The 58,430-nt window shown below is 32.5% G+C and overlaps 9 protein-coding genes across 25 annotated transcripts; 6 read left to right on the top strand and 3 right to left on the bottom strand.

The window, feature by feature from the left end:
* Positions 1-10,775: 10,775 nt before the first annotated feature.
* Positions 10,776-12,861, top strand: LOC116344690. The gene is made up of 6 exons (XM_031773346.1): positions 10,776-11,299; positions 11,492-11,636; positions 11,765-11,925; positions 12,045-12,181; positions 12,262-12,341; positions 12,422-12,861. The coding sequence occupies exons 2-6, from the start codon at positions 11,565-11,567 to the stop codon at positions 12,512-12,514; spliced, it is 543 nt and encodes a 180-aa protein (XP_031629206.1). The 5' UTR covers positions 10,776-11,299; positions 11,492-11,564; the 3' UTR covers positions 12,515-12,861.
* Positions 12,862-13,288: 427 nt separating this feature from the next.
* LOC116344689 (N-acetyltransferase eco) lies at positions 13,289-17,155 on the top strand. The gene is made up of 8 exons (XM_031773345.1): positions 13,289-14,195; positions 14,849-15,003; positions 15,074-15,418; positions 15,513-15,641; positions 15,730-15,921; positions 15,999-16,468; positions 16,570-16,694; positions 16,863-17,155. The coding sequence occupies exons 1-8, from the start codon at positions 13,432-13,434 to the stop codon at positions 17,065-17,067; spliced, it is 2,385 nt and encodes a 794-aa protein (XP_031629205.1). The 5' UTR covers positions 13,289-13,431; the 3' UTR covers positions 17,068-17,155.
* A 409-nt stretch (positions 17,156-17,564) lies between these two features.
* On the top strand, positions 17,565-28,199 carry LOC116344694 (probable basic-leucine zipper transcription factor N). 6 transcript variants are annotated; one of them, XR_004201442.1, is made up of 8 exons: positions 17,565-19,133; positions 19,753-20,706; positions 20,780-20,992; positions 21,085-21,268; positions 21,315-21,451; positions 22,427-22,480; positions 22,641-22,766; positions 28,135-28,199. XR_004201442.1 is itself a non-coding variant. In XM_031773362.1 (7 exons), exons 2-7 carry the CDS (start codon positions 19,764-19,766, stop codon positions 22,667-22,669), a joined length of 1,560 nt encoding a protein of 519 aa, XP_031629222.1. In that variant the 5' UTR covers positions 17,565-19,133; positions 19,753-19,763; the 3' UTR covers positions 22,670-24,237. The 6 variants fall into 6 exon arrangements, 5 of the variants coding, with proteins under 5 accessions (XP_031629222.1, XP_031629221.1, XP_031629219.1 ...); XM_031773362.1 differs by lacking the exon at positions 28,135-28,199 and having other exon boundaries at positions 22,641-24,237; XM_031773361.1 differs by lacking the exons at positions 22,641-22,766; positions 28,135-28,199 and having other exon boundaries at positions 22,427-22,587.
* On the top strand, positions 28,167-30,601 carry LOC116344697 (serine protease 30-like). The gene is made up of 8 exons (XM_031773368.1): positions 28,167-28,459; positions 28,610-28,711; positions 28,783-28,820; positions 28,898-29,165; positions 29,931-30,062; positions 30,134-30,175; positions 30,245-30,294; positions 30,435-30,601. Exons 1-8 carry the CDS (start codon positions 28,192-28,194, stop codon positions 30,543-30,545), a joined length of 1,011 nt encoding a protein of 336 aa, XP_031629228.1. The 5' UTR covers positions 28,167-28,191; the 3' UTR covers positions 30,546-30,601.
* A 62-nt stretch (positions 30,602-30,663) lies between these two features.
* LOC116344698 lies at positions 30,664-31,543 on the bottom strand. Its single transcript, XM_031773369.1, has 3 exons — positions 31,335-31,543; positions 30,915-31,251; positions 30,664-30,812 (listed from the first exon to the last, which is right to left on the bottom strand). Exons 1-3 carry the CDS (start codon positions 31,384-31,386, stop codon positions 30,731-30,733), a joined length of 471 nt encoding a protein of 156 aa, XP_031629229.1. The 5' UTR covers positions 31,387-31,543; the 3' UTR covers positions 30,664-30,730.
* Positions 31,544-32,074: 531 nt separating this feature from the next.
* Positions 32,075-45,477, top strand: LOC116344693 (heat shock factor protein). Of its 3 annotated transcripts, XM_031773356.1 has the most exons (10): positions 32,075-32,191; positions 32,314-32,864; positions 36,682-36,790; positions 36,917-37,996; positions 38,077-38,483; positions 38,542-38,738; positions 42,402-42,510; positions 43,112-43,177; positions 43,919-44,147; positions 44,529-45,477. In XM_031773356.1, exons 2-10 carry the CDS (start codon positions 32,760-32,762, stop codon positions 44,663-44,665), a joined length of 2,439 nt encoding a protein of 812 aa, XP_031629216.1. In that variant the 5' UTR covers positions 32,075-32,191; positions 32,314-32,759; the 3' UTR covers positions 44,666-45,477. The 3 variants fall into 3 exon arrangements, with proteins under 3 accessions (XP_031629216.1, XP_031629217.1, XP_031629215.1); XM_031773355.1 differs by lacking the exon at positions 32,075-32,191 and having other exon boundaries at positions 32,219-32,864; XM_031773357.1 differs by lacking the exons at positions 32,075-32,191; positions 43,112-43,177 and having other exon boundaries at positions 32,218-32,864.
* On the bottom strand, positions 38,774-41,111 carry LOC116344696 (serine protease snake-like). 3 transcript variants are annotated; one of them, XM_031773364.1, is made up of 6 exons: positions 40,816-41,111; positions 40,008-40,358; positions 39,782-39,939; positions 39,593-39,711; positions 39,101-39,527; positions 38,774-39,016 (listed from the first exon to the last, which is right to left on the bottom strand). In XM_031773364.1, exons 2-6 carry the CDS (start codon positions 40,285-40,287, stop codon positions 38,843-38,845), a joined length of 1,158 nt encoding a protein of 385 aa, XP_031629224.1. In that variant the 5' UTR covers positions 40,288-40,358; positions 40,816-41,111; the 3' UTR covers positions 38,774-38,842. The 3 variants fall into 3 exon arrangements, with proteins under 3 accessions (XP_031629224.1, XP_031629225.1, XP_031629223.1); XM_031773365.1 differs by having other exon boundaries at positions 40,820-41,111; XM_031773363.1 differs by having other exon boundaries at positions 40,730-41,110.
* Positions 45,369-46,570, bottom strand: LOC116344699 (proteasome inhibitor PI31 subunit-like). 2 transcript variants are annotated; one of them, XM_031773370.1, is made up of 3 exons: positions 46,337-46,570; positions 46,106-46,264; positions 45,369-46,031 (listed from the first exon to the last, which is right to left on the bottom strand). In XM_031773370.1, exons 1-3 carry the CDS (start codon positions 46,469-46,471, stop codon positions 46,014-46,016), a joined length of 312 nt encoding a protein of 103 aa, XP_031629230.1. In that variant the 5' UTR covers positions 46,472-46,570; the 3' UTR covers positions 45,369-46,013. The 2 variants fall into 2 exon arrangements, with proteins under 2 accessions (XP_031629230.1, XP_031629231.1); XM_031773371.1 differs by having other exon boundaries at positions 46,346-46,565.
* A 2,878-nt stretch (positions 46,571-49,448) lies between these two features.
* LOC116344691 lies at positions 49,449-58,422 on the top strand. Of its 7 annotated transcripts, none has more exons than XM_031773347.1 (7): positions 49,449-49,795; positions 53,326-53,604; positions 53,702-53,857; positions 53,967-54,500; positions 55,060-55,887; positions 56,406-57,782; positions 58,062-58,422. In XM_031773347.1, exons 2-7 carry the CDS (start codon positions 53,352-53,354, stop codon positions 58,109-58,111), a joined length of 3,198 nt encoding a protein of 1,065 aa, XP_031629207.1. In that variant the 5' UTR covers positions 49,449-49,795; positions 53,326-53,351; the 3' UTR covers positions 58,112-58,422. The 7 variants fall into 7 exon arrangements, with proteins under 7 accessions (XP_031629207.1, XP_031629211.1, XP_031629212.1 ...); XM_031773351.1 differs by having other exon boundaries at positions 53,323-53,604; XM_031773352.1 differs by lacking the exon at positions 49,449-49,795 and adding an exon at positions 50,606-50,708.
* The last annotated feature ends 8 nt before the right edge of the window (positions 58,423-58,430 follow it).

The raw sequence follows: 58,430 nt of genomic DNA, 5'->3' as shown, positions 1-58,430 counted from the left end.
AAATATCTCATTATAATGTCTGACAAATAATCGAAAATAATCGAAATCCAAATACCATTCGAAATCAATTGTACATAATCGAATAATTTTGTTAAAGAGTTGCTGTTGCAGTTCCTAATTGGATCAAAATATATGATTAAAAAATGGCCAAATTATACGATTATGTAACTTTAAACATTAAAAACCATTCTTACCATATCGCCATTTAATTGATTGGAATTTTCGTCGATTATTTCATTGTCAGCATATTTTGGACGACTTGATAATTCGCTATCGTTGAATAATTGGCATTTGTTACGTTTTAAAACTTGCAACAGTTTTTGAGCATGCACACTTTTATCAATCACACTACTGACGACATCCGTCATCGTTCGTGTAATGTATTTATAAATGGATGTGGTGATCCGAAAATTGATTTCAAGTTTAATCGTTTGGAAATCGACATCATTTTGATGATCAAACAATTCTCGTTCGGCCAATAAGTAATATTTAAGCGATAATTGAATTACGGTTGGATTTTGTTTTTCAGCAATTTTTCCCAATACAAAATAGCACATTGATCTTGGCAATGTATCGATTGTGGCCTTGCTTACTTCCAAATATGACCGTAAAATTTGTTTGGCTTTCTTCCAGCTGGTCAATATTGCTATACTGTGAGGGATAGGTGTAAATACATGTAGGATAGGTGGTATTACTCATTACCTTTTAATCGCAGCAGCAACAGCAAAATTACTAATACAAATGATGGAAAATTCATCTCGCAGTGAATCGTTTGCTTTCATGAAAAAGTTATACATTTGATAGATGTGTAGGCCATAACAATACATATAATCGATATTTTGATGATCAAGTATTTTACACTTGTTGAAACAAACATCGAGACAGTTTTCAAGCTTTTCCACATCTGGCGAGAAATGAACAAACAAAATCAACACACAATTCTGTATCAATCAGATTTGGTGCTTTTGAATTTCCTACTGAAAATGCTGCAATTTAAAGAAAAATTTCACCAGCTGACTGAACCAAACAATTGGTTGAAATCGATGCTTCTTTTGATTGGAAACGTGAATTGGTGGCATGTGATTCAAAATTTTTCATTTCTTTCAATTCTTCTTTCATTTGCTGCATTTTAAGCAGGTAATTCAAAAACATCAATACAATTGTCAAGTCTTACCTGGGATGTTAATCCTGATTTAAGAGGCATCAGAAATAATAAAATTGACATAGAAAAGACAAAAGACAAAATGTCACATACATATTATATTGAAAAACAAAACCAAAATACTACTATAATAATCTTACTTGGTTAAATCAAACGTATTGAATATCTTATTCAATTGGGCAATTGTCATGTTGAATAATTTTAGCCATGAACTTGATCGTTTTGTATTTAACACCAAATCCGCGATAATGAGTTCTTTGTGTGTGTATCGACCATATTTGGTCATTTTAATAGCGTTAGAAAGTCGATGGAAAATATCTTTGAGATCACACGGAAATGATGATTTCAGTGCATTAATAATTTTATAAGGAAAATCGATGGTATCATCTAGAAACAACTTCAGTTGACCGATTGCATTAAACAGTTCCAATTGCACACCATTGGGAATGGTGTTCAATAAATCATTGATCAATAATTTTGTTTCGAATTCGGTCATCCTTAAAAAAGAAAGAAAAGAAAATAGATGAATTTACCTAGGGGAGAATCACAAAAGAAAAGAATAGAATTAATTTAAAATAATCGACAAATAATCGGAAACATATAATGAAAATGAAAGTTGGAAATCAATGAGTAATGAAAAAGAATGGAAAATAATGTGAAAATGAATGATATTATAAGCAGTAACTTACAAGTGTATATATCAATAAATTGAAATAAGGCGACCACATAAATAAAAAGAAATCTAAAATAAAAACTCTCCATTACTGAAATTGCGAAAGCTAAAAAATAGCTGAAAATTGAAATTTTGGTGATGATTGTTGTAGCGGAGATCTGTGCATAGAGAAAAAAAAATGGAAATTATTATAAAATTAGTAGCATAAAATTCATGTATTAATTTGGTTCATATTGTGTTATTGGTTTACAAATTACGTAACCATCTTTTGTATATACTTACCTTACATGCCGAGTTCCGCAAGATTTCGGACCGTGAAAACGGGATTTGGTTCTACACGTCGCAGTATGCACAAACCGCGATATAGAATGTTGCGACCCGCGTTTACGTCCCGATTTCACACCACGATCACAGTTCCAAGTCGGCCGGCTCGGTTGTTTTTAAGTATCCGTACAATCTTTGAAACCATTCGTTGTGGTTGTGGATTTGGTATATCCATTTGCATTTGTTCATCATCGTCAACGATAATGCCTTCTTCTTGTTGTTGTTCTTCTTGTACTACTTCTACTTGTTGTATTACATTAGCGACCAATGGCATCAGTTCATCTTCATTGTTCGCATTGGCTGGTGCTGGTGCTGGTGCATTGTTGACGTTTTCACCTGCATCCAAACGACGACGTAGTTCTCTTCTCAAACGACGTCGCTCTCTTTTCAAACGACGTTTACTTTGCCACGTTCAAAATCTTGCGAAAGTCGTTCGATTCGATCTTCCTCGCTTTGTTTATCAAAATTTTGACAGTAAAAATATGTGTTATTGTTGTTGTCGTTTCATTGCTGTGGTGATTTACGTGGCTTGCGACCGACGGCAGTCAAAGCATCGAATAAAGATCTCGAATCGAACATGATATGCCGGCGCTGAAACGCGGCCAATGGAACAATTTTGAATCGACTGATGTTTGCGATTCCATCTTGTTGTGCTTCTTAAATAAACTTTTGCAAACGAAATAACAATGGGACATGCTGCATCCATGTTCCATGTTAGTTGAATGTCCATGAACATTCCACATTTATTTTCAATGTTCGACTCCAGCAGCACGGTGATTGCATTAACCAAATCCGCTTCGAACTCAGCTGTACCATCAAACAGGAATCGAACTGTGTGATTTACGACATTTTTGTTATGGATTTTTTTTTTTTGTATAGGCTGGATGCAGACTAATTTGCACAAGCATGAAAAAGCGACGTAGTCGAGCCTTCGTGTGTATCACAATGATGAGCTTGAAATTTGTGTGATATTGTTGGTACTCACAAAAAGTATGTGTGATAGTTTTACGACGTCTAGTGATGAACATATAGTTTACCGAAGTATAAGTGAATTCTACCACAGCTATTTTATGAAACGTCAAACCCTCCAAGTACTAAGTATTACATTTTTATTGAAGATGAAATGAATTGCATTCGACGCTTGTACCGCAATTTTCGTGCATCGCACCACATCGCCAGAGATGCGTTTCAACAGCAAACGTTTTGCATTTTCATCATCGGGTATATCATTTACTCGTAGTAGACCTCGCAAACCAGTTTTGATGGTAAAATTTACCTGCTCGAATTCGACTTTCGGTGCCTTTTTCGTTTCGGTCGGACCGACACTGGTGCTACAGTGTGCTGCAAACGATTCAGCAGTACACGCGGTTGCATACTGTCATCTTGATGATGATGATGATGATCAATATCGAGTGGATTGTTTAACGCCTCATTTATTTCGGCTTCAGTCAATATATTCAACAAATGGCTGGAATTTGGGTTGATTTGGATCAATAGCTGATGGTGGCACTGATGTTGACGGTTCGACACTGTCAGTTCGACGTTTGCGTTTTCTTGTCATGTTAACTGTAGACAATAATGAAACAAAAAAAAATGTAAATGCACAATGTCTTTGAAAAAAATATTTTTTTTTTATTTAGTTTCTCGTTTACTTTTGTTCTAATTCGGTTCAGAATCATCAAATTTGTTGCCTTTGAATGTGCACAAAAGTACCGCTACATTCACAAAACACGCAATAACATGTTTGAAAACCACAGCATTGTCCACGATTATGAAATTCAAATGGAATGCTCAATATAAATATGGCACAACACAAAATTTAATTTACAAAAAAAATACACACACCTTTTCTTTTTTCGATAGGAAAAAATAAAATGAAACAAACAATGTAAATTTATGTCAACGCAGTTTTCAATTTCACAATACAATACATTTGAATATGCTTACCCGAATGTGATTTTTTATCGTTGCTACTGTTCTCGCAGTATTGTCCATTCGCTACGCCATATTGCCGTTGCCGCTGTGACGTTGTTCCGATGCAATAGCAAATTGTGTGTACAACATTGATTCCTTGTGATGTTTTCTCCACTACTACTACCACCACTATCAAATCTCAATTTTCAGCAAATCTTTTTGCTGTCGCGACAATAAATACATGTGGTCAGGCCTGACATTCTAATGGTTTTCAATAATCTCTCACTCACTCATTCAGTCGCCCAGACACACAGTCTCTCTTTCTATTTTACATACATTCTGTTTTTACTTTTCCGCACACATAGTGTAAGATGAAAAGTATTGTAATCGGTCAAAATTTTGAAAACTTCAGAAACATGTTTTCTACCTATTATTGAGGTCAGAGAACACGAATTTGGCGTTTTTAAACATGGTTTTTGTGAATATTTATGCAACAAACCGTTCGCAAAAACTGTTTTGTATCGCCTCAACATTTGTATTGGTTTTTGTCAATCTGTACGTTGTACGTTGTACGTCGTACGCAAAATTTGTTAGCAAGATTGCGCTCATCGTAGAAACTTAATTCAAAATCTGACTTTACAGGATAATTGGGGGTCGCGAGGAATAGAAATCATTAGATTTTGAGCGACTTTGGTTGATGGAAAAAAATTTCATGCCTGGAGTGACACCTATGAAAAAGAGTCCAATTTTCGTCCAAAAGTCATACTTAATGTAGACTTAAACACTCAAAAATATGTATTGGGGGGTTTTTTGGCACGAGAAAACCGAATCCGAGGTTAGTTTTGAGAAAACCGAATCCGAGGTTACAAAAAATTGCATGGCGCCTGTATGCTACCTTAATGACTTGAAACTTTGCACAGACTATTTTTTACACAAAAAAATAACATTCTTGAAGTTTGAAGAGATTTCAATCAAAATTAGGGGTACCTCCCATACAAAATGGCTCAAGAATTTTTTCTGTGAAAAAAATAACCTGTGCAAAGTTTCACACCATTAAGGTAGCATACAGACATGGCTCCCATAAAAAGATCCAAATTTTTGTGTTAAAAAAGTGTTTCAAAAATAATTTTTATGGCAAAATTAACGTCAAACATATTTTTCTATAGTGTTTTGTTAGAAAGTAGAATACTTTCAAATGTCGTACAAATGGGTTCATCATGAAAGTGTGAAAAATCTTTTCTCGGGTACTTCTGCTATTAAATTAAAGAATATTTCGATGCCAAGGTTTGAGCATATTTTTTGGTCTCGAACTTTACGCCGCTTGAAAGGCTTGACAAATCGAACAAATATTATTTTGAACTTGCTTAATAAAATACGCAACTACCACCGTGCGGAGAAGTTCGTCTTACTCCCGCAAGACTCTTTATCTTCATTGTCATTTGGCAATCTCATAGTATACATATTAGAATTAATGTACATATAATCGCAAATAATCGAAATAATCGAAAATAATCGAAAGAGAATCAATAACAATTATTAAATAATAGAAAGGCAATTTTTAAGTGAATTGCCCCTAGGAATTTACCCATTCTTAATAATATCAAGCGATGATAACAACAATGCAACATCATTCCAGTCGATTTGGCGTGGTTTGCATGTGCAAACAATATGTTGTTCTTCGATAATTTTGGGATAGCCAAATATGGCATGGGAAAGTAATCGGATATTGATATCATCATTATATCCACTGTAATTTAGGGCGTTCCACGCACACATCAAAAATATACCACCACTGCCGCTATCATCGTCATCGTTACTGTTCGGCAATGAAACATTGTTCAGTATCAACCATTTGGCCACACATGCAATTAATTGAGTTTCTACAGTTATTTGTTGCGATGTTTGAACATTACAATTTACAACTGCACCAAGCACTCTGACATATTCGTTGCTGTTAAATAATTTGATTCGGTGTTTAATGCATCGTTGATCGCACTGTGCTTCTAGTAAATAGGTCATCGATCGTATTAAGCGCCGTTTTTTCACATTATTCTTTGAATTCATTACTATTTTATCAATTGAAAAAATGTTCATTATAATTTGCTTCCCGTTTTTTTCATACGCCCACAAAAAATACATAGAAACAGAAAAAATATTTTTAAAAAATACTTACACAGATTTTTATCATTTACCAAATGCCCAAGATAAGTGATTAAAAATTGAGTATGTCGTGGCAATTGATGCAAAATTGTGTGTTGATTTTGTTTGCTCATTTCTCGCCAACACACCATTGCATCATGCAGTCCTTTTTCACAGTAATTCAAACACTGATCCGGATCGATCATCCAAAAATGTTCAATTAGCATTTCTAATTGATAATAAGATGGTAAGTTGGCACAGTCAAAATGTTGACTTTGAAACTTTATCAAAATAGCAACGGTATAATAATTGAACTGACAATGATGACGTTGCTGTTGTAGACATTCAATCAGATACTTTTCATTATCGATTATACATGGATTTATGGTAGTACAATAAAATTGATTTGGTAAGTACACATCCAACAAAGGAGCTTTCACAAAGAACTCTTGTATTCTGCACAACAGATCCATCGCCAAATCAAAGTCCATCAGTTGAATTGCCAATTGAAAATGTAATAAATTTAATCTTAATTCATTTCGAGCATCAGTGTAATCGATTGAAGATAGATTCTTTGTGAATAGAACCTGGTAGAAATGTTGCATTGTAAACGTATCGAAGAATCTTTAAAAAAAAACAACGAGAAAATGAAAAAAGTGAGCTCATATACTAGAATTTGTTCTACAGATTGAAGTTAGTTGTACCTTGGGATTTCCGTTGAATTTTGTACATTTGTTGCAATTTTGAATTCAATATAGAGCAATGCCATCTGGAATATTTCCACAGCTTTGCTGGGCGACACTTCATTCCAAATATTCAATTCGACGTGACTACTATGAATAAAGAATGTCATTATTCCACATTTTTCTTGTTCAAATATTATGAACTTACTATTCATAAATTTCGATGTATAGTGATTGCAACTCAATTGGGAATTTAACATGAGACATTTTTGACATGTAATTCAACCACTCGTACACAATCGTCGATATATCAATTAATTTCGACTGTAATGAAAAAAAAATATAATAAAAAAAACACGAATATTTTTTTTAATATAATAAAAAATACCTTCAACGAAAAAATATATTGTTGAAGTATATCCATTGAAATATTGTGAAAACTTTGATAATCGACGATATAATTGAAAAGTTTAGCAAAGTAGCGAGTAGGTTGACAAATTGCGCGCACAATCGACTGACAATAAATAATTCCGTCTTCTTCTTCTGAATCGTCACTTTGAAACCATAGATTTAGAAAATAAATGTAATTAAAATGTATATTTAGATGTCGGGTACGTTTTTAAAATAATATTTCTCTCTCTTTCTTTTTTCTGTCAGTCTTGAATAAAAATGTTGAAATGTTGCATAATTTACGGAAGTGTGCAAACATTTTTCTCATTTTTTTTCTTATTCTTTCTTTCTTGTAAAAAAGGGCCAACAAATCAAATGGAAGCGACCATGAATAAATTATGTCTACTTCCCCATTTTCAAATCTCTAAAAATTATTTCCTTTTTTCTTCTTTAAGTATTCTTTTTTACCTGAAGTATTGTGGTAAAAATTCTTGGAAGATTTCTTTGATTGGTGTTGGGTTATTGCATGTACGATGCGATGCTGGTGACACCATTGATTCAAGTGCATATACTTTAGTGCCTTGACTTATTTGAAATGGTTCAATTTTCAAATCTCTTATATCACAGATGTCATTTATCGAGATTTTTGTGGTAAAATAAGATGTGATTTGTGACGTGCTGTAAATTGATTTAATCATTTGACCAAAGGCCAGAAATGAGAGCGTTTTTAGTTTGAACTTTTTTAAATCGATTAAATTATCTTCTTGCATATCAATAAAGCTAGCTGATGGAAAACAGTTTGCCTGTGAAGATCGTTTGAAATTCCCACTATTTATTGGTCCAAAAGCACTGCAAATAAAAATGTATGATGAATGAAAAAAAAATTTCGTTCGCACGCGAAAAATACGCGTTAAGAGATCTTAAATTTCTTTTTTTTTTGTTACTTATGCATTAGTGGTGAATACTTCAATGAATCACGAACATCAATAATTACATCGATTGGCCGTTGATAGTTTGGAAATTTAGTGTGTGTGTAAATCGACCATCCATATGCTTCTATGTAGTTTTCCTCTTTACACAACATATCCAATATTCCATCATACGATGGTCGGTGATTCGGGTTTAATTTTAAACACTTTGTGAGAGATAAGACATTTATTGATTCGAAAAAAAGGACAAATAAAAACAACCAATTGTTTACCCGTTGAAACATAGTATTTGCCAAATTGAAATGTTGCAGCTTCAATGCAATATATCCGAATTTGTTAATGAAGAAAACATCATTGTCATCTATTTCTATTGCCTGTATAAAAAAATCATGTCAAGTCATTATAACATGTACGAACGATGAATCTAAATGTGATGGTTGTACTTCTGAAATATTTACCTTTAAAAAGTGTTCTAGAGCGCTTTGATAAGATGCCTCTAATACATACAATTCGGCCAAATTTTTATAGCAACAGTACTTAATCGAAGATATATCGATATCAACCTAAAATTTTAAATTCTTTTGCATTCAACTTATTTCGAGAGAAATAGTAGCATCAATTTTTTCCATATTAAAAATACCTGTGTTATTTCCTCGCTTTTGAGTATTTTCTGAAACATTTCAATGGCAACATCATTTTGATTCATTTGTTTTGCTTGTAATAATACACACGAATATTCGTTTCCCAAGTTCTGAAAAAATATTTTGAGTTAACAAAAATACAAACTAGTTTTTATTTAATGCAATTAACTTCGATTATTTTTTCAGTAGTTATTGTTGTTATTGTAGTAATTGTTGACTCGTCGTTATCAACATTGAGTGCTTTAAATCGATCCATTTTTGATGAATTATTTAAATCTAAAATTCACAGCGATATATATTGAACAAATCAAGTTCTTTACTGCTGCAGAATCATATTTGTGGTGCAAATTAACACTGCTTCGTTTTGAATATCACTTGTCATTTGTCTACATTTCACAGTATCAAGAATTGTAACATTTTTTAACGTTGAAAAATGTAACGCTTTGTGGTCATTTTCGTGTTAAATAGAACGTAGATTATATGTGTAGTTTCCATATTCTACAGCATAATGTGAACCTGACCCAATACAACGTTAAGTTTTAATTTTGTAGTTCAATTCTATTGATTCATTTGTCAAAAAAAAAAAACAATTAGTATACAACGAGATTTGATTTGATTTTAGTTTCGGTAAAAGAATTTTTTTTTATTTTTTTTTTATTTCATAAATGCGAATTTTAAATCCGAAACGTATTTGTATGACAATTGACAGTTGGATGCTGTGCACGTCATACCGGTGCCAAACAGCATTTGTTTACATTCAAAAATATGCCTCGTAATTACTGCATCGCATCACATCGTGTCAGTCTTTTTATACAATTGATTTCTTTCTTGTGATTTTAATGTGTGTTGCAAAAGAATAGATTTATTTACGCCGTGAATTTTATGTTTGTTTCTGTTTTTATTTTAAAATAACAGAACATTCACAAACTAACAACGTAAGAAATCATAATTTCGCCATCAAAGTAGTGAATTTGTTTTCAATGTCGCATCGACAAAACAGCTTGCAAAATGGTTCGCAATCAACCAGCGATTTTCTAAATGTGAGCAGTAGGGTGGCCCAAATCGAACTATCTGAACGGATTGTTGTTCCTCGACCGGTTTTGTTAATTTCGGTCCAAAACTAGGTAACTGGCATCATTACATTGTTTAAAGGTTGAAAAAACGACCCGAACCCGTCCATATCAAAAATACCTTATTTTGCTTTAACCAAAAAATCGCAAAAAATTCATTATTTTTTGCAAAAATTTAATGAAATTTCGATTTTTCGTTGGTGGTAACTCATCTTTAACGCTTGATTCGGATTCAGCGCCCACAATTTACTCTAAAAATGACTATTCATACCATAATGACTGTCAAAATATATTTTTAAAAAAATCAGCAAAATTGTCAATTGTTGGATTACCACCACTCATTGTAACCAATGTGAGCAAACGATTACTGCAAATGCGACGAGCAATTGTACGGTTGTGGAGCAAGATGCAAGAAATGGGCAATGACTCGATGTGGACCAAATGCAGGTAAATGTCAACAATCAGCCCTTACCATTCTATGGACAACTGCAGCCGTAGTAGTTGCCCTCATTCAACAACACCATTCAAACAATACATAATTTAGAAATTAGTTTAGAACAATATTTGTTAGTTCGCTAGGCTTGATTAAATTGTGGTATAAATATCAATCAATACGGTTGTTTTGTCTCTATTTTTTTCATTCCATTGCTGACGTTCAAAATTTTGCGGATGAAAACAGTTATTGTCTATAAACAGCATCATAATGTACGTTGATGGAGATACATATCTTTTGATGGAGACGGTGCCAGATTTTTCATACATTTTTCTAAATAGTAGAAATGTGACAGCTGCCATTGAATAGTCCGTCGACTACAAATTTAACAAAAAAAAAATTGTGTATATACAATAGATTTAAATCATCTGTGTGGTTTGTCGCATGTTCAGTAGTTTCAACGTTTCATAATTCGCATCATCCTATTATCGGATATGGCGTGAATATATACTTGAATAAAAAAGAACAAAAACACACACGTACACAAAGCAACGAATCCATCATCAGAATCTGACTTTGTTGAAATTACGTATTTATATTCTCATTTTTATATATTGTATGTCGATAACACCGTCATCGAACAGTGAGAAAAAAAGTGACATAAACTAAATATATTGTGTGCTATATTCAGTTTACGAAAATCACAACACAAAAAAAATATGAATTGAAAAATTTATGGATAAAATTTGGTTTATGAATAAAGAGACACGCTTTTACCCAAATGAAAGAAAGAGTGACAAAGAATAAAGACCGAACACTTTTGGTTCAAATTTTCATTTGAATGATTGTTATTGTTGTGTCGTGTGAAACGAACAGCTGCCGCGATTCAAGCGATCAAGTGAGATAGAACGAATGAGGCAGCCAAGAACGGTGGGCCGAAAGTAAAAAATTTCAAACATCCAATATATTGCAATATATGTTTAATCTGTCTTCTATTCAATTATTTTATCATTTGTGATTTGTAATAAATCCACTATTATTTTTTCATCATTTCGGTTGTTGTATACAATAAACATTTTTTTATTCTGATTTTGTTGTATGGGTCTAAATTTATTTCCAAATTACGCTTCAAGAACGATCATTCGAGGAAATCCATGCAATCAAATGTGGAAGAAAGTGTAGTGCATATATTTTATTTTAGTAAGAATGGATTTAATGCGTCAGTTTATCAATTTTTTGACCAATTGCTTCCGATGCAAAGAAGATACAGTTCATCAGGTATGTGTATTTTTATTATCAAAATATTATTGTTGATTGGTGACCTTTTTTCCCAATTGAAATAAAAACAATGTAATAAAATAATTGATATTTTTCATTCATTCTTTGGTTCTATTTTTATTTTATAGAATTCAGAGACAAATGAACGTACACATTTGTTGCAACATCCGATCAACAGTAGCCCAGCGGTGATAGCCAACAATGGAAATTTATTACGAGACAATCAAAACTCTGTGCCACAAAAAAATGAGTCCAATGCACTTAATCGGATAGTACAAGATTTTGCGACGTAAGTTTAAGAGAATACACATCTTCGACTATATCAATTTTGTTCTTTTGTTTTTTTTCTCTCTTCTCAAGAAGAAAAGCGAAATGATTTAAACTTTATTTCTCTCTTTCTTTAAACAGGAATATAATTGATGTTGCGGCCATGGATTCACACAATTTAGAACCACAAGAGTTGAATGATCGAATTCGATTGTACTCACATAAGTTATCACAACAATGGGGAACATTGCAGGAAGACACGACGAGTGTTGCCAATGGTATCTATTTAAAAAAATAATTATATTATACAAAATTCTGGCAAACGAGGCGAACACTTTTTTTTGTTTTGTGTTAACAGGATTATTAAGAGATATTCCAAGTAGTGAAGCAGATCGTTTGCTATTGGTGGCTCCAATTACCGATGCTGATCTTCATTTGGTAAATATACTATTCCGTTTTCCAATCAACCAATTTTTTACATTATATTCATTCCATTGATTTTTATTGTACTTTCGCAGATTCGAAACTTTACCCAAAAATCATATGTGGCATTAAATGATATCAAGGTTGAGCATAAGGAAGACTTAGTGGTACCTTTTTTAATTCCATAATGAAAGCCACCCAAATAAATTTAAATTAAACTGCGAAATTCGATAACATTTTTTTGTGCAACATGATGAACTTTTAATATTAAACAGAAATGAAAAACAATATGAGAAAAAAATGAACAAGCAAGCATACGAAAATATTTCTCTTCTGAAACAATATTATACGATGGCGACCAAACTTGTGATGAATTGAAATTTTCTCAAAAGTCCTCCACAAATTTAATGGCACTAAGTAGAAGACATGAGATACATAATGACATTTACCTCAATTTATATTCATCGTTCATCTTTTGAAATGAAAATATATGTTTAAAAAAATATATATATATCTGCTTTAATTATAGCAATTACATTTATCGTTTCACTCTTGTTCTTTTCAATTTCTTTTTTATTTTGTTAATGTTTTGGAATCGCCTGCGTTAAAATAAACATCGTTTAAATACCACAGAAATGTAATAATCCTTATGAATTTGTAATAATGAAAGAAGAAAAAACAAATGCAAAAATAAATTTAAATCAACGTTTTAAATATTTTGGGTGGATTTTGTTTTCGTTGTTTTATTTTTTTAAATAAGAATATTACCTTTTTAGTGTATAGAAATGCCCACTAATCAAAACATAAAGGAAAGTTTTAAAATATAGAAAATGAACGAATAAACTGCCATCTCTTGAGTAACAAGTGAAACACTTCGTTGTGCATTCTGAAAATCTCATTGATAACGCCCTCTGACACAATTGTTCCCGCCAAAAATACGTACAATACGTCATATTCGTATTTTGTGTATACTAAGTTGTAAGCAACTATCGCGCTGTTAAAACGATTAAAAGAACACCGAAGAGATTTCATAAATAAAGTTTCAATTAATGTGAAAAGAATTTTAATTCATTGGGAAAGTTATGAAATTTTTTATTTTTTTACAATGACGCCACAAGATGATGAATCAAATGCACCAACACTGACCATCAACAAGTTCAACGAAAATGCGGTTTGCGTGGAGCGTCCAGTAGCAAAAACATCATTGACATTCAACGAACATGTTATTTCGGTGCACTCGTTTTATGGTAAACCCGTGGTGCCATCCGCGAAGGTACAACCGACGACGACGACGGCAATGACAAATACGGCTATTAAACCAGAACTTGATATTATGGTGAAGCCGAATAGTCGTGAATTGGCTACAGCGATTCCAAAGCTAAAACAAAGATCCACAAAACCAAAGACAAAGCAGAAATCATTGGCCAGTCAAATGAAGGTGCCGAGCCTTTGGCGTTATAGCGGCAAAATAAAAATCAATCGATTCAAACAAAAGTATCGTACGCATAACAAGTATATAAAGAAAAAGTCACATAAAACCAGTGCAAATAATAATACATTGACAAGCAATAATACGGAAAATGTGCCACCGATTGGTGCCGAATTTACGTCACGCATCGAACAAAATTTGCGGTTGCAGAAAATATTGAAGGATCAAACAAACGCATTTGCCATATCTCGTGACATTAACTGGAATGGTTTAGCTAAAGTAAACGATTCACAAACACTGCAACCGAAAATCTTTTTGAGTAGTGATGGTGAAGATGACGATGATGACGATGAAGGTGATAATGTATTATTATCACCATCGTTAAATGCCAACGAAACATATGAAGAAGTTGAAGTTGATGTGGAAGAGCAAAACACGGGGTATACTTACTTTAAAAATTACTATTCCATTATTGAAGAATGCTATCCATTCTTTCGATTATTTTTCCATTACATCCATTTCAAAAAATCACAATAACAAAATCTATTTTGCAAATGAATTGAACGAAGCTGCGTTAGCAAACACTTTGCTGACAAAAATTGAGATTTGGTAGTAGTAGTAGTTCTGTTATTCCACAACAGAACGCGATTCTTAACACTACACCAAATCTCAAATTAAAGCAATGTTGTTGCAAATGTGTGACGATTACTTTGCTCTTAAACTTTACATATTTGATTTTCATTATATGTTTCCATTAATTCCATTACGTTCCACAGGGCTGTTATTTTCACTCTGTCAGTGCACGCACACAGAAGTGTGCACACTCACACTCAATGTGCGTCGCACACAGTGCTTGTATTTTGAATGTGCACGCACACTTAGTTACAAATTTGCCAACCGCCAAAAATGTCAAACTTGTGACTAAGTGTGCGCGCACATGCAAAATACAAGCATTGTGTGCGACGCACATAGAATGTGAGTGTGCACACTACTGTGTGCGTGCACTGACAGAGTGAAAATTACAGCCCTGACGTTCCATTACATATTGATTAATTTCCATTATTTCCATTCTTTTCTTTGTGATTAACCCTAGGCAAAACACGAATCGGAAATTTTTCAAGTCAAAAAATAATGGCGGTTCAACAAAAAAGTATCGTATTATGGGACGTTTGAGTGCCACATTAAAACGTGGTGGTGATTTGAAGTTCGATCCACTGCCAAAACGAAAGAAAAAGCTTCCAAATAATGGTATGTAGACAAATTCATTTTTTTTTTAATTTTGCTCAAATTTAGTCATATGTCTTGTTAATTATTTCAGATGGTGAAACTGTAATCCTACACAATGAAATCAGCAGTATCATTGATCGTTTGTCATCTCCAAGAAAGAACAAACCTGTTGCAAGCATGGCGGCTGCTGATTCAGATAAAGGGCACATTATCGAAAAGGATGTTACGAATGAGCAACCACTTCAAAACCAAACCGATAAATTGGATTATATCGATGAGATGCCAATTCAAAAATCTCCCAATGTGGATAATTTGATTGATACAGTTGCATCTGATGTTGGTATGGAAAAGTATCGTCAAACGGTTCCATACAATACAGTGGATCCGGATAAGATAAGTCAACAAGAATCTATACTGGAGCTGCTAATATCCAATGGTATAAAATTTATAATTTCTCTCCTATTGGGATTTTCTACATATTCTAAAAAAAAACAAATGTGAAAACTCAATTTTTCTTCTGATCACTTTAGGTATCTGTAATGATGAAACGTTTAAAATTTTCATTACCGAACCAGATTCGCACAAAGAAAAAGCTTCGGAGATATTAGATAGTTTATATTGTGTAAATACAATGATACCTGTCGAATACGAAAACGAAGGTAACATTGAATTTATAATTCTTTTTGATTATTTTCATTACTTATTGATTAATTTCCATCAATTCTTTTCTTTACGATTCACCCTCAGGCAACATCGAATGGTCTGTGGAATCAATACCAATTGTTACAACACCAGTTGATTCAGTTGTAATGCCAGACACCATTGCGATATCAATGATTGAAACGAATTCAAATAGCAATACAGATGCATGTCATATAACTCCAGTGATTCATAGCGAAACAGAAACTATCGACAATGTAATGACGACCAATGTGTCAAGTGAGTTATTCATTTTGCTCTCTTTTAAGGCTTTGGCATGTGTTAAATAATGTTATCGATGTGCTTTTAAATTTTAGCCATTGCTCCAGAAATGTCCAAAGAAACGAATGCAACAATATCGGATAAATTATTCCCAATTTTCAAAAAAAATTTCAACGCAAAAGATTCAAAAGCACCTTCATTCAATGCACTAAATAAATCCTCAAAAGATTGGCAACCGATTGACAATCAATATCAACTTGATGTTGGCCAAAAAGAATTTGGCTTGCGTACATGTACACAATGCAATATGCAGTACAGTGTGCATGAACCAGAAGACGAGTTACTGCATCAAAAATATCACAACTGTGTGAACATTTTATCGTTTAAAGTATGGAATAATGAACGGATTGTGACACAAATACCGGAGTGGGGCCTAAGTGGCCGTATTATTTACGTATGTGAAGCGGATAACAAAGCAAAAAAAGATCGAGCCAAAGAAGTGGTTGAAATGATAGACAAAGATCTTGGATTTGCTGCCGGCATTCCTCTTAAACCAAAAACTTTGGTAATTGATTTAAGATTTAAATTAATTTCTCTCAATCAAAATCGATTCAAATTGTTAATATGAAATAATGAATTAAATGAGAATTTATTATGCTATTTCAGGTGTATTTTGCAATAGCAAAACAACAAATAGTGGGAGTTTGTGTCGTGCAACCACTAGAATATGCACATCGTTTAAAACAAGAAAATGGTATCGATTGTTGCTCTCTCGAAACATACCCAGTAAAGTAAGTATAGGTTGTTCATCATATTTTCCACATTAATTAAAATTAAAGATTTTGTTGTTTATCAATAATAAATATTTTCCGTGTACGAATATTAAGTTGCAATTAGTTTTAGATGGGCTTTTCCATTAATATATTTATATAAATTTTAAATGTAATGTTCCGTTACAGATGCGGAATTTCTCGAATTTGGGTCTCACCACAGTATCGACGTCACGGTATTGCGGCCAAGCTTATTACATCAATGCGGGGCCATTTCATTTTTGGTGCATTTTTATCATTTGATGAAATTGCGTTCAGTTCTCCAACAGAAGATGGTAAAAAATTTGCAGCCAAATTGGCGCAACGAAGTGATTTTCTCATTTATGAAAAGTAAACAAAAAGTGTGGTTCAACCAAGGGTTTGAGTCTTAATATTTATTTTTTATTGAATAAAGTTAATTAAATATTTTATTAAATATTAAATTTGTATTACTTTAATTTTATGGGATTGCGTGCAATTTAATTTAGTCATGTTTCCAATTTGAGTTTAAGGTATAAAAACTACCTAAATTTGAAGTAACCATGTTTCCCGCTTCAGTATCGAAGCAAGAAAACGGCTCGTGCGGCTGTTTTCAAGTAACTGAATAACGTACACATGTTGTGATATATAAAAAAACAACAACACAAAAAGTTGATAGCGAATTGTTGTGCCAAGATCGGAGCAAATGACGCAAGCTTAATATGTTTGTATGTCAAACATGTACATCTATCTTTATGTATCTATATCTTTATACATACAGATAGAATATATATATAGAATATATATGTTTACGTGTATTCTCACTTTCTTAGAAATGCACAAACTGTGATTACAGAGCCGCATTTCGACCCACGTCACAGCGCTCCGCAAGGCAAACGTTTTGTAATTTCTGAAATAAAGATTGAATTCATTCCAAAATTGGCAACTTTCAGATGATTTAAAATTATTTGAAATTAACCTACTTGAAACTATTCATTTGAGTTGGACTAGCGAAACGAAAACATTGATAAGTATTTTACGCAAGTTACATTTTGAACCGTGAGAATATAATTGACTCAAAGCGGCTCCGATATCTACAGACAATCTATTTTTTTTTATTTATATACTTCTTATTTCTTTCACTTGGCTTTGCGTTGAACATTTTTCACAGTCAAACAATATTTAGTAAAGCGAGCGCATTCAAATGAATAAAATTCAACAAAATGGCTACTAAATAACCAGCAATACTGACAAGATAATTGACACATAGGAGACAGAGAGAGAGAAAAAAAATATCAAGCCTAATCACAAAATATTCGCTCCGCTGTCAAGCTTTGGGTTTTGCAAAAAGAAAAACCACAATAACACACAATAAATTTGGAATTTTATCAAAGTAAAAAAAGAGATTCCGTCCTGTTTCAGTCGTTCTGAGTTTGTTTAACAGGCTCAATGCAGAAGAGTTCGAGTAAAAGACACCTTAACTGTGAATTGAAAAACAAAAAAAGAAGGAGGGAATAGATCTATTAGTGTTTTGGGGTCAGATAAATCAAAAAGTGATTTCACTCCACCTGAAAAATATTCGATCCTTGTAAGAGATATTTCTCTTCCAACAACAAGAATCTCTCTTCCAAAAAAAACAGTACAAATCAAAATTTATAGCGAAAAAAAACAGTAGAAACAAAAAAATCAGTGTACGCAAAATCTAGAAGCATCAAATTATTTAAAATAAGGTACACGCACCGACCAGTAACAATTGTTATCGATCAAAGAGAAATAACAAAATATGATACTTTCATCGTAACATGAATTTAAATTTATAATCAATTGTTTGTACAGTGATTTTAAGAGTGAAAGAATGAATTTAGTTAAATTTTTCGCAGCATTTGTAATGAACGTACGCATTCATAGCCGCGTGCAATATGTAATGTCAAATGTGATAAAATCATTTATTTGTATGTTCATACGTGGTTTCTTGCATATGTGTGTGTTTTTTTTATCTTAAATGAGCAAAATAAATATGTGATACATGATTGTCTCGTGTAGTTCGTAAACACACTGAGGCAAATCAACGACGTCGATGACTATAATTCGCATTGATATCCCACATTGCTTTTGTATCGATTTTTCTCTCATATATATAATTTGTAAAAATTTCAAAACGAAGAGAAACGAAAAGACAACAACAGCCAATTTTGATCACCTCGAAAGTCGTATGATAATGAAAGTATCATAATTATTTTAAAAGCGGATGATTTGATGGCTAACATAGTCACAGGAAAAATATAGACAAGTTATTCATCGTAGGATTTTACATATATTTTGTCATATAGCAAAAAGTACATCCTAAAAAATTTAATCCCAATTTAGTGTGGTGATTTACATTTAAAAAGCGTTCATTCGAATTTTTGTGAAAAGGTAACGACGAAATCATCGCTTTATTTTGTGAGTATAAAAAATATTGTATTGCCCTTTTTTGTGTAAAATATATATTATTATATTATTGCCCCTTTTTGTTAGATCACTATCTTTGCTTTATTATTTATTTTAAACATCAGTTAGAGAGAAAGCTTCGTTAGGGCTTGATTTAAAAATGATGCAATAAACTAATGACAAAATTAATTGCATCCAAGTAATGTAAATCTAATTATTTGCTACATCGTATTATTTCTCTCCCTTTTTTTGCATTACATTGATAACACGTTGCTCAAGTTTATTGTACGACACTTGGGTGAATTGGTTTTGCTGCAATAGTTGATTGAATATTTTTAAGTAAATTGCTAAAGTCTAAAAAATAATGTTATAGATTTTTGCATGGCCTGGAAATGCCTATGTAATTTACATATAAACGAGTGAAACTCAAACATGTTCTTCTTTTTCCATCAAATATACCAGTGGCGCCACCAATTTTACATATAAGCGCATACAAAATTTTCAATATGGCTGCGCCCATGAGAGAGAAAATTTCTTCTCATTCATTTCCGCCCCATGGATTTTTGAATTTGTTGTGATTATCAGTGCATGGGTTTTATGTCGTTGTCTTCTTTTTTTTAATTTTTTGCAGATGAGATTCAGATGGCGCGCAGTATAATGGCTGCCGTTGCTGCTGTCGCTACCACCACAACATCGTGCTCATGTACAAAAATCTCTATAATGCACTTGTTTCATGAAATGAAACAAAAATTTCCAACCGTTCCCGACAATGTCGTATGTGAGTTTGTTAGTCAAAATTGTCACGATCGCTTAGCGTGTATAGATGGTCTTGAAGATTATCCCAATTCGGCAAATGTATATCCAGCTGCATTACGAAATCAACCGATTAAAAAGAAAGCATCAAATTGCAATCAGCAACGACAAACCATTGGTCTTTCAATCTTAGCAAATACTGTTGCCAAAGAAAATGCAATTCCAAACATCGCAAAGAGTGTTCAAGTGAATATACCGAATACATTAAATTCAAACAATTTAAACTGTTGCACACAACCAGTGAATCGACCGACCCGGCAGGCACCACCTCCACCCACAACTTCTTCACCACATCAACAACAAAAATCTACACCGAATCTTCATCAACCGAATTTGAATCTCTCTGTAAATGTCATTGTTTCGGGCTCAGCACGGCAAACAAAGCCACAACAGCCATTATCACATTGTAGTTTCACTTTGCATCAACCAAACAACAATAACAGTAATAGTGATAAGAATAAGAAAACAAAAATTACAAGCACAACACATACCAATTCAAATATGCCCACTAGAACAACTGAAACCGATAACAATGTGGATATACCTAGTTTACGATACACAAGCAATTCATATGATGCCGATATTGGATATCAAAGTCGATTAGAAATTACAGTGGCTGGAACGAATTCAAGATTATCGAATGAAAACAATGAACAACACATGAAAAATACCGGAAATTGCATATCATTGCGAAGAACGTGTGAAACAACATCAACTGGAAAAGAACGTTACTTTCCTAATCTCATAGGAAGTTCGGAATTCATAAGAGAAAGTAAATAAATACTAAATATTCCATTTATGATAAAAATCGTTTTTGTAAACAAATGTATGCTTTTTTTATATAGCTAAAATAGTGCATCATCAAATATTGTGTAAGCAGAAACTTGTTCTTGAATTAGAAAAAGATCGAAAACGTTTGGAACGTATGCAACGTGAATTGCTTGCAATTCAAGCGCCATTGCCTCATGGCGGTCTTACGGCATTGAATTTTGAAATTGAAGAGCTACAAAAAAATTGCAGGCTTTTAGCTCAACAAGTAGAAGAGTCTGGTCCTTATGGTACGAATTCTTTCCTTTTTTACTATATTGCAACGAACAAGCGGTAAATTCAAATCATTACATTTTTTTCTTCACTCATTTCATTTTTGCAGCGCTTGGTGAAACAAATGAAGCGTTTTATCGAAATATTCATACAGGTCAACAGCAACAGCGACAACCTCTGCGACCTCATCGACCAGCTCCACCACCACATAGTCAACCAATCATTGAAACGAATATTGCCGGCGCTGGTAATGCACGTTTTAATTCATTGACACCAACAACACAATCTGCGTTGTAAGTTCCATCTAGATGTTCTACTATGATGTTAAAATTTGTACAGAATCTTTTTGATTTCACATTACAGCAATCCAATTCCCGTGAATGAGGACGCCGATTGGATTTGTAATTTATGTACATTCCAAAATAAGTATACACAGCAAACATGCGAAGCCTGTACGATGCCATTCTTATCAGCGGGTAATCATCAGAATCTGCCAATGTATTCATTGCCTTCGCATAATAATAACAGCAACACTATTAATAACAATCTGCATAACAATAATAATGATAATAATAATAATATGCTTCAATTGTATAATCAACCGTCATCATTGCCCACGCACACGTTTTCAACCATACCAACATTATCCGATTCATAATCCATGCATTCGAGAATTTGATGAGAAAATGTTCGCATAATCATACTAATTGTTAAAGTTTTCAAATGAGAATGAGTACAACTTTATAAGTCAACAGCTTCGTCAAAGACAATAACGCTGAATCTAATCGTTTTTGTATAAATTATTTCGTTTTTTTTTTGTCCTAAAAAAATTCAATTGAGAAAAATAATACATTTCTTTGTTTCATACTCAAATCACCACGATTCATATTTAGTGTAGTCCATTGTAATTTATATGCTTGAAAAAAAAAGCCAAAGGAAAAAAGCAAAAGGAAATTGATTGAGACGGCATATTTTTTCTAGCAATGTGTATCTTTTCTTATAAACCATTCCCTGTCATACGATAGAACTAGCTAAACAGATGTACCCGATATAGTGGCAATTTTGAACTGTATACGTGTGTATTTGATTATATATATTCTAATCTATCAACTGTTCCTAACCTTTTCCTTCTTCGACACAGTCCATGCACGAATATTTTCCTATTTTTTATATCTTTTAAGTGGATTGTTTTCCATTTTGTTTTTGGTTTGCTTTTTCCCTTTGAATTATGTACTCTCCTAGCTCAACAAACAAAAAAAAATCAATTAAACTCGCTTCCAAATATGTCACATAATGACCGAATGGATATTTTCGCCAAAAGGTAATTTAAAAGTACGTTCAATTTTTAACACATTTTACTCAAGAGTTTGATTTGACACTGCGCTTCTTATTTATATTTGTTAGCAACGTTTTTGTGAAATGAAACTAGATTTTTTTTTGTTTATTTCCAGTGATGTCAGCGAACGGCGAAGATATTCATATTCATTTGTTTCCGGGTCAAAATAGTAATTACACCAAATTTTCTTTTTTCTTTTTTCTTTTCTAAAATTGATAGAAGGTTCAAGTTTATTTTATAAAGCAAATATTTCATTTAAAAACCATTTCTAGCACGCGGATGCTAGAATTTTCATACTAATGGTATGGTATTTTGGTATCTCTTTCTAGGTGTGATACATTCGTGGGTAGTTTCTTAAAATTTTGTGAAATAGAAAAATAAAAATAGAGAAAAATGCATATTCATATTTTAATGTGGTCTCCCAATTGTCTACTTTGGAACCGATACATCTAATGGTAAGAATGATCAGTCAAATCCAACGAAAATTCTAGATGCAGATTATCTAATGAAATTTACACAAAAACAATAAATACGACATCAATGAAACCTTCCCAATAAACAATTGTTGTGGCAAATTCATTCATTATCGGGCATATGTTGACGGTCGAATTTTGGCCCGGATTTGTGTGTAGTTTCAATCGAATTCAACGTCATCAATTGAATGAAAACAAAAAACAAAAAAATTCAATTCTCGCGCCACATCACACTCAAAGAGAAAACAATCAAATCAATTCATTGCAATACACATCGAAATTCTAGTAAAAAAATTAATTTCAAGAAGAATACACAATAATAATTGAATTTCATCTCACCATCAGCATCACCAATTTTTTTGAAATTTTTGTATGAAAAGTGTGCCGAAAGTTATTTGTATCGCAAAACACCTACAGCGAGTAGCAAGCTTTTGTGTCACAGGGGCTATGAAAACAACCCCCCAATCTTCTCTTGACGCTCTCTTGGGTCTACCAAGGCTGGAAGACTTCATAGAGTCTGAAGCAATGAAAACGGCCTATAGATTGAGAATGGAAATAAAGACTAGGATAAGTCCTAGAAATTTGCATGATGATGCCCTAACAAATTTTTTCAAAATTGATGAGGTTCTGGGGGCTCCTTCTGAAAAACTCATTACGACCTCCTACAATTTCGATAGGAGATTCGAGATTATTATAAGAAAAAATCTCAATGAATTCTTCCAACAAAAACAATGGGTACAACACTCCTTTTTCACTGATGGTTCTGTCAGAGAATCAGGTAGTGGATGTGGGTTCTACTGTGAAAGAGAGAACCTCACCTATTCAATTCCCCTGGGACAAACAACAACAGTCAAACAGGCGGAAATATCTGGAATTATTCATTGCGCATACAAAATACAGGAGAACCCAGTACAGGGAAATATAGCCATCTTCACAGATAGTTTTGGAGCCATAACGGATCTTAATAATATTAAGATGCAAAATGCTTGGCTATGAACTGTTACGAAGCACTCCAGTGCATTTCAGAAACGAACACCCTTAGGGTGGTTTGGATCAAATCTCACATTGGTATTCGGGGGCATGACCTGGCAGATGGAGCGGCAAAACTTGCTGCACGTGATGTTATAGAGAGTCCAGAACCATACATACCAATTGAATATTCACGAGTCAAGAACAGTCTAGCTACTTGGCTCAGAAACAAATCCCAACTAAATTGGCAGGGTACGTTCTCATGTGAACAAACGAAACACTTCGTTCAATTCACATGTTCAAATCACTTACGATCGAATTAGCCAAACTACCCAAGGAAGACCTTCGGATGGTTATTGGTTTACTGACCGGACACGCCAGCTAGGGGGGAGACACAAACGATTAAACCATGATTCCAATACAAAAACAATAATCCTACTATTCCACCAATCCGTCATTTCATTGTCAAATGTGATGTCACATTTCGCCGCTATTCACTTTGTTGAAAACTTATTTATCGATACTGGAGTATGACATTTTGTTATTGATAATTAAAATTATTTTTTTCATCAATAAAATTTTAAGAAAGTGTATCTATTGTTTTGTAAATTTGTAATCGAGTTTTGAACTAAAAAATATTTCAAAAAAGAACAAATTACTATCTCAAAACAAGTTCAATGCTTTTATCAAATTCTGTACTATCGAATACAAAAACTTTGAATTAACCCATTTTCGCTATTCCATACACGGGATTAGTGAATCCATGAGAATCCAACTACTGAATTCTCTATTCCACTTTAATTACTCGAATTTTTACACTAAAAAGTCTAATCCTATTCCACGTGTCTACCCCCCAGCACGCCAGGGTCAATTATCATATGAGAAATTTAAATCTCAGAGATGACCCGGACTGTAGACTGTGTGGTGGAGAAGTGGAAAACACTGCCCATCTCATAGACAGATGTCCAATGTTGGATACTATACGGGCTGATTTCACGGGTTGGCGATCCTACCCTTTGATCCATGCACCGAATGTGTTCAAATTGGTATTGTTTTTCAAACGAGCATGCGATGAAAATCCATGCCTCAGAAACATCTTAGGATAAAAGACTAGTTTCGTGTATTGGATGTATATTCGAATGTCCGCACATGTGAAAGTCGAAACTTGGGACTAGGTTTAAATAATTGTACCAAAAATGTACTTAATTGTACCGCAATTTATTTTTATTCATTTTATTCAATTTAAATAGGACACTCCCCGTTTTAATCCAATTGAATTTTTCCCATGAATGCCCATGGGCATCACACCAGACATGACACTTTACTCTATCAACCAAAGTCGCTCAAAATCTAATGGTTTCTATTCCTCGGCACATCCAATCATCCTTTGAAGTCAGATTTTGAATTACTTTTCTTGTTTGAAAGTTATCGTGTTAACAAATTTTTGCGTACAGGGTACAGGGTACAGGATACAGGGTACAGCGTACAGGGTACGCACATACATTCGGACATCGAAAAAACGCTAGATTCGTGTTCCCTGGCCCCAAAAACACCCAGAAAACACATTTTTGATGGGTGTTAATTTTTCGACCGATTCCAATACTTTACCTTACACACTAGGTGTGTGCGGAAAAGTAAAAACGAAAAAAACGACAAAAACTTTAAAAATTTTCACTTAAACAATGAACACAAAGAAAACACACACACTCCAGCACAAAATAATAAAAAAATCGTCTTACCGTTTCAAAGAATTCCAGCAAACTGAATTGAGTTGACAAATTCGATATCGTCTTTGAGCGAATATTCGGGTATTCGATAATCAAAACCGAAAAAACTGAAAACTCACAGCAAAATTCCAAACAATAAATAACAAACACGAAAAATGTTGATGCAATAAATTCACTATTTCGATCGATGGCGAAATTGGGATTTCATACGTTGTTAGTTTGTGAATGTGCTGTTATTTAAAATAAAACGAGGATCAAACACGAACTTCACAGTGTAAAGAAATCTATTCTTTTGCAACACACATTAAACTCAAATGAGAAGAACCAATTGTCAAAAAAAAGACCGTCACGATGTGATGTGATGCGGAGATTACGAAGTATATTCTTTAATGTAAACAAATGATGATCGGCTTCGATGTGACTGACCACCAGCTGTTAAATTTCATACACATTTGAAATACGTTCCGGGTCCGAAAATTCGAAATTGAAATTTTATTCATGAAATAAATGTTCATTCAATTATATTCACAAAAATGACCAGCAAAATGGGTTAAAGCGTTACATTTTTTAACGTTAAAATGGATGAAAAACGATACAATTTTGTAAGCTTATTACACAATAATTAGCACTCTGTTCTAAGCGTAAAACGTTTTCCACTTTATATGGAAAGCTATACTGACTAAAAACAAAATTCAACTCAAAGTGTAAATCATTTATTCGTTTTATTTTATTAACGACAGCGGCACTAATAAACATCCGTTTTTGAAGTGAAACAGGTCGATAGATAAAACTGAAAATGTCGATTAATGACCATTTTTGCATCATAGTTATTTGAAAATGTAGCGCGCATGCATTACATGTATGTTTGTTTGTTTCATCGATGGTATTTTGGTCTGAAATCGAATCTTGCAGATGATGTGCAAATAGGGCAACTCGAATACGATTCGAAATAAAAACAAAATACAGGTTAATATATCCGTGATTTTCACGTTACACTCTCATCATTTCACATTTTATATAAATATATACATTTAAAAAAAAAAATTTGGTGTTGAGAATAAACAGAAAAGAGCCGAGAAATTGGTGTGTATCATGATCGCTCAAGCCAGTTTTCTTTTTGTCGCGTCGATTGTCGCATGCCTTTTAAACACCAATCAACACTAATTTCCACAATCGAACGAATTGTGAAATTATAATACTGACCTTTACCAATGCGAATGCAAACACGAATCTGTGAGCATACATTTTTTTTATTGCGAATTTTACTTGAAAAATTATTATTAAATTATTTTATTTTTATTTAAAGTGATTTGAATATAGTACTGTATTTATTTGTTGTTGTTTTGTGTTGTTTCAAATGTTTGGGCAATTTTTTCATCAAAAACAGACATTCAATTAATTTTATTGACTAATCTGGTAAGTACAGATTTTTATGAATATAACATACAAACTGTAGTATTGCAAAATGATTCCAGTATGAGAAGAATGATTGTAACTGTGTTTCTTTTTCCTCATTCCATTCCAAGATGATTCAAAAGATATTCATTGAGAAAGCGTTTTTTTAGATCAGAAGCGATCCAACAAAAAAAAACAATTGAATGGCTAAAGAAAATTTTACTTTCATTGTCACTTTTTTAATTCATCGCACGAATTGATATTGATTTTTGGAAAACTTGTTTCATTTACCAACCATAACGGATATATCCCAAGCAACAATTATATTTGTCAACAACAGTGCACTCTCTTTTCACTCTTTTGCATGAAAGATATAACGTACATATAAATCAGTAATGTGCGAAGGAGGGGGTTTACCCCCCCCTGTGATTTGGATGAGAAAACTTTTTTCGCGAAAATTATTCGAATTTGCTAGGGTTTTTGATTCTAAAAGTGAAGACCTTTTTTTTTGGTCATCAATGTAGAAAATTGAGGAGAATTCTTTCAATTTCCTAAGGTTTTTTGGTTCCGAGTGAATTTTTCCCGATTTGCTAGGGTTTTTCGCGCAGAAAATTCTTTCTATTTGCTAGGGATTTTCGCGTCAAAAAGTGACTTCCCAAAAAAAAAAAAAAAACGAAAATTTGTCTGATTTGCTAGAGAAATTTTTGGTTTCGAAAAACCACCCCCCCTGAAAAATTTTCCTCGCACATTACTGATATAAATATATATTGCTCCTGTGTACAGCGCTTACTGACAGTCGAATGTAGAATAATAGACCCATTGTTTTGTTTATATAAATAAAATGCTTAAAGCAGTAACAAATTAGCAAAAAAAATGAAGAAAACATATTTTTTTGTTCATATTTTTCATGTAAAAGAGACATGGGTTCGATTCCCATAGGACGCAAATTTGAACTTATTGGCTATGTAAATTGGGTTGCTTGGTTATTTAGAATATACAAGAAACGTTACAAATTTGCTCCTTGGGGAGCAACAGAGATACCGCCAATACACAAAAAAAAACGAGCTGGAGGTTTTAATCTTATATAATTTGATTATCGACTTACATTTATATATCCAATTCAACTTCAAACGACGTCAATACCAAATATAAATTTCATTTGCACTTAAGCACTTTTCAGTTGTTTGTTGCTTTCTTTTTATTTATAGTACCTTTCAAATACGCTTTTATACCTTTGTTAAATCTCCTTTTTTCCACAGAAAATTCCGCTGTTGTGAGGATAATTATTTCAAATGAAATCATAGTGCACATGCTGAATGATAGGCAATTTCCGTTATCCTTTTTTCAGAATGTTTTTATTTACTTTATTAATGAACGTATTCATATTCGATCGAGTTGCATCGTATCGAATTGGAAGTTTTAATCAAACATATGTCAATCGCAGGGGTGGATATCAAAAATTTCCACAAGCCATTCTATCCAGCAATGGTGTCAATATTTTTTATGCAGCTCAAAAATACACCAATACATGTGGCACACGGTCCATTAATTTCAATCCCAAACGAACGGCAAAAATTATCGGCGGTAACTTAATTTTTTTTTATTGAATAACAAAAAACTTCGGAAATTGTTGTATCAACAGTCTCCAAAAGCTATTTAACATTTTTTTTGGTACAAGTTAGATAGATATCATTTTGTTAAATGGAATATTCAGAATTATAATATTATTAATAGGTCAGTCAGCACCTTATGGTGCATTCCCCTGGCAAGTTGAAATACAAATTTATAACTATGAAATTGGCATATATGAGCATCATTGTGGCGGAGCTGTGATCGGTACATTATTGTGACATACATGCCTTATTTCTTAATTTGCAATGATTCACTTTATGGTTTCGATTTTTCAGGTGAACGTATTGTCATGACAGCCGCCCATTGCACAGAGGTTTGTTTAATTTCATACACAATGTATGTTGACAAAACTTAAATCTAAAGGACATGAAGTTAATTTTAAATTCACAGATTTCACAGCAACCATACTTACATTTAGTGATAGGTAATCATGATTTAAAAAAGTTTGATATGTATGAAAGGCGTTTTCACATTGAAGCGATTATAATGCATCCGGAATACCGTCGAAATGGTCCTTATAGCAATGATATTTCAATAGTGAAAGTTGCATCAAACAATGATGCTGGTATATTATTCAATACACACATAAAACCCATATGTTTGCCGCACAATGAAAATTTACCTAGCGAATGCTATATATCCGGATGGGGTGCTCAAAGTACGTAAAAAAATACCAAACTCTTTCTAATGAAGAGTTTAATATCAAAGAAAATCTATGTCAAGGGGGAAAGTACTAAATACGTCTAATACCAGTAATACGATCTAGTACAATAAAAATACCGATAAATACCAAGTAATACGATTTGGTAATGAGGAATTTTTAAAGCACTGACTGAGAGAAACGAGACACATGCAAACCGAAATAATTAAAATTCAATGCACACATTTTTGTTGATTTTGTTAAATATTTTTTACATTTTTGAAAAGTGTTCTAAGAAGCTGACACAATTTCATATTTAAACAAAATCTCTACACAAATCAGAAGATGAAAAAATATATTGGACCGAAGTTAAGTTAGATTTTTACATGTCAAAACTAACAAATTTTGTGTGTTGAAGAAATATACATATATAAAATCTTGTGTGTTGGCATATTTTTATGACATTGATTCAGTTATTTTGTTAAATTAATATTTTGTAATATTAAAATTGTAAGCAAGAGTGATACGAAAAATATTGTTTTAAAATTATTTTTCTTTCACACAGATGAATATCAGATCGCTTGTGAATGCTCTAAAAATGTGTAGTACTAAAGTGTATTACATGGTATTTTTCGGCATTTTTATTGTACTAGATCGTATTACTGGTATTAGATGTATTTAGTACTTTTCCCCTTAATCTATGTACTTAATTTACGCATTTAAAAGGATATATTTCGCAGAAAAATCTTCTTACATTTCACATTACGTGCTTATGTATTTTAGATGAAGACAATAAGAGCATGGCAGCAGTTCTTCGTGCAGCGGCTGTGCCATTACTTGATTTAGAAACATGTCGAATGTCAGATGTAAATGGTGGTCGTTCGCAAAGCATTTTAGATACGATGATTTGTGCAGGTTTGTCACACATTTATCACTTCAAATCAATGATCTTAATTTTCACCAACAAAATTTTTACCATGAAAAAGGTTTATTACAAGGTGGTGTTGATGCGTGCAATGGTGATAGCGGTCGGTTATTATATAAAATTATTTATTTCAAAATTCGCAACTTTTGAAATGTTGTTTTTGATTTTCCAGGTGGCCCATTGGCATGCGAACATAACAACAAATTCTTTTTGGTTGGAATTGTAATATGATATTTTCAATTGTTTCAATCAAAATTTCTCGTTTGTTTCCACCAAAATTATCTTAATCAATGTTTTTTTTATTATTCCTCTCTCTCTCTCTCTCTCTCTCTCTCACTTTCACACATATACACAATTAAAAGGTTTCTTGGGGTTCTGGCTGTGCAAAAAAGAATAAACCCGGCGTTTATACGCGAGTCAGCGCCTACGTTGATTGGATCAAAGAGACAATGAACCAGTTGAACGCATATTGAACAAATTAGTTAAAAAAAATTTGAAGAGAGCCACATCCATAAAAAAAATCAGAAAAAAGAACAAGTATTGTTTTGTTTATTAAAAAACTTAAGAAAAAATATAACTTATTCGATAAAATTACTTCTAAAGAAAAATTCTTTATTCTATTTTTGGCTGAAACTATAGAGGATGCCAGTTTTTTTTATCACAGTTCAATCGATTTGTGGTCAATAATATCTTTAACGACGATGATCTCTGGTTTAGAAACATTCATTTCAACCTGAACACTGTATAGAAGAAAATTTTTAATAAGACAATACAAAAATGTTATGACAGAATTAACACATTTCTCGAAAGATAAAAAAACAATTTATTTCGGTTTTCACTACCTTGCCGATTGATCATTCGACTCCGTTTTTTCCATTGGTACACAATATGTTTGAATAATTCGCAATTGTTGTTTGAGCACGGCAATTTCCGATTGAAGCGTGTGAATTTGACGATTTATTCTATCAAGTTCGCATAAAATAGCATAGCTGCCATTACCACAATTACTTTTTATGCCGTTTGTTTTATTCAAAATTGAATCATTTGCAATGAATGTCTTCCATCTCTGTGGATAAAAATGACGTTTACGCATTCGTCGAACTAAATGAAATGTTTGCCGGTGATGTTGTTGATTTACCATCGCATTCGACCAATCCATGTATGGCGGCAATTTCGGACCTTAAAAATTACAAAAATAAAAAAAGAAAACATAATTTCGTGCACTTCCAATTTAAAGATAAAAGGAAAATTATTTAATTTACTGCATCGTCGTTTTGATAACACTTCAATTTTATGCTGTGCATGTTGCTCCATTGTTGTAATTCGTTTGTTGTGTGTTTTGATATTATGCGATGTCGGCGTTTTGAACACACTTGTGAACAAAATTCAATACAACACAACACAAAATAATCGGCAGTCGGTGCATAACGGTTTGCCGTTACCAAAGACAATACACATACACTCAAATCTGACATGCGGCTTGCTTTGATACTAACTTTTGCATTGGTATCAAATTAAAAAACAAACAATGAAAACGAAAAAATAAAATCAAATAAAGTTTAATTTCGGTGTTCAATTTCACAATATTATGTAAAAAATATAATTTCAAATGTGTATCAATATGGCGCAGTGTCAAAATATTGCAATAGATGGCACTGGTTGCACACATTTTACGTACAACCAACTCAATTATCGCTATAATACGTAGAATCCAATGGAATTTTTTTGTCACATAATTTATTTTATATTTGAGTATGTGAAGAATTAAATGTTGAGAAAATTAAAAAAAAAATAGCCGAATATAGTTTCCATTTTATTTAAATCATAATAACCATAGTTTGCATTAGATTGTTAAAATGAGCTGCACCACATGGTGCTGCTCTTTCGGAAGATATAATTACCAATTTCGATTGGACGACATTTCGTCGAATATGTCGTAATTCGGTGTGCTGCCAATGAAAAAGAAGAAGAAGCCAACAACACTTACAACCATAAAGTGTGCAAGAGAAATGTATAGAAAAAAAAATAGATATATTGCGTGTTTTTTTTCTCACTCAACGTTTGTCGAACGAATAAAAAATATTATATAGCTGCTCTCAGTTGCGTGAATTAGATAGAAGTAATAATACATATTTTCTCCTTAAAATACAGTGTGCATATAGAATCGCATTAATTTTTGTTTTATTATTGTGGTGATAATTTATTTTGACCATAATATTTTGCATTTTTTTGCTTTTTTAGTTTTTGTCAAAGGTTTTGAATTTTATTTTCCGATGAGATAATAAACGGTTATAAAGATAAATATTTTGAAAGGCGAAAAAAGAAAGCAGAAAATCGCTGTGATTAAATTTTGAGTGAGTGCCTATTTCAGTGGAAAAAATTACTGACAAAGTCTCTCTCTCATCGACGCAATAACTGTAGAGCCGTACAATCCCAACCAAATTCAATTTTGTCAAAACAAGGTGTCCTAATCACTCTCGTTTCTAGGAATACTTGTTTCCCTGTCGAATATATAAAAACAAAACGACAGGATTGTCACCAAATTGTTTTTTCACTACATTTAATTGAGAGAACATTTAACAAAGAATTTAAAAAAACTAGTGAAAAATATTGGACAGAATACACCGGAAGAATCATAAACACTTAAATAGTGGACATTGGTATACAAAACGATCGAAACAATTAAAATGCATACATTCAGTGAAAACAGTTCAGGCGTGCCAGCATTTTTAGCAAAGCTCTGGCGGTTAGTCGAAGATGATGAAACAAATAATCTCATTTATTGGAATGCGGTAAGTAAAAAAAAGAAAAAAGATTGTCATCGCATCAAAGTCACAAATTTAAATTGAAACATTTTCGAACGTTATATGTTACTAAGCAAATCAGCAACAAATATTCTCTCAAAAAATTTTCATTTTAAATGGAATTGAAAAAGTGGATGGAGCTTTTTGATTGTAGGATATGCAATTGCAAAAATATACACCTAAAAATGGATCTCTCTTACTTTCTCTTCACTTCTGCTACCGCTCTTCCAATTGGCATATGAATCAAATCAAATGTAAAATCAAAAATATTTTTAGTCGTATGTTTTGCAAGTAAAATTTAAGATGAAGCATGTGCGGATATGACTACTCAAAAGTCTTTTTCAGTTTCATGTATGAAAGAAGTAATGAATGAATACTTTTTGTGTTTAATTCTGTGTATTCAGTATGTTTTGAATTTTTAATGTGACAAAATTTCGTGGAAATTTTTTTGACGATTTTCATGTGTTTATTTGTACGGTTTGTATTTGGTACATAGTTTGATATTATTGGTGTTGTTGCGGTATTTTCAAATGCTTCATGTTTCATCCAAAGACATACACTCTCAACAAAGGGGCTTTGCATATGATGTTAAATGCAATTTGTCATGTGTACACACAGACATTTTATAATTTCTTTTTCCACGAGATAAATGGAGAGCGAGAAAAACAAAACCACAATATATATCCGCAAGTTTAGAAGAATAATTATGTTTTTTTTTATTTATTTATGTGTTGTTAAAACTATTTTCAAGGATAAAGTAACTTTCCGATTATCTTAGGGCTTTAGTGATCGTATTCTCATTCATTTTTCTCAAATACATATGCTATATGTTGTAAATGCTGTACAGGAGAAAAAAATGAAAAATATTTTTATTAGATTGATATTCAAACACAATCAGTACACATTTTATTTTCATAAAAAAACTCGGAGAAACCATTTTTTGTGTATTTGGTTAGATTCCATAAAAATCATTAAATATTTGTTTTATGCTGTTTGATCAATAAGTAACTGATTGAAATTTGTCAATATTTATCCATCGCTTTGGTTTTGTATAAATTTTGTTGATACTTTAATCGAATCAGACAAATACTCGTCTAAATTTTGTGTTCACCCGGTTAGTCGTTAATTGTGCATGCAATGTGTGTTCTCCCTCTTTCACTTTCACTGTATATCTCTATTTCGTTCTTTTTTCCTTTGAACCAAGATAAGAGTTTGTTTGTCTAGAAATGCAGCCGAATATTCAACTCAATTGAGAGTGACAGTGATAAAATGGTATTGTTACGCATGGAAAATATGCAGAAACAACAGAGGCAAAATATACACACGATTTTTTATTACGTTCAAATTTATAATTTTGATTGGTCTAGGTTATATGAATATTAAATGATTACATTATATATTTAATTCATACAACAAATGTTTGTCGCATAGCTGTCCACGAACGTTCGTTCGTTCGTTCGTTCGTAGAAAATGAATTGGTCGGATTGTTCGTTCGTATGTTCGTACGAACGACGAACAACGAACACGTTCGTTCGTTCGTAATTTTTGGAAACTTATTTTCTCAATGTATACAAATATAGCGATAATAAATATAAATTGGGAAAACTTTAAATCGATTTTTCCCGCTTTTCCGATGGGAAATCGTGAAAAATAAGCAAAATGGATTCCAGAACTTCCATAATGTAATTACAATTAAAAATAAATACAATTACACGAAGAATGGGTTTTTTATAGAATATCTTTATGGAAGTTTTAGAATTCAGGTCAAATCATGAGAATTCATGGATCAGCCAAATTCCACCGGATTTGGACTTTAGGCTATTGAACCACTTAGGTTATTTTTCACGATTTCCCATCGGAAAAGCGGCAAGAATCGATTTAAAGTTTTCCCAATTTACATTTATTATCGCAATATTTGTTTACATTCAGAAAATAAATTTCCATAAATTACGAACGAACGAACGTGTTCGTTGTTCGTTGTTCGTACGAACATACGAACGAACAATCCGAACAATTCATTTTCTACGAACGAACGAACGAACGAACAAAATATACATTGAAAACGAACGAACGGTTCGTTCGATGGTGTTCGTGGACAGCTATGGTTTGTCGTCTGTATTCTTCGTTTTTGATGTATTTGTTGTTGGTATTGTCTGCGACCACAGTCAAATATATATGGAGAATATACAATACTCACACATTTAATGATTTAATACAAAGAGTACTCCATGAACTAAGTAGAGAGCTATGTGACGTCATTTTACCTGCTGATTGGTGTTTTTTCCTATATGTTTTTTATTCAAATAGACAAACTCTTGGCATACGAGAAAAAAATAAAGAAAATGTAATACATATAAAAAAATGCGCGAATTTAAAATTAGAAATAAAAAAAAGAGGTAGGACTACATATTTCAACATATTCATTCGATGTTTTGTCATATGTGTGTTAAGTTGAGTGAGATACTGAGTGAGGGAGATAAATAGCTGGTCACCAGCGTGTCTGCTTCGGATTTTTTGTGTGTGAATAATTGGCCGAACTTGTTTGTCTTATTTAATACGTTGCAACTGGATTTGTGTGTACAATTGAAACCTTTCTCTGTATTACATGTTTTCACTAGTCTTGGTACTGCATTTTTCTCTCTAGATCTTGTTATCGTACGCTTGTTAAATATATATATTTGAGTAAATGATTCAATAGATAAAATTAATGTTATTTCTGTTTGTGTGAAATCTAACCAAATCAAGACACGCGACACAAATATAAAAAAATTCAGCCATTACAATTGGGCTAAGATATTAGTTCGGCTTATGTTGTAGGATATAAAAATATCCCCTAAATTGCTTCAATCTCCCAAAATCTTGTCCTATTTTGTCGATAGGTTGCTATTTAGCACAAAATAGGAGATGTTTTTATGTCCTACAAAATAGCACGAACTAATATCTACAACAATATCTCATCAAAACACGACATACCATCAGATAATGCTATCATCAATAAATAAATTTATTGGTATACTTTATAAGATGAATCGAAATATCCCAAAGATTTCGTGATATTCATTAAAAATAATCCCTGCCGAGTCACTTGTATTTAGTCACTGAATTCTACTACAAAAAACGTCTACTTTAATATTTTGGATTTATAATGTCACAAAATCTTTGGGACATTTCGATTTATGTGATAAATTACACAGGTGAGTTCATTTATTGATGATAACGTTATCTGACGGTATGCGTTAAAAGGTTTTCAACATTTTCTCATCGCCTGCCGCCACTATGTCAATTTCATTTGTGTTTATTCTCCTCTTTTTCATTCACTTTTTAAAATCGAATGAAACTAAAATATACCAAATGTGTTTGTGTGTGATAACACATCAAAACATTAGCCAATTATTTTTTTTTGTTTGAATTGTATTTTTAGTACTCGCTACTATCACATTATGTGCTAAATTAACTCTGAGGTTCTACTTCTTTTTTTCATTCTCATACATGTTGCATATAATTTTCTACTTTCGTTAGACTCTAAAACGATGTCACTCTATGATTATTGTGAAAAATAACTATCTTCAATTTGAAATATCGAAAAAATCAAATTGGTGCTGTAAATGTTAAATGTAAAAAATGTAACAATTCGCTCTCAGAATTTGAAATTATTTATGAAAAACTATTGAAAATGTCAAAACTTACTAGCATTTTCTTGACACCTTTAATTTTATATGCCATGAAAATTATGTATCTCCTTTTCTTTTTAGTCAATAATAAGTTTTCTATTGACGTCATATTTCCCCATCTTCTTTTTTAATAGGATGGAAAAAGTTTTATCATTCAAAATCAGGCTCAATTTGCTCGCGAGATTTTGCCTTTGAATTACAAGCACAATAATATGGCGAGTTTCATAAGGCAGTTAAATATGTGTAAGTATTACTTAAATTTCTTTGTCTTTCAACTTTCAAGTTAATTGGTCGATACGCTTAAGTGTCTCGAATTCACAAGAAAATTCCATTTAATTTGTTTTTTTTTCTCTCTTTTTCGCTTTGCAGATGGATTCCATAAAATCACATCACTGGATGGTGGTGGTTTAAAATTCGATCGCGATGAAATGGAATTTTCTCATCCATATTTTCAACGTGATCATCCGTACTTATTGGAGCACATAAAGCGAAAAATTTCAACAGCCAAAACATCGGCGAATGTTGATGACAAATCAAATATAAAACATGAAATTGTGTCAAAAGTTTTGAACGATGTGAAACTGATGAAAGGGCGTCAAGAATCATTGGACAATCGATTTTTATCGATAAAACAGGAAAACGAAGCACTTTGGCGTGAGGTGGCCCTACTACGCCAAAAACACATGAAACAACAACAAATCGTCAATAAACTTATTCAATTTTTGGTAACAATTGTTCAACCACAACGTGGCAGTGGCATTGGTTCAATGGGTGGCATGAGTGGTGTTAAACGCCGCTATCAATTGATGATCAATGACATTCCAAATTTAACAAATAAAGTACGAAAGACATCCCCATCATCTCGAGCCAGCGCAGATGGACCAATCATTCATGAACTCACTGAAGAATTATTGGACAATTATACAGATGGTGCGGATGATGATGTGGCCAGCGTAAATTCACCGTATGTTGTGTCCCCTGGTAGTTTTCCCACAACAACTATTAATGATTATGAAGAAATCGAAAATATTGATGACACGGACCAAATTATTGCCGAAGATGATGATGCAGTAATGCCAGATGCATCGAAGATAACACCAACGACAACAACCACGGCCGCCACAGTGGCTAGCATAAATAATGATCATGGAGGAAATGTATACAATACAGGCGATTACAATTCGGATTTAATCTATGACTTAAATAAAACTCCATCGCTAATTGTTAACACGGCTGGCACATCATCATCTATCAATGTCGCAAATAATGTTGTTGACATTCCAGTCGAAGAATTGCTGGAGAATGTTCCGACTGGTGTACTGCCTGAACAATTGGCTACATTCATCAAACAAGAGTCAAAACTAAAGCAACCAACTCAACTTAATCAAACACAGCCATCAACCATCAAACAGAATATCAATCCAAAATTATTTGCCAACAAAAGACAAGGTTCGTTTTTTCTTATCCGATGATAAAGAATTCGCACTTATTTCCTTTCACATATTATCAATGTTAATTTTTGATAACAGGTAATGTGATTATAGCGAACGCAAGCGGTAATGTGCAACGTCTTGTTAAAATTGCGTCGAATCCAAACAACCAAACAAATTTGGCTGGCATTCGTCAAGCAAGTGCGAGTGGCAAAAGTCTAATCGATGCACAAAAGTTGAAAGCAGTCAAGCAGCAACAACAGCAACAGCAACAACAACAACAGCAGCAACAGCAGAATGAACAAAAGCAAGTTGTACAAACAATTCCACAACCTGGAAACAAATCAATTTTGATAACTGTTGGTAAGCCAAACGTATCAACGGCTTCTTCTCAACAAAATGCCGGCACCGCGGCTGTAAACCACACATTTGGAAAAACCTATAAAAACAAAAACGATTTTATTAGTTCAGAAATGCCCGCTGAACTTTTTCAGGATGATAGCGATGTAAGTACTGTTTACTTTTATATTGTTAGCGTAAACCAATTCATTCTATTTGTAATAGGGTAACTTTGACGGAAACGATTTGATCAACAATGACGATAGTCAAATGAACAATCAATTGACTAGTAACTTTGGGCAACCTACTAATCCAGGCACGAGTGGAATCAGCGATCTTTGCGACACATATGGCAAAGATTTAACCGTTGCTAAATACAATAAAGGAACGACACACGATGACATCATGCGAATCTCTTCAACGTAAGTAATTGATCCATCGAAATAAAAAAAATAACTTTAGTTTACTTGAAAAAGTCGAGTATTTATTCAATTTCAATAAAAGTCAAGTGACTATTTAAAAAAAGCTATTGATTTGGCCAAACAATATTCTCAATCCAATCCAAAAAGTTATAAACTCTTGTATAAACCCCAGGTGCATTGAGATCACCACATTGTTTGGCAAACGATGTAATTCCTGAAACAATATACATACAAGACACATATGGATGGTAGATTTGAAGAGGTCCACCACTGTCGCCCTGCGATTGAGAAAAAATAAAACAAATATTTTTTTAGGAAAGTGATTACAATCAATCAGCAAAAAGATCAGCTATTTCATATACCTGACATGTGTCTTTCTTTTCCGTATGGGAACCAGCACAAAATTGTTGTGCTGGTAAAATTCCGTAGCGTAACTGTGTGGTACGTGCTGCGTCCAAATAGGTTATATTACATTCCTCTTCGGTGAACAATTCCAAGATTACTTTTTGCAATACTTGACTGCTTGAACCACGAAAATCTGTGCGACCCCAGCCACTCGCGACCGCATTTGCCGTATTTGTATTATATTTTTCTGGTAAACATGCTGGCCGACGACGTGGATTGAATGTTATTCGAAGAGCCATTCGAACCAATGCAATATCATAATATTTCGCCGATCGTTTGAATTGTGGATGTGGAATTTTTTCCGCAATTTCCACTTTGAATGGATTATCGCGTAAATTATTGCTTAAATCATGTTCACCCAGTAGCACATATTTTGGAGTTCCTCTAAAATAAAATAAGATAAAAAAAAACAATTCAAACGAAAACAAAATTCAAGCATATAAATTTACTCATAACGACTCGTTTCCACGCAATGTGCCGCTGTCAATACAAAGTTTTCACTTATTAATGATCCACCGCAACCCCAAATAATATTTGTTTCAAAATTTCGTTCGTAACCAATTAGTGCCTGCAATGAAATTGTCATGAAATGCATAACATTTATTTTTATGAAATGAAGAAAAATAAATAGTTACTACCATATGCGGAAATTCGCCCTCACTGGCTATAGAGCCGCCGACAATAAGTGGCACCGTCGAAATTGTACATCGCTCAACTTTTTCCAAGATGGGATCATCATTGAAACCAACTTGGCTAAATACTCTGTCAAATTTTGCATCTTGATATTCTCTACATTCTGTGATACAATTATAAAATTCCATTACATACCGGCAATATTGTTTGCGATATCTGCATAATGCATACTTTTTTGGCTTACGCGTGTTGGAATTGGTGTTGTTGTTGTTATATGGCTTCGTGGTACTGGACAACAAACAATTTGTTTACGTCCCCAAAAACCACATTGTGCTGGAAATAATCCTTGTTGAACGATTTCATCGATGACCGACTGGCAATTGTCGATAATTTTACATACACCAGTTGCGCCACTTCGTGCCACTTGACACGATTCATCGATATTTTGGCCAATCACCAATATTGGTACAAAAACAATTACATAACACAGTTTCAATTGAGCAAGATTCATTTTCGATTTTTATGGCTCTTGTTTTACTTTAATTTCATTCTTCCGGAAAATCAAAATATGAATATTAATCTCTGTAAGAAAAAAAGTGGAAACACCAAAAGTGGAATTAATAAGTTATACACTTGTATGAAAAAGAATAAAATAATTAATGTTCACATAAACATTTGATGCACAATTTACTACAATAATAATCTCAAAAGTGGTTTTTAATGTCCAGACAAAAAATGATCCGTAAAATAACAAAGAAAACATTATCGTTTATATTTTGAGACAAAGTTTCAAAACCGGCACGCCGAAATTAAAAAGTGCAAGCATGTGTTTCGATTTGGATTATTTGTCTATTTTTGGTATTGGAATAGACTCGTTTGTTGATATTGGATTGAATTAATTTGATTAGAAACGTAATAAAAACACTTTTATAAAAACAGATTTGTTTTCATACTCGGTGAAACAGTCTTAGTTTTACACTTTTAACACTTGGGAAATTTAATTCAGTGATTAGAAATTCGATTGAATACAATAGCATACACACAACAACAACAGACGAAAACTTTGATCATCTTCATTCAAAAAATTTCGCAAATTAATAAAAATCGGCCGAGATTTTGTGCTTTTACGTGTTTCTTTTATTTATATGTATATTTCGATTAAAGATTTCATATTCATTCGTCGCGAACACAATCACATATATATCATCATCATTTTGCATTCGTTCGTCAAACGCAATACACGTATATTTTATGTATTACGATGACTAGACTTAGAGGTTAAATGCCACAAAACCGGTATTTCCGCGTGATATATATAAATGTTTGAGATTGTATTGTAATAATGCACGTATGTGTGATATATTGCGCTATAAAATCCCTACGATCATTTCTTTGTTTATTCCAATTTTTCGTGCTATGTATTGTGTATTCACATATATGTACTAATTTTTTTCTTCTAAAATAATTATTTTGTCGAATTTCTTCATTTATCGGCAAAAATGCTATTGCTTTGTTATTGTTTTTCTGTAAAACTGTTTCATAATTGTTGCAATTTGTTTCATACAAAATACACATATGCTAGGGGGGAGACACCCGCGAATCCATTCACCTTTTGTGTTGGATTTGTACGATTAGTATGATTACAAAATTTTACAAAGATTCACATTCGATTCAAATTTTTGATTTAAATTGCTATGATTCCAATGATTTGCACAGATTCACAGATTCGTAAAGATCCACAGATTCATTAAATATTTTTGTGTTTTTTCTTTTGACCTACAAATGTATATGTTGATTTTATAGAAAATAAATATGCTAGCAAATATAAATTAAAATAAAATTCAATTATTTTTGTTTATGCAATGATTTCATTTTTACCGACTTTTAACAATGGAATAAAATTTAACTCAACAATCAACACATTTTATATAATTGACAAAGTGACTTTGTCAAAGTCCCAATGATTCATGAGATTCTTCGGATCCTTCGGATTCTTCGGATCCTTCGGATTCTTCGGATTTGTGAGTTTTGTGTTTTTTATTATAATTCTAATGGGATCGTTGGAATCAATGAAATTATACAATTGAGTATTTTAATATAGATTTTTCATTTTGAATTGGTGTCTACCCCATAGCACATATGTCATATTCGTATTTTGCTTGTACTGTTGTGATAACTACATTGTCTCCTTGTCAAGGTCGCCAATTAAAGTAAGAACAAGTCACAGCAACAAAAAGAACATAAAACAATATGTTTTCATCTGTTCAAAAAAAAAACATCATAATTAATTGTCAATTTGAATTGTGTATTCACGTTTTTTTTACTTCACTGATATGATGCATCGATCAATAAATATTCAGAAAATACCGTCGCAATTTAAGAGTCTTCATTATGAAGCTGCGATAGTCATTTTCGTTCCGTATCTGATCGATACCAAACATGTATTATATAAATAAGTGATGCATCATGTGTACCCAAATTATCACATATTTTTCGATTCAATTTACTAATCAATGTTTCATTTCATGTTCTTTGCAAGGTTGCCATATTTAATTTTGTTGTTGAGGATGATTTTGTTATTTGTGATCGCAAATAATTTACGAAAACTATTCTTCTCTATTGCAGAGATCAATTACATAGCCACTTGGATAATGTTCAGGGTGACTTGGAGGCGCTCAAGGAATTTTTACGCGATGGTGAAAGCTATCAAGTGGACGCAAACACATTGCTTAACGTAAGTATTTGTAATTTTATATAAATTTTTCTTTTTTTTTTTGCAACGATAACGAGATTCCTAACTTTGGAGCTCTTTTAATTAATCAAGATCAAAATGAAATTATTCAAAAGTATAACAAACTCAAAAGATAACTTTTGCACGGAAAATCATACACTTTTCTTTTATTCAAGAGATAAGATTATATAAATTTCTCGTTCAATTTTTCCGACTCTTTTACGACTTAACTTTATTTTAGTACTGCTGCTCTCGTAAAATCGTAGATGATCTTCATTTTTTAAACTTAAAACACAATTATTATTATTATTATTTAAAAAATGAATTTTTTTATTCTCTTCTTTATGAATCAAATGATCGGGAAATGATGGCAACTTTAAATGACGTTCAAATTATGACAAAAATTGTCTTATGAAATAAAACATATGAACGCCGAATTCTCAATATATCACACAAATATTCTCTATTCATCAATCGATCACATTTTCAAATTCACTGACGATATTATCAAATTGTATAAAAAATGCATTCGATGAATGTGCGTTTGGCGATATGAATAAAAAAATCACTAACAAAATATTGGTTTGAATTCAAATCCATTCAGAATTCAAACAACTCATCAGTGCTATCAGGGATAAGTGGTGAATCGTTATCGAGCATTATTAACAAGGTTAGATTTAATACACATTACAAAAAACTACATTAAACGTAACTCGTTTTTTATTGGAAATTTTTTTATTGCGAGTTTCCTCTTGTATTCCAAGAATAAAACAAGGGGAGACTATAACTGAACCTTAACAATGTTAAGTTAACATTGATCGCCAGTCCAAAAGAAGGAAATTGAGCTTCGTATTAAAAAAAAATTCCGTTGTGATTATTTTTTATTTTATATTATTTTTCCTGTCAAAAGAAATAGCTTACTATTGAACAAAAATTATAAACATCGAAATATTCAAAGAGCGTCTAATGAATTTTAATTGAGAATTAAGTCCAAAACTATAACAATAAAATAATTCATTATTGAGGAATTCATCCGTAGATATGTATGTGCATTGGGAAAAACACTGCAAACGTTTGATGTAGTGTATACCGTGTTTTATTATATTGATCTACAAAGTTTTTATTCAGACTCAGATCCTTCTATTTGTCATTATGTTTAAAGACATAACTGAACGATGGAATAAAGTTCTGTAAATCAATAGAATACACTATATGAGCATAAGCACTTTCAAAAACACATTTTATCTAGTGTCAATCTTCAAAAAAAAAATCCCATAAAGATTTTCTGTTGGCGATGGGGAGGCTTTTCTTGGACGATAAAGAGGGTCTTATACCCACCTATGCCGCGGTAGACAACAAATAGTTGTGAGAAAATAATAATTTATCTATATTTATACTTTCCTTGATTTAGTTATTTGGTGAAAATGATGTTTTCCAACAATATGGCATACCGATGAATCCAACGGACACAACAACCATCCCTGGATTAAATGAACAACGTCAACGTAATCAAAACGACGACACGTCGATGAGCTCCAAACCTGGCTGTACAGGATCCGAATTGATTAGCTATCAACCAGGACAAAATACAATTGATTTTACTGATTTTTTAAATCTTGATGACAGTCAACTTACGCCAGGTTCGTTGGCATCGGGAAAATGATAAAAATTATATAAAAATCAATAATAAAACAGAAAAAAATACAGAAACAAATTTCCCCATAAATCATTTTCGCAAAAAAAAAAATAATCAAAATTTAATAAAATGATGGACTGAATGTAAAAGTGAAATAATAAATGAGTAATGCTCAAAATGTTGTAATGAAATAAGATTGTCGTTTCTCATAATCGATCGTAAATACGTTTTACGTGTAGAATTGTTGTGCAAAGGAGCGCCCAACGAGATGAGAGTTTCGTTGAAAAATTGAACTTTTACATATGGGAATATTGATATGTAAGAAAAGAAAATTTTAACGCAGTTTTGATTATAAATCTCTTGTTTATACAAAATTCTCGATTAGATGCTGCAATGTCAACCCCAGCATTCAATTCGACCAATCAGAACAATTATATGCCACAAATGCCATGTGCAAATCCAATCATTGGAGATCTAACTACGCCATACATAAAACAAGAACAATTCAGTTATCCCAAATGAAACGAAAGTGATGATGATGAAGATGGTGGCGATGATGATGAAATAATTGGATACACTGAACCTGGTATTTTCTTGACAACACACACATGCCAATTTAATATTGTTTTGTATAATAATTTAAAAAAATAATAATGGAAAAACACAACTGAAGAGTCTATTTTTTATAACAAACTGGTGTAACTAAAATGACTCAACAGCTAATAGTTATTAATAAGCAAGAAAGAAAAAAAACACAAAAATGTATGGTGCTAAGTGGTAAATTTTAAAAATAAAAATATTTGAAAAAAATAACGAAGAAAAACTTTAGGGAAATCAATGCTATTGCAATTCCATATCAATCACATGCGTAATATATACATTGCTTTTAATTCGTTTTTCATAATCAATATAAATGACTCAATTTGCAAATTTAACTGAAAACCATCATCACCGTCTTATTAGAGATGATTCTATTTCAAAAGTATACAAAAGAACTTCATAACATTCATAAAGTTCTGTCTCCGAACGTCATAGCATAAATAATTAATTGTTATGCTTTAAAGCAAAGAAAATCAAATGTTATTATCAAGAAGTAAGCTTCGGAAGAACAAAGAAGTAAAGATCGTTTGAAGGTCGCAAAATCGCGGGCAGATATACCAAATCGCTAAAGAAGTCAAATGAAAATGTTACATATGCATTACAATAATAATTTAAGTAATTTATGTACTTTGAACATGTGAATCTTTGCACTAGGCACTTTATTTCTTTTCAATATCCATGAATTTTATAAAAATTTTATTAAATATTTTTGGTTCAAATTAATCTTAAAGAAACTACTTGTGTGTATGTTTTTTCTATTTGTAATATTTATATTATTTTTAAATTCGACTCATACTTGATCGAAGTAGAAATTTAATGGTGATAATTGAAAAAAAGTAAAGAAAGGTAAACAAAAAATCCAATTCGGAATCGGTAGGTGGGGTGGTGTAATCGGAACTCCTACTGATCAAATATGCATCGAATCCTTATTCTTCTTTACTGAAACTTTTTAAATAAATATTGTGGTCTATAATTTCTAGTCAAACATAAGACATACAACGAGATTGGCTTCTTCTTTTGACGGTACCTGAATGTATGATTCCGGAATGCACCATTTGCTCTCTCTTCGCGTTCACCTGAGCTTATCGATTCATCGGAGTTTTGTGTTTCATTGGAGTTTGTGCTTTCACCGCTGTCATTTAAACTTGCATTTTTACCAAGCGGTGCAAGTAAAGTAAACCATAACCGATTTAAAACTTTCTCACATGCACCTTTATTTAGATTTAAAGGCTCTTTCCACTGGCTTCCAACCACTTTTCCAGCCGTTTCACTAATGGAAAATACCGTACTGCCGAGAAATGAAAAATGATAATTTTCATAGTGAGAATAATCTCATTTTACTATAATATGAAAATCACTTACCAACAAAGTTAGAATGACATTATTTTCTTGAACAGTTCCACACAAATTATAGACATGCCGTTTTGTTCCGCCTATATATCGAATCGAATATACATTTTTCTTGGTATTCCAATCTTTTGGCAAATCGATCGATCCAATTTCCTCTTCTTTTAATTCTTTCTGTGGAAAAATGATTAGTAAATTAGGAATATTTCTTGTTTGTACTTATGGAAAAGACATTGTGTGTACTACCGTACTTACACCATAGCCATTGCCTAAGCAACGAAAACTTTTATATGTCAATAAATAATATGCCATTAAAACAACAATATCTGAATCCACATTTAATTGTGGTTTTGTTAATTCACAAAATATAACAAAATCCATGCTGCTATTGTTAAAGAAAATATTTATTTCGTTTATTTTTTTGTAATTTCGGACAATGCACCGATGTAATCAACACTCTTTTTTGAAATGCTTCACAATAAAGTTGTCTGCAAATGAAATGTCACGTTTGGATCGGTATCGATTAACATACAACAGTTTAATATGGTGCTGACATCTATGATATTTTAATCAAAGGAAATCCATCTTAATATTTGATATTAAGCCCATATGATTATTCTGGACGTCATTACTGTGTATCCTGTAATCATGCAGTCGTAGGGCATCCATGTACGGAAGTCGTATCAATTAATATAGTATCTTAACAAGATATCCCCATGCCCGGGCAAACGGAACCTCATGTAGGACTCAAGGAACAGTAAAGCCCTTCGCTAATAATTGTATAAATGATGGACAATGTTATGGGATTTGCAACCGCGATGTTTATTTGCAGTGGAGGTAATAATAGTTGCGGCTTCAAAGTTCGCAAGTAATGCTTCATAAACATGTTCCGAATAACGATGCAATATTATTTTGAATCTGCTCTTTTTGTGATATTCTATAAAAATGTATTTGAAATTCCTTAGCTTAGACATCATGGGAACACCATTTTTATAAGAAGTGACTGACTAGCTGAAATCAACAATTGAAAAATGAATTTTGTTAACTAAAACCGTCTACCCAGTCGACTTTAGTCGTCTATTTTTCTGTTTTTTTTAAACAGACGACTATTTTGGGACGTTAGATGGCTATAAACAACTATGATTGAAGATGATTTGAGTAATATTTTTCTCGACTGAAAAATCAAGCAAATCAACCTTAAATGACTTCAATCTCAGTTGGTTTAAGCCAAGAACGTCCCAAATTAGTTAACTGACACAGTCAGTAATTTTTCACACTAGATATACTGGATCTTATATACTTTTCAGAACGAGATAATGCAGCGAAAAATTTCGTTTTAGAAAAAAACAAAGCGAAAACATGTTGTGAATAATATTTATTTATTTTATTTATTCACATTCAATTTTAAGCATCTAACTTGGAATCTAGAAACCATGTATTTCACTTTAAAATCATTTAAATCAAACCATTTGTTCAAATATTATTCGTATTTTCATTTTAATTATTCATTATATTAGGTGAGCATCGTTCGATTATAATAACCGTATTAGGCTCAATAGGGTGGAAGTATCTAATTATCTGGTAAGAAAGTATTTTGGTAAATACAGAAAGACTTTGCTATTCAAGAATTCAACTAATTTAATACAGTGTTTGTCATTTGGCTTGCTACAAGCAGCTTGCTTGCATGCGTTGCCTATCGTACGGCAAACAAGCAAACATGCAGACACATATACGGCTAAACGAATCATATGTATTACACGGTTTTCGTGTATTTATTTGCAACATTTGCAGGAAAAGTCCTGTATGAAATGCCTGAAATTGAAAAAGCCAAACTGTATAGGTTAATATATTTTATATATTACGCATGTGATTCATTTCTTAGGGAGACTTATTCAAATGCATCCATTTAGGAGGTAGACTATTCAGAATGACTTTTCTCATAGGTAGACTTGATTGAATGCATTCATTTCATAGGAAGACATATTCAAATGCATCCATTTGGGAGGTAGACTGTTCAGAATGACTTTTCTCATAGGGACACTTGAGCGTGTGTGCTTTCAGATAGAGACCACAAGTGTATATGTACTTACAGGTATTATAGTTTGAAAGATCTCTTCTCTTCTTTTTTTCTACCCAATGTCTACCTTATATATACCTAGGAAATATTAGTTCAAACCACAATTTCTGTGCAGTATGAATTTTGTATTGGGAGCTCATTGTTTTGAGCTGCTCATATACACCAAAATGAAATTCCAAGAAGTTCTTACGGATCTTAACATTTGTAAGGTCTCTACCTCAAGTCTACCTCAAAAATATATCATCGCTAGTGTGGCGTTTTCCTCAGTTTAGATATTCATAATATATATCACTTTAAGGTGAACGATTAATTCAAAGCTACATATAAAAAATGGATAAATTTGGAAAAGAGCAAGGTAAAAATATATTATTCTAAAGGTAGACTTTAGGTAGACTTGATTAGGACTATAAAAACGTGGAGACTAAAAATAGTTTCCGTGTTAGTGAAGCCTAGCGGCAAGTTAAATATACAGAAATATTGATCCATGAATATTTTTTTCAACTTCGAGGTACACTTTTTTTGTTTTGTGGTATCTGCCCGCGATCTTACGACCTTCAAACGATCTTTACTTCTTTGTTCTTGTGAAGTTTACTTCTTTAATAAGTAAAATAATATTTGATTTTCTTTGCTAAATTAATTATTTGTGTTATGACGATTGGAGACAGAATTTTATGAATGTTATGTCATAGAAAAGTTAATTCCATATATTCTATTCATTTGTTTACATAAATTTAGACAATAAATGTAAATGTCAAGGGCTATTTCTTTTATCAAACATCGATTCATTTGCACTAATTTGTCCTCGATTTGGAAAATAAAGTAACTTTTTTTACACAAATCGTTTGAAAAACACATAGAAATGAACACCATTTTTTTCGTTAGCAGACTGAAATATATTTTCGTAACGTAATTAAATCTGTCTAAAATAGATTAAAATGTGACCAATTAATAAAATGCTGCAGCCAAAAATGTTTTTGTTTCGTCCACATTTTTTTTAATTACACCAATTGAAGGATTTGCTTGTGAAAAAGCGACGTCAATTTTGGTTTGATTTATTAAATGTGTATTTGTTCCGATTTGTTCTATCTTAAATATACAACTTCGATAATGCAGTTTTCTCAGATTTAAAATGCCGCTTGTATCCATTTTCAATAGCTAACGGTTCAAACCGGAACAATTCAGCAAATGTCAAATGGAACAATTCACTACCATCATTACATAGAATATATAATGTACATATGTTAAAGTTTGACAGTTTATCAGTATTTTTTTTTTGCTGGAAAACAGATTCAAGTGAATGCAAATTATTTTTATTGTAGTGAATTAAAACAACAGAAAAAAAGAATTGAAATAAATCATTTATGTATATTTGGAACAGTAAAATAAACGTCCGAGGAAAAAAACTTGTAGGAAGAAGTTGTAAAAGAGTAAAAACCAAAATTGTAGATAAAGCGAATAGGATCGCTAGTATTATTCATTTGTGTAATTGTTGGTTTATTCGTGGTCCAAATTGTGTTTGGTATTTTGCTGAATTTCAGTCAATCGAGAAAAGTGTAGAATATTTTACCAATACGTTTTCACAAATGATTGTGCAAACAGCATAATGCATATAAGGAAAACTGACTAAAGTAAGTTAAAACATTGAATATATTTTTCGCTTTTCATTAATCTTTATATTTTCCATCCGAATCATATGATTTTTATAGTTCGTGAATGTAGTTCGATTATTTAAAAAAAATCTATATGAATAATATTATTCTAAAGACGCTTGATAATTTTTTTGTTGGTACATATATCTTCATTTTGTCTATGTATATGAATATATAAGATCAATAGATTTGTCGAGAGTGTGTTAGTAACTTTTCCTTCACCAAACGCTCATATAGGTTGGTCGGTATGCGAGCGGTTTAATAGACACATAACATTATGATGTATCTCTCTCTCTCTCTATGTGTGTGTGTGTATGTAAGCGTTGTTGTCAACTCTTTGTCGTCTTCATTGTTGCGGTTGTTTAGACAAAAAAACGTTGTACTTTCCGTACCGCAAATTGATCTTTTGAGCCTGGTAATTTATACCAAATAGAATTTGAATATAAATTGTTATCTTTTTTCCTAAAGACAATTTTCATATGAAATAACTCCTTAATCGTTGATCAATTGAACTAAATTTTAAGGTCCGTTATGTTTTCGCATCTGGTAATAATAAATAGATATCGATGAATTCTATAATCGTATGTGTTTTTGGGTGACCATTGGAAAATGTGTATGTGTATCTCTCCAATAAATGTTTTTGGTTATCGGTAAAAATGTCTTGCTCACATACACACATATACGCAGCGTACACATATCAATCATCTTAAAATGGGTTTGTGTTTGCGGTATAAATGACTACAGTATCGACAGTTTTGGTCACAAACACGGTTGAGACGAGAAGTAAAGCGAACAAACTGAATGTGCTTCATCTGACAGAAGTTGCAAAGAAATGTGTTTTGTGGGGTTCGCAAATGATTCTTGTACTGTTGCTTGGTTGTATGAGTTTTCGGTAAAATCGGTTTGTTTTACGTTCATTGTCATTGAATTACATTTCTGTCTACATACTAACAACACCGTGTGTATATTCACTGTGCTAACTCTCAAAAGCCAAAAAAAAAACGAAAAAAAGAAATATTTTCTAAAATGGCGATATCACGTCTTATTCAAATAGAGTGTATGTAGTGAAAATTTCCAAACTATTTCACATATTTTACCGTGTGCATTTTGTATTTCGTTTTTATGAAGAAATAAAATTCTCATCACAATCCAATCTCGAAAAAAAACGAAATATAAACGAAACTGAATTATCTTAAGTTCATAAAATCTTAGACAGAATTGAAACAAAAGCATAAAGAAGCAATTCAAACCATTATTTCGTCGAATTACGATATTCTTATTTAACGCCATCAACAACAGAAAAAGTGAAAAAGTTTTACGTATAAATAAAAATATTGTTCTCTCTCGTGTCTCTTCATACTACAAATTTTTACGGCATCGAGTGAATTTCAGTGCATTGCATTTTCAATATTTCATTTGTTAGTTAATTTTTGTTGTTTTTGTTGTTGTTGTTGTTGTTCTTTTCTCAATTATTGATTGAGTGTTCGAATCGAAGAAACAACATAAAAATGTTAAAAGTCTTAAGTGAGTAAAATATTGGAAGTATATTTTTATGTACGAGTGTAGTGAATATAAAAAAGAATTAGGAAAAAATGACTTGATGACTATTGAAAAAAAAAAAACAAACCAAGAGAATATGATGCTCATTTGTTGATTTTCATACAAGAAACAAAAAAAGGTACTGCACATCAATTGATTTGAATGTGAATTTCAGATTTAAAAAAAAAAAAACAGATGAAACTTAAAAAAGTGCAAGTTATTGAAGATATACAATTTAGAATTTGTTGCTGTTGCGGTCATTGTCAGGCCATTCAAATTTGGTGTAAATAAAACCGTTTTAGATTTTCCTATACACATTTTAAATACAATGAATTTAATTCAAAAAAAAATTCAAAATGAATCCCATGTATATTTGTGAATGCGAGTGTGCAGTATAACAGGAAAATATTTACAAATAGAAAAAAGATTGTGCGCACTTAACAACCAATTCTCGATTGTTCGGTAGAAATATAGAGACAGGCCTAAGTTTATAGTCTGCACACGTCAAACGGAAAATTCGATTGTGCGTTCATTTTTATTTTATTTTTGCTTCTTTTTCTCAGTAAAAGACTGTATGTATGCCTCTTCAGTTCTTGTATATATAATATATGTTATTGTTCAGTTTTGCATTATTACTTTTATATTTTCTGCTATGCATTTTTTCCGTCCGTCAGTCCTTTACTATTGCATTTGCTCTCTTTGCCATTTTTCAATCCACATACATGAAATGCTGCATTGAAATATATGTGTCTCAATTACTACTATAAATGTATGTAAATGACGACCAGTGTATTGCTGTTACAGTTTTTATTGCTGTCCCGCTTTCTATCTATTTCTCTTACGCACACTCTCTGAATTTTTTTCTTAAATCAAACTAATGTTCAATGCACTTTTTTTTAAATCGTCGTCGTTGTCGCTGCTGTTATCATTTTGAATTTTTGTTCGTGCATATATTTTTTGTAAAATAATCGTGCATTGATTTTACGCGAAATTTTTAATGCTTGCGTTGTTATTGATGCATATTATTTTTAAAAAAGAATGAAGACATTTAAAAAAAAATAATAAAAATTTCAAGTTTTGATGACCAACTCAGTTTTAGTTTTAACTGATTTATATATTATGACCATTTATCATATACAATCTCTATCTTCCGTCCATATATATTTTTTGGTCTCTTTCTGTCTTTTTAATAAAAACGGAAATATTAAATGAATTGTGGTGCAAGTCCCTTAAGTGATAGAAGAAATAACTAAAAAAAAAAAACAAGAGTAGGCCAAGAGAATTTGTTCAAAGGAGTACATGACCGTCGAAAAATGTGTTCATAAAAATATATTTTTGAGCATTTTGTACATATGAAACGGTTCCTACATTCACAAAAAGAGAAGAAACGAACTTACATCTCGCAATTCAACTGAAATCTTAGTAATACACAGACAATGTACCCGACAGTAAAAATGTATACGTATGAAACAACAACAACAACAATCTCAAATATACAACGGTGCAACACAATGAGCATAGTTCTATATTATGCTGCTATTGTGTATATGACAAGAGAGCTTTTAAATGCCGAACACTAAATAATAGACTTGACACTGAGTGTATACGTGTGTATGTGTTGAATACACACTTGTAAGTTCTTGTATGCTTGCGATGCCTTTGAATCGGCCCTTTATTCGCGTTCTCCTATACACTTGCGCAATTTTGACATTTGTACCACATGTGAATGTATTTCATTGTTGGTATATGTAGAGTAAAGCCTATTCAAAAAAATACTCAGTATATTGTTAATTCTGTCAAGCCCGTGTAAACGAACCCACATTTCGACAAAAAAAATCAGATTTCTTGCATATCAAAGTTTGATTTTGTTTGTAATTGACAGTTGAAATTTTTTTTTTTTTTTTATTGTCTTTCGTTGTTTGAAATGAGTTTTATTTTTTTAATGTTTTCTTCTTTTTATGCTCAAGTAGAACCAGAACATACACGATAAGTGAAAATGGGCAAACGTTATATTGATCATGATTCGACATTGGAAACACCGACAAATAAAAAACGTAAAACTGAGTCGTTACATCATTCATTTGTCGATAGTTGCGCCGCGATAGAAAATGGAAATCAAGTAACTGGACCAGGTAGTGGTGATATATCGTTAGCTACTGATGTCACCTATACATTAACCACGGAGTTGGTAGAAGGTGCCATTCTCACCGATCTATGTGCACGGAAATGGAGATGCGGTAAACCAATTGGTAAGTTTGGGACACTCTGTATTCGAAAATGAAGTAAAATTATATTTCACTCTAATTGATATATATGTATTACTTTTCCGCTTTTCAATCGAAATAGGCAAAGGCAGTTTTGGTGAAATTTTCTTAGCTTCCGACGATATAATCAATCCTGTAACTAGTGACAATGCAAAATTTGTCGTAAAAATTGAACCACACAAAAGTGGTCCATTGTTCGTTGAAATTCATTGTTTGATCAAAGCTGGAAAACCAACTGGTAAGTTTTTTTCTCCAAAATCAGAATTAAAAATTTGATCTAAATTCATTTTTGGTTTTTCCATTTGTTGTGTTCTCCTGCATTTTTTGTTAATTTAATCATCGAAAAGAGGAGAAACCATTACCATTGGGCATGCCAACATACATGGCATCGGGTGGACATTATTTTGGTCAGACTCGGTATCGCTTTCTAATTCTGCCACGATACGATTTTGATTTACATTCCATAATCCGAAGCCGTCAAGTGGAAACTAAAAATATTTTGATTATTGCCAGCCAATTGATTGATATATTGGAGCATATACATGACTGTGGATACGCGCATTCAGATATTAAGGCTGAAAATATAATGATTGGTAAGTGTAAGAAACAACAACCTGGTACCAAAACCAATGCAAAAAGTCAACAAAAGTCGAAAGGTATTGTTGCCCGTCGATTACGAATGACATTGGTAATGAACAATGACATGGATATGCCCCGACAAGCAAAACGAAATGCCAACACTAAATCATATGCCGAATCCAATAGCAGTGTATCGAGTACTAAATGGGAGGATAGCGATTTTGGTGAAGATTTTGAGAAAATGAGTGATGAAGACGACGACGAAGATGAGGATGATGATGAGGATATTATATCCAATTCAGGTAAGCTATAGTAATTGGAAAACAATTCGACAAAGAAATATTTTACATAATTTTTAAAATTTTCATTTTTCTCATTACCTTGCTATTACCTAGGGGCAAAGCAGTACTAGAATAATCATTTTTGTTTAAAGTAATTCTATGTTGTGAGTAGTAATCTATATTAATCCATAGTAATACACACTTACGTAAATTCTAACAGCAGTGCAATGACGTTTAATATGTATGTTATGTATGACATTTGCTAGAGATGAGACATTTTATTGTTAAAAAATGGAAAATATCGAATTTAATTTAATAAATATCGAATAAATTGCTTCAATTCGCAATTACGACGATCGCTGTATTCCTAACGAAACGTACACATGAAACGTCATTGCACTGCTGTTAGAATTTACACAAGTGTGTATTACTGCGGATTAATATGGATTACTACTCACAACATAGAATTACTTTAAACAAAAATTATTATTCTAGTACTGCTCTGCCCCTAGGCTATTACAAATGAATGTAAATTTCAATTTTTCATTTTTTTTTATGTTCCGTCATTTTGTCATTCTAGATCTGGGATCGGTAGAAAGCTCGGCAAATTCGACATCAGATAAAGATTTTAAACCGTTTTCACGACGTCGCTCGGCAAAAGTGGAATTTAGTGGTTCAAATCCAATGCGTTCATGTCGCAAAGAATCAAATAGCACTGAAACATATGATGCAATGGTGCAATCACATTATTTACGTCGTTCTACGAAAAAAGTAAATTATTGTGAAAACGATGATGAGGAAGTGAGCCGAAACAGCGATATCGATGACGACGATTGGGGTCGAAAAAATAGCTATCTAAAGCGAATTTATTCATTGGAAAAGAGCCAACCAACAAAATCCCAAAATACTCTAAAACGTCACCAAAATTACAATGGTTATGAAAATGACGATGAAGCTGCCATCGTTGATGAGTTGTTGGAAGATCGAATTCATTTAATTGATTTTGGTTTGGCATTAAAATTTGTTGATTCAAATGGTGTGCATCGGCCATTTGTGATGGATCAACGGCGTGCACATGACGGTACCCTAGAGTTTACATCACGCGACGCTCATATGGGTGCACATTCACGTCGCAGTGACCTCGAATGTTTGGCATACAATTTAATTTATTGGAGAGAAGGATATTTACCATGGAAAAATGAGAAAATCATGAGCCAACCCGAACAAGTGCATCGAATGAAAGAGTATTTCATGACTGACATTAAGCAATTATATAAGAAATTTTACAATGTTCCAATACCGTCGTTTATTTATGAATTTTTAATGCATGTCACGAATTTAGCTTATCATGATCGTCCCAACTATAAGTTATGTAAAGATATATTTTTGAGAGAATTCCTTAAGCTAGGTAAGAAGTGTTTTTAGTTAATTTAGTCTATAACGCCTTTAGTCTATTTGGAGATGTAAATGACATAGTTTCACGCACTTACACCGTCGAAAAAGGAAGAAATTCAGGTGATAACTCACTTGAATTTGTACCAAAATACCGAAGAAATCCTGGGAAGTACCGAAACTACACAAAAAAACATCGAAACATACAAAAGCACCCATAATTTCATTTCTTTCATTTCTCTGGCATTTTATGTTTGTCAGTGCTCTTTTTGGTACTTTCGGTGATATTTTGAGACTCGTTGGTATTTTTGATGTTTTGGTATTAATTTTGCCCTTGACAATACCCGAATTAAATCCATTTTCGACGATAGGTGATAGGAATATGTATCTCTAATTTTAATTTAAAAAAAATTCTTGGCTCTATTGATCTTAATTCATAGTTACCTAATTCTCTTTTCTTTCCTTTCATTCTGATGTTGATAATAACTCTGAAACTACACACATATGTGGCGTCAACAATTATTTCTTGGATAGGCTATAAACAAACAGAAATGGTATTGAATGTGGTTGAATTACGGGAGGCACCATTACGAAAACCGGAAACCGATGAATGTGATGCAATGAACAATATGTTGGGACAAAAATTAATGGAAGTTGCAAAAATGATGAAAATGGGCATGATAATGCCATTCTGTGAAACACCAACAACACCAAATCAAATTTCACCAAAAAATTTACGGTCGAAAGCCACACAAAATACGAAAAAACGACGAACGAAGTTTTCATGGACGGAAATTTTGAGCACCGACCCCGATCAAATAGCGCGGCAACGGGCTGAAAAAGAATTTGAACGTGAACCATGCGATGATACACCGATTCGTCGATATACAGGCAATCCAACGTATGCCATCATTCAAACGGAAAATTTAAAATCGAAAAACAAAGAGCGCGATCAAAACAATGATCAATCAGAAGATTATATTAAAGGTTATAATCGAGCAATGATGGATGTATGGCGAAAACGACAATCGTTGCTATTGAAAGAACCCGAACATAATAACAGTAGATGTGACGAGATAAAGTCAACGTCTACAGCGCGTGGTGGTAGACGCAAGCAAGCTAACGTTACTTCAAACACTATTACATCAAATAAAAAGCTAAACGGCAACAGTGTTGAAGATGTTCGAATAGCGACAGCAACCGATGATGCACTTGAAAAAGCAACACCCTTACAAGGTGCAACAGCAACGGCAAAACAATCGACAAAAACGACACGACGACGAAAGGCGGGCCTGCGAAATATAATTACACCAACAAAAAAAATCAGTGCTTATCGTGAAACAGCAACAAATAATCGAAAACGCAAAACCCTACTAGATGCAAAACAACCTGCTATTGATATTAATACAACGACAGCTACGGCTACACAGCCACCGTTGCCCACATCCAGCGAAAATTCAGATGCGTCGAATCCATGCTGCGAAATAAGCTCAAAGATTGCTTGGTGGGATTTGAATTCACGCGGCACAACAAAAAACAGTAGCAGTAGCAGTAGTACAATTGAATCGTCTGAATCATTGCCAATAGACAAGAAAACCGGTCAACGCCGTCGAAAATATAACAGCAGTTGTGGCATGTCATCACCAGCTTCACCAGCCAGTGAAGAGGACAGTTCACATGATTCATTTGATTATCGACGGCCAAGTACACGGTATGTACGAGGACGTCGGCATACCTCATCCAAACCACTTGTGATTGAAAGTGATGAAGAAAGCAGGGACACTGTTGATTACAGTCCAATTAAGAATCGAACAAAAAAATCGAACGGAAAAAGTAATCGCCGAAACAAACGTACAACCGTTCCTGCTACTGCAGCGGGTGGTGGTTCGGTTGCTGCAACATCTCGAGGAGGTTTGTATTTCAATGACGATACGGCAAATTCCTATTAGACGGTTCAAGAAAGCATACATAATCAAATGTTAAACTATTTTATTGCTTTATGAAAAAAAAATCAACACAATTGAACAAACATTCAAAAATTCTTGAACCGTCAAATCGGTCTTTCTCTGTGTTCTGCACATTGACCACAGCTAAAATATTCTGTGTATAAATTTGTCAGACTCTGTGGCTATGTTCGAGATTGATTGATGTAAATGTTCGCTTAACATTGTGTTGTTTCTCTTGTTGCAGTTTCTGGACGAAAAGCATCCGATTTGATTCGAACATTCACCAGAGGCTGACATTGAGCCCAATGTTATTTGTGTTAAAATTGAGAATAATGTAAACACAGACATCGAAATTTCGATCGTAGATCGATGCACGATGATGAATTTATTGTCACAAATAGGAAGAAGAGGAAGAAGAAAGATCATAATGTCGTTGCCTGAACCATTGCATTTTTCGAAATGTTGCACGATAGAACTGCATATTAGACAAAATGAAAATAAAAAAAATCAATCTAAAATAAAATTTAAAAAAAAATATATAAAACCAATAATTGTGATGTGTGTAATACACTGACAAAACTAAGGTTATGATTTTGACAACACCGTGTTGTAA

The sequence above is a fragment of the Contarinia nasturtii genome, unplaced genomic scaffold, assembly GCF_009176525.2.
Source record: "Contarinia nasturtii isolate CC-2019 unplaced genomic scaffold, AAFC_CNas_1.1 Cnas_scaffold_1165, whole genome shotgun sequence".
Taxonomy (NCBI): domain Eukaryota; kingdom Metazoa; phylum Arthropoda; class Insecta; order Diptera; family Cecidomyiidae; genus Contarinia; species Contarinia nasturtii.
Note: the sequence above shows the minus strand (reverse complement) of the source record. Positions and strands in the feature narration are given on the sequence as shown.

What these genes read in the sequence shown, in the direction of transcription:
- LOC116344691 (XM_031773347.1), top strand. Translation starts at nt 53,352, where the DNA reads ATGGGCAAACGTTATATTGATCATGATTCGACATTGGAAACACCGACA. An exon ending in CAAAGCTGGAAAACCAACTG is followed by an intron (nt 53,858 to 53,966) that starts GTAAGTTTTTTT and finishes ATCATCGAAAAG; the next exon opens with AGGAGAAACCATTACCATTG. An exon ending in GAGAGAATTCCTTAAGCTAG is followed by an intron (nt 55,888 to 56,405) that starts GTAAGAAGTGTT and finishes TTTCTTGGATAG; the next exon opens with GCTATAAACAAACAGAAATG.
- LOC116344689 (XM_031773345.1), top strand. Translation starts at nt 13,432, where the DNA reads ATGACGCCACAAGATGATGAATCAAATGCACCAACACTGACCATCAAC. An exon ending in GAAAAAGCTTCCAAATAATG is followed by an intron (nt 15,004 to 15,073) that starts GTATGTAGACAA and finishes TAATTATTTCAG; the next exon opens with ATGGTGAAACTGTAATCCTA. An exon ending in TGTCGAATACGAAAACGAAG is followed by an intron (nt 15,642 to 15,729) that starts GTAACATTGAAT and finishes ATTCACCCTCAG; the next exon opens with GCAACATCGAATGGTCTGTG.
- LOC116344690 (XM_031773346.1), top strand. Translation starts at nt 11,565, where the DNA reads ATGGATTTAATGCGTCAGTTTATCAATTTTTTGACCAATTGCTTCCGA. An exon ending in ATAGTACAAGATTTTGCGAC is followed by an intron (nt 11,926 to 12,044) that starts GTAAGTTTAAGA and finishes TTCTTTAAACAG; the next exon opens with GAATATAATTGATGTTGCGG. An exon ending in CACGACGAGTGTTGCCAATG is followed by an intron (nt 12,182 to 12,261) that starts GTATCTATTTAA and finishes TTGTGTTAACAG; the next exon opens with GATTATTAAGAGATATTCCA.
- LOC116344696 (XM_031773364.1), bottom strand. Translation starts at nt 40,287, where the DNA reads ATGAATCTTGCTCAATTGAAACTGTGTTATGTAATTGTTTTTGTACCA. An exon ending in GTGGAAACGAGTCGTTATGA is followed by an intron (nt 39,528 to 39,592) that starts GTAAATTTATAT and finishes ATTTTATTTTAG; the next exon opens with AGGAACTCCAAAATATGTGC. An exon ending in AAAAGAAAGACACATGTCAG is followed by an intron (nt 39,017 to 39,100) that starts GTATATGAAATA and finishes TCTCAATCGCAG; the next exon opens with GGCGACAGTGGTGGACCTCT.
- LOC116344699 (XM_031773370.1), bottom strand. Translation starts at nt 46,471, where the DNA reads ATGGATTTTGTTATATTTTGTGAATTAACAAAACCACAATTAAATGTG. An exon ending in ATGGCTATGGTGTAAGTACG is followed by an intron (nt 46,265 to 46,336) that starts GTAGTACACACA and finishes ATTTTTCCACAG; the next exon opens with AAAGAATTAAAAGAAGAGGA.
- LOC116344698 (XM_031773369.1), bottom strand. Translation starts at nt 31,386, where the DNA reads ATGGAGCAACATGCACAGCATAAAATTGAAGTGTTATCAAAACGACGA. An exon ending in GTTATCAAAACGACGATGCA is followed by an intron (nt 31,252 to 31,334) that starts GTAAATTAAATA and finishes GTAATTTTTAAG; the next exon opens with GTCCGAAATTGCCGCCATAC. An exon ending in TCGAATGATCAATCGGCAAG is followed by an intron (nt 30,813 to 30,914) that starts GTAGTGAAAACC and finishes TCTTCTATACAG; the next exon opens with TGTTCAGGTTGAAATGAATG.
- LOC116344693 (XM_031773356.1), top strand. Translation starts at nt 32,760, where the DNA reads ATGCATACATTCAGTGAAAACAGTTCAGGCGTGCCAGCATTTTTAGCA. An exon ending in ACGCAAACACATTGCTTAAC is followed by an intron (nt 42,511 to 43,111) that starts GTAAGTATTTGT and finishes AAATCCATTCAG; the next exon opens with AATTCAAACAACTCATCAGT. An exon ending in TATCGAGCATTATTAACAAG is followed by an intron (nt 43,178 to 43,918) that starts GTTAGATTTAAT and finishes TCCTTGATTTAG; the next exon opens with TTATTTGGTGAAAATGATGT.
- LOC116344694 (XM_031773359.1), top strand. Translation starts at nt 19,764, where the DNA reads ATGGCGCGCAGTATAATGGCTGCCGTTGCTGCTGTCGCTACCACCACA. An exon ending in TTCGGAATTCATAAGAGAAA is followed by an intron (nt 20,707 to 20,779) that starts GTAAATAAATAC and finishes TTTTTTATATAG; the next exon opens with CTAAAATAGTGCATCATCAA. An exon ending in AGAAGAGTCTGGTCCTTATG is followed by an intron (nt 20,993 to 21,084) that starts GTACGAATTCTT and finishes TCATTTTTGCAG; the next exon opens with CGCTTGGTGAAACAAATGAA.
- LOC116344697 (XM_031773368.1), top strand. Translation starts at nt 28,192, where the DNA reads ATGATAGGCAATTTCCGTTATCCTTTTTTCAGAATGTTTTTATTTACT. An exon ending in AACGGCAAAAATTATCGGCG is followed by an intron (nt 28,460 to 28,609) that starts GTAACTTAATTT and finishes TATTATTAATAG; the next exon opens with GTCAGTCAGCACCTTATGGT. An exon ending in TGCGTGCAATGGTGATAGCG is followed by an intron (nt 30,176 to 30,244) that starts GTCGGTTATTAT and finishes TTGATTTTCCAG; the next exon opens with GTGGCCCATTGGCATGCGAA.